The sequence below is a fragment of the Vicia villosa genome, unplaced genomic scaffold (genome assembly GCF_029867415.1).
Source record: "Vicia villosa cultivar HV-30 ecotype Madison, WI unplaced genomic scaffold, Vvil1.0 ctg.001100F_1_1, whole genome shotgun sequence".
NCBI classification, from domain to species: domain Eukaryota; kingdom Viridiplantae; phylum Streptophyta; class Magnoliopsida; order Fabales; family Fabaceae; genus Vicia; species Vicia villosa.
Genome location: NW_026705479.1, coordinates 371,991 through 444,079, shown reverse-complemented (window position 1 = coordinate 444,079; position 72,089 = coordinate 371,991). Strand labels below are relative to the sequence as shown.

Sequence of the window (72,089 nt, the reverse complement as noted above, 5' to 3'; positions counted from 1 at the left end):
GTGGTGGAGCCAGAAATTTTAGGGAGCCTAGGTAAAAATTTTACACCTTGTTTTTACTAATTTTACATCATGTTTCTACTAATTTTGCCCTTGATTTTGTCTAAAATTTTTGTCATTGATATTGTCCAAAAATTTCACACCTTATATTTACTAATTTTGCCCTTAATTTTGTCTAAAAATTACTAATTTTGTCCCTGGTGTTGTCTAAAAATCGACTATTAGGTAGGGAGTATACAACGAAAGGAGGGGTTGAGCCTGGGGCGTGTTCGGGCTCGCAGGGCTGTAGCTACACCACTGAGTTGAACCGTTGATTTTACCAAACACTTCAATTAGCTTATCGGCTATCAGTCTCAACCATTATAGTTATAAGCTATCAGTCATCAGCCATTAGCCATCAACCATGAGTTATAAGCTACCAACTAGCTTATCAGCCAACCGCTATTTTTACCAAAAAGACCCATAATCTTATGTGATAAATTTACTTTGGTTAATACTATGTATAAAATTGGTTAATACTGTTTATAACCTAGTTAATTAATTCTCAAACATAAAATATATTAAATAGTAAAATAAAGTTGGTTAATGGAGTGTAAAAGTTGGTTAATATATTTATAAGTTAGTGTCGAATATGATTAATAGCATGTATTATATTGGTTAATGAAATAGTGAAATTGGTTAATAAATTATAAATAAAATAGTTCTTAATAACGTATATTTTTGTGGGTAATTCAATTGTGAAGTTGGTTAATGACACAACCATATATTTTTGTATTATAAAATAAATTTTAAAAAAGTTAATTTTAAAAAAATATTATTATTTTATTACAAAAACACTATTTACGGTATAATACTGTATAACAAATGAGTGTAAGAAATGGTGTCACTGTAGCATTGTTGAAAATATAACACATTATACCAAAAATTTATATTAGAGTATGACAACAATCAATTATGTTTGAATTATTAGAAATATTAAAAATAATATTAAATTAAATTAATAAGTATAATTAAAAATATTTAAACCAACAAATAATATATTAATAGAATAAATAATACCAATAAAATATATGTATCTGATTTATTTCAGTTTTTAAAATACATCAAAAATCCAACTTTATCCAAATAGTTTCACAAAAGGATATTTAATCACATTTAATTTTGTGCAACTTTTAATTATTTTATATCGATTTACAATTTTATTTTAAATCGATTTAGATTTAAACCACAATCAATAAAATACTAACGAATATCAAATCACAATAAATAAGGGTTAAAATTGCTTTAATTTAAAAATATAAGACCTTAAAATGGTGATATTTGAGATGAAAATGCAATTAAGTGATTTTATTGTTGTTGAATATAATTATTAATTTACTCCATCGTATGACATATCCTCTCCTTGAAAATGGGCACTTTTTACGATTAAGTTACATTATCTACGTGTACCGCTGTCATACCCTAGAGATTGACTCAAATTGTGGCCAATTTTAATGTTTTATCTGTCATTTTAACCCTCAATATAAATCCATCTGTGTCTAGATCGTCTTCTCTCCATGCTTATTATTTCAATCGACTTCTTCAATCCAACGTGCACACATGCTTCTTACCAATCAAACCACCATTTTCTCGTTAGAGGTACACTTAAATTTAATTAACCTTTTATTTTATGCAAACTCGTTCTATTCCATTATGGTGTAATTTTTAACCCTAGTTTTCATTGTTCATTTTTGTTGTTTTCTGCTCTGAATTGTTATAGTTTCAATGTGATTGAATTATTCCTCAGATCATATTGAGTTTCGACTCTATTCTATTCATCTCAAATACTGTTTTAATTAATTATTGATGACGTTGGTTTGAAATTTTCTTTTACTAGAGTTTTAATTTCATGTTCTTGATTATATTATTATGCCATTATTATTATTATTGATGATGGCATCGATTTGTGAATTCCAGCTCTATTTTCGTCGTTGGAAGTGACTCATTTTCATTCACTCGATTTTTTTTTATAAGAAAATAAAAAAAAAAATAATTAAATTGATTTTACTATTTTCCTTTTTTTATAAATTAGCAATCAAATTAAACTTATTCAGATTCATTCATGTTTACACAAATGATTATGTAACTAGAAATTACTAGAGTTTAAAGTACAAATTGAAGCAGTAGTACTATTTTTTCATGAAATCATTGCATGAAAACCAACTGGAATTAACCAATGCATGAAATAAGAATGAACACTTGGTTTAACTCCCCTGCCAACGTGTGTGGTCAAACTGTTTATCATGATAACTCTAAAGTCTCCTGTTCATCTGAAATGATTTGATGCTTTTGATATATATATATATATATATATATATATATATATATATATATATATATATATATATATATATATATATATATATATATATATATATATATATATATATATATAATTTCATCTTATATATATTTCATTGTTTTTACTGAATGAATAATGTGGTGGTATAAGTAGTGGGATTTATCTCTAAAAAACATTGAATAATTATTAATTGATTATTGACTTAAGGATCAAAATTAATAATGAAAATATATTGGATATAAAGTCTAATAATTTTTCATTGTCCCTATTTTTCAAAATAATTAGAGAGATTTATTTATTATTTTTGGTGAATAAAACTAAAATAATATCTCCAAGGATGTATATTATTATATCTTTGATGTATCAATATTCAATTAATTCAACTAAAGTCACTAATTTTAAAAATCACTACCTTTTAAAAAATTGACATGGCACTTCAATTTTTTTCATTTATCATATTTAAAATGTGTGTTGTGATAAACAAATAATTAGTTGAATCAATTTAATTTTAATAATATTATTTTTTTCTATTTTAGTTATGTAATTTTTCTATTTGATTTTAACTATTATAAACATTTATTTATTACTATTATTATTCTTCCTAATTCAGGTTTATTATATTTGAAATGCTTTCTGTAATATAATAGGTGAAATATTTGATTTAACTCCCTATAATATTAATAGAAATGACAAAGATTAAAATCAAATAATATAATTTACATTTTACATAAATCAATATTATTGGAACTAATACAAACATAAAATAATAAAAGTAAAATAATTTCTTTGTAAGTACTAAATATAAAAATTAGAAAATTAAATTTAAAAAATTCTATATTTTTAGGGACTAAATGAATATTTTATTTTTAATTTTTTAATAAAAATTAAATTAACTTTATTTATTAGAGTGAACTAAATTCTATAAATAAATAAATAAATAAATAAATAAAAGCATATTACTCCCTGTAACCTTAACTATTAATAGTCCCATATTATTTTTTACTCTTATTATAAAAAATTTGTAGTATAATTAATGTGTTCAATTCATATATGAATGTAATCCCATGACACTTGGTAGCATTAATTAGGGATTTATTTAAAAATAAAATAATAAATCGCATTTTATAAATTTATTTCATATTATTCACATGTAATTGATGAGATTTTAATATATTTTCTTGAATAAAATTTTTAAATATTTTTTTACCAAATTTATTGATTCATTCTACCTCGTATATGTGTCTATGATTCTTCTGATTTTGGAATTTGAAATTTGCACAGGAGCCTGATGACATGAATATGAGATTCATATACACTCATAACTCTTCTTAGCTGTCATCTTTTCGATTCTCTCTTCATTGCCACACCTTCACGAAAACCTAGCCACTACTTCACTCTCTTTCCCTGCTACTGTACTATATCACTTTAACCAACCTTATCATGCTTCATTGATTCCTTCTTTTTCGTTTCTTGAACCTACCTTAACCCTAACTATGACTTTCCACTCTTTTGGCTCTATTATATACCCTTCAAACGACTACGATTACATTGGCAACGAGAGTTGCATCGACCTTGAAACAGAAAACAATTTCCTATCTAACATTGATCATCAGGGTTCTCTAGCTTCTTCTGATGAAAAGAAGATGAAAAGTTCTGTTAGGAGTTGTGAGAAGAAGAGAGAGTTTCCTCCTCCTATACCTTGCCTTGCTCAAACTCAAAACCTTGCTTCTCACATGCCGTATGTGTTGAAAAGATACTACACTGATGAGGGAAGGTTGATCATCAAGGAAGAGAAAGTGAAACATCATGAGTATTTTCATGCGCATAGAGAGAATGGTAGACTCACCTTGCAGCTTGTTCCACTTGGTCATGACGATGACGACGATGATGATGACTATTTCATGGAGGCAGAAGATCAAGAAGAACAACAAGAGGAGGAGATTAACAATGTTACTATGGATCAAAGTGCTGTTATGAATGATAATTTTGAAAAAGAAAATACAGACAACACTCAAAAGAATGTTGCTGTTGATGTTGTTGATGATGTTGATGATGAGGTTGTTGTTGATGAGAATGAGATAGTAGGGGGTGCAAATAGTAAAGGAAATTATTTGAACTGCAACAACAGTGTGATATCGTCTCCTTCTGGTATATTTGGGGTACTTCCTCTGAGAACAGTTCGTGGTTGATTAGTGAATTGTGTTCAGTTTTTTTACTTGTTGTTAGTTGCATGCAATTTGTTAAGCTTGTAGACTCTTTTCATGGCTAAGGATTCTAGTTGTTCTTGTTCTTCACAATAACGTTGTGTTTATTTTTTGCAGTTTTGTTGTTGTCTTTCTAACATTGAGCTTGAATGTTTTGAATATTAGTAATATATTATCATCATTTTCTTATCTTAACCTAGCACCAAACCTTCATATTTTGGGAGTAGATCTTGTATCCAATGATTGCAATCCTTCAAGTATGGTTTTAAATTCCAAATTGATTTCTATTAGGTTGGAAATTTTTACTTTGCAGCAAAATACAAGTGAATGATGTAGACATCTTAGTTTAATAATGTAGTTTTGAGGATGATGTTGTGATTGCTGTCATTGCTGTGTCACTACATAGTTTATTCTCTCAACAACCTTCATTTTCTATGTATAAATGTCACTATTTACTCACATATATTTTTGGGCAGTAATTATTTTTTGTTCTATTTAAAAAACTCATATAGTTAAAGAAACTCATATAGTTAAAGAATAGTATATATATATATTGAAATGTTCAAGGCCTTTTAGGATCCCAAAATTATAAGCTTCTTAAACTTCAACATATGAAAAAAGTTTAACCCATTTTCTCTCATTCTTGGTAGATTATTCAATGGACTTAATTTATTTTTTAAAATAATTTTGTCTCCCCATTTTCTCTGACTTTGTAATTGTGTTAATAAAACTTGATATCTGATATTGAGATCGACTAATTAAAAAAAATCAAATTCACCGTTCTTTAGTGGGAGGACATTTAAGGCTAGAGAAAAGTTGTGTATATATCTATTGATCTAACACAACAATTGATACTCTTGCTCATACAAGAAAATTCAATTTAAAGAAGTTCAATGGACATTTACACCAATCATAAAAACTACTCTCTATGGTCTTATAAAGTATGTCAGATACATTCATTACTCAATGAACCTAAAAAAGGAATATTTGCTTATAAATAAGGCCAGAGGGAGTACATCTTCTAAGATATATAAGATTAATATTGAAAACTACTTCACTTTTCTTTGCATTGTCATTTCTCATACTCTAAAAGTTTGTGGCCATCCTTGTAACATTCTCCCGATGCTTTGCTATAAAGCCCTTAAGAATTTCTTGAATGTCTTCAAAAATAAAAAGCTCATTGGTGCCATTATCTATCACCACTGGTGTACCAAGCAAAGAGTAAACTCGTTGTTAATCGAAATTGAAAAGGGAAAAAGAAACAATACATGCATAACATTTTCATCTTGCACAGAACAGAAAGAAAATACAGATGCTTTCTTGTTGAACCTTTACAGGCACTACGCCAAATTTAAGCTGTAGCAGCGCAGCTACTAAAGCGCTTTTAGCAAAAGCGCTCTCGTAGGGTTCGCTAAAATCAAAATTAATAAACAAAGGGAAAATGATGCAAAAAAAGCGCTCTGGTAGGGGGGTATGAGAGCGCTTTTAAAAAGCGCTCTGGTAGGGGGGGTGTATGAGAGCGCTTTTAAAAAGCGCTCTGGTAAGGGGGGGTATGAGAGCGCTTTTCAAAAGCGCTCTGGTAGGGTTGTCTATTAAAGCGCTTTTCAAAGCGCTGGTATAGGGGGGTTTAATGAGAGCGCTTTTTAGTCAAAAGCGCTGGTATAGACCAGGCTATGAGAGCGCTTTTCAGAAGCGCTTTAGTAGCCTTTATTACTAAAAAACCAAAAACACGCTTCTCACCGGTTACTGTTTCTCACTTTCTCTCTTTCGTTTTCTGTTCTCTGCATGCGAAAAACCCTCACTGTATCTTCATCATCCTCCATCGCCCTTCCGTCCACCACCATCGGTGCCATCCACCACCGTCGGCGTCCCTCCGTCTACACTCGTTTTCTCCTCCGTCTTCATCCAGAACCTCACCGCCGGTGAGTTTTAGGCTTCATTTTCTTTTGTTATTTTTCTATCACTTATTTTTTCAGTGAAAATTTTGGTATCAAAGATTGGACTTCTGCCTGCAACTTGTTTGATGAAATGCCTGAAAGAAATTTGATAGCATTTCTATAGTAAAACAAATGTATTCATATTAAGTTTATTTTCATATTTAGTTTATATTCCAAGTTGAAATTTGATATAATCCATCAGTTTAGTTTAGTTTAGTTCAGAGATTGGGAATGATTTATGGGTTTAGTTTTAAGGGTTTCAACTAAGGAATGTTGTTTTTCTTTACCTTGCACAGTTGCACTGCAATTTGAGAATGAAGCATATTACATGTTTGATTAAATGTCTTTAGAGTGTATTGTTGAGTTTGAATGATATTGTGCTTCTCTTTGAGTTTTGGTTTTGGTTCATGTTCATGGCTGCCCGAGTTCGTTGTGTAAGACATGTTTGAAGTGAACTTAAGTATGTGTTAATAGGTTGGTGTAGTGGCTCCCGGTTTCTAAGTTAATTGATTCAAAGGTGGTTGGAATTGATCTCATGTTTTGAAGTGGAATTAAGTCATATTTTGTATTGATATTATTTGATTTTGATAGCTTACGGTTATAAAATAATTTTGTAGTCATCTTAGATTTGGTTATAAAATAATATTGTATTAAAGAATTCAACACAAGTTTTCCTCAAATTTATTGGTTGTTGTGTTTCATGTGTTTGTTGATATGAGGTATTGCCTTCAAATTTGTGATGCTCTCTAAACTTTAGACATGTTTTTGGAACTGATTTGTTTTGCAATTTCATTTTATAAATAGAAGATGTGGCTTTTAAATCACCCTAAATTGGTGCAGTTTCTACTAATAGTGGTGTGATGTTGGTGGGTCCAAAGAAGGGTATCGTAGTTGCTCGCTTTTGCGACAACTTTTTGTGTGCTTTCTCGTTAGACATTAATGCTGCCCCGTTATGAAAATACATGCTAAATTGTTGTTTTCTCATGAGATATAATTGCTCCACCTTGATTTCTCCATTTGTATGACTCGACTATGATTTGTGGTCGTTTTCACGCCGTTGTTTTGACATGCGTAGTTGCTGCCCCGGTTTCTAAGTAGTTGTTAAACTTTGATTTGTGGTACTATGTATCTAGAATTGCTATAACATCTGGGTGATGATTATTTTTCAGGGGATATTAAAGATTTTTTAAAAGAATATCACTAGAGACATCAGATTAGCTTACGGTGTGTGGTTCCAGAAGTTTCTGAATTTCTCTAAAGGTAATTAGTTATTCTTTTGCTATAGTTTCTGAATTTCTCTAAAGGGGACTGAATACTAATAGTTTATTTTTAGATTATATTAAGTAATACTCATTTTTGTTTGGTACAGTGGATATTTGTATTTAACTGCATCGTGTGTGTGTGTTTAATTTTACAGTTACTTTGAAGTCTCTGGTTTCTACTTGTACAACGCCGATTCAAACCTACCCATCTCCCACATCAAGTCTAACTCAGGTTACTATCCCTTTCTTCTTGCTTATAGTTTGTTATTTTCTGCTTATAGTTTATTGTTTATGGTTCTATTTAATATCAATTTAGTGTCTCTCAACCAGTTTTTTGGTTTGTGGACTTATATTACCTTGAAATAAGGTAATGTCTTCTTTAAGAAATCGGGTATTCTGATTAGGTATTCTGATAAGGTATTCTATTATGATGATAGCTATTTATTATCTTGACAGAATTCCTTAGTACCTGATAGAGAAACCAAGAAACATTTGTTTCTTGAACCTACCTTAACCCTAACTATGACTTTCCACTCTTTTGGCTCTATTATATACCCTTCAAACGACTATGATTACATTGGCAACGAGAGTTGCATCGACCTTGAAACAGAAAACAATTTCCTATCTAACATTGATCATCAGAGTTCTCTAGCTTCTTCTGATGAAAAGAAGATGAAAAGTTCTGTTAGGAATTGTGAGAAGAAGAGAGAGTTTCCTCCTCCTATACCTTGCCTTGCTCAAACTCAAAACCTTGCTTCTCACATGCCGTATGTGTTGAAAAGATACTACACTGATGAGGGAAGGTTGATCATCAAGGAAGAGAAAGTGAAACATCATGAGTATTTTCATGCGCATAGAGAGAATGGTAGACTCACCTTGCAGCTTGTTCCACTTGGTCATGACGATGACGACGACGATGACGAAGACTATTTCATAGAGGCAGAAGATCAAGAAGAACAAGAAGAACAAGAAGAGGAGGAGATTAACAATGTTACTATGAATCAAAGTGTTGTTTTGAATGATAATTTTGAAGAAGAAAATACGGACAACACTCAAAAGAATGTTGCTGTTGATGTTGATGTTGTTGATGAGGTTGTTGTTGATGAGAATGAGATAGTAGGGGGTGCAAATAGTAAAGGAAATTATTTGAACTGCAACAACAGTGTGATATCGTCTCCTTCTGGTATATTTGGGGTACTTCCTATGCAACCTATAAGAACAGTTCGTGGTTGATTAGTGAATTGAGTTCAGTTTTTTTTACTTGTTGTTAGTTGCATGCAATTTGTTAAGCTTGTAGACTCTTTTCATGGCTAAGGATTCTAGTTGTTCTTGTTCTTCATAATAATGTTGTGTTTATTTTTTGCAGTTTTGTTGTTATCTTTCTAACATTGAGTTTGAATGTTTTGAATATTAGTAATATATTATCATCATCTTATCTTAAGTCAGCACCAAACCTTCATATTACCAAACCTTCATATTTTGGGAGTAGATCTTGTATCCAATGATTGCAATCCTTCAATCCTTCAAGTATGGTTTTAAATTCCAAATTTTGATTTCTATTAGGTTGGAAATTTTTACTTTGCAGCAAAATACAAGTGAATGATGTAGACATCTTAGTTTAATAATGTAGTTTTGAGGATGATGTTGTGATTGCTGTCATTGCTGTGTCACTACATAGTTTATTCTCTCAACAACCTCCATTTTCTATGTATAAATGTCACTATTTACTCACATATATTTTTGGGCAATAATTATTTTTTGTTCTTTTTAAAAAACTCATAATTAAAGAAACTCATATAGTTAAAGAATAGTATATATATATTGAAATGTTCAAGGCCTTTTAGGATCCCGAAATTATAAGCTTCTTAAACTTCAACATATGAAAAAAGTTTAACCCATTTTCTCTCATCCTAGGCTAGATTATTCAATGGACTTAATTTAAAAATAAATTTTGTCTCACCATTTTTTTCCGACTTTGTAATTTTGTTTATAAAACTCGATATTTGATATGGAGATCGACTAATTCAAAAAAATTAAATCCATGTTCTTTAGTGGGAGGACATTTAAGGCTAGAGAAAAGTTGCGTATATATCTATTGATCCAACACAACAATTGATACTCTTGCTCATACAAGAAAATTCAATTTAAAGAAGTTCAATGGACATTTACACCAATCGTAATAACTACATCTTCTAAGATATATAAGATTAATATTGAAAACTACTTCACTTTTCTTTCTCTTTGCATTGTCATTTCTCATACCCTAAAAATTTGTGGTCGTCCATATAACATTCTCCTGATGCTTTGCTGTAAAGCCCTTAAGAATATCTTGAATGTCTTAAAAAAAATACTCATTGGTGGCATTATCTATCACCACTGGTGTACTAAGCAAAAACTAAACTCGTTGTTAATCGAAATTGAAAAGGGAAAAAGAAACAATACATGCATAAAATTTTTATCTTGCACAGAACAGAAAGAAAATACAGATGCTTTCTTGTTGAACCTTTACAGGGGCTTTAAGAAAGAGAAATGATATATTGGCAAGTTGCATAAAATTGAATTCACTAAGGTGACTCTCCCTCCTATGAATAAATGTCTTTCTTTCCATGTAGACAACTTCCTTTTAAACACTTGCTACCATGCCTTTTAGGGTTGCATCCTACATAAATTTCTAGGAATTTAAAGGGAATTTTGTCATTGCTATAACATAAAAAAATGAGAGACAACTTGCATAAAATGACTCCTAATGCCTATCCCATACAGCTTGCTCTTGTTCATATTATTATATTAATGCTCAGGCCTGACACCATCTCAAAGCCCCTTAAAATTGCTTTGTTGACCAAGGATTCTCCCGAGAGGCTTCCCCTTATACCCAAATGCTAGTTTTATAAGCATATATCTCAAGTTGCCCAACTTACACAATCGTAGGCTTTAGCAAAATCAAATTTTAGTAAATAACACTCTTTTCTTTCCCTTAAGTCTAGTAACTCATTTATAACAAGGACACCATCAAGTATTTGCCTCCCAAGTACAAATTTTGTTTGAGTTTTAGAAATAATCTTCCCTAGCACCCTCTTCAGTCTCAATGCTAAAAAAATTTATATAAGTTTATACATACATCCCACAAGATTTATTGGCCTATACTTCTCCGAACTCAGTGGGCTTAGGGTTTCTTGAACCAAAGCTAGAAAAGAAGTTGTCATGGCTTTTGGAAGCTTAACGCTGTTATGAAATTCCTAGATAAACCTCACTATATCATATTCCACTATCTTTCAACATTTCTTTAAAAAAGAAAAGTTGAACCAGTCACGCCCTAGGCTTATATCCCCCTCACTCTCCCAAATGGCTTCTTTAATTTTCTCCTTGGAGGATTCCACCTCAAGACCGATACTATCTTCTCTAGATAGCTACTTGAATTCCACTCTTTCTGAAACCTGTCTTATTTCAGAAGGTTCAATAATTTTTTCTTCAAAGAACCTTTTTACCTCACTTTTGACTGCTTATACCCCTTCCACTCTGCCCCATCTAATTTTGATTCATATAATATCATTTCTTCTATTTCTCTCCTTCATTATGGAGTGGAAAAATCATGTATTGAGATCTCCCTCTTGAATTTGCCTTTACCTACACTTTTTCCTAATCAGACCCTCATTCAATTGAATACTATTCCAAACTGATTGTGAAGCTTTTCTCCTTTTGTCCCTCCAATTTTCATTATTTGTTAGATTATTTAAATCCATTTGATTGTCCTCCCAATTTAACTCTTTGACTACATCATCCATCTTCAAGTCCACCCAACCAAAAACCTATTCCACCACCCAAGTCTACCCGTCAACAACTTGAGTTTCTCCTTTATTATACACACCTTCTTACCTGACACTTCAAAACGATTCCCACTCCTCCTTCACAAAATTTAGGAAATCAACATGGTTATACCATCAACTATACACCTTAAATGGCTTGAGACCCCAGTTTAAGGTATTAGATTTGATCCAAATCGAACTATGATCAGAGATGTCTTTTTCACCTATTTCTTTCCCACCTACTTTCCACCAATCTATAATATGTCATGCTAATAGAATTCTATCAAGTCTACAATGGAGCTACCCACAACATTTGTCCAGGTAAATTTGTTCCCTATTAATGGAACATCCTAAAGGTTCAAAGAAACACAAGAAATCGAGGTTTGAATTGAGTTTCTAGAATTAAACATTTCCGTTTAACTAGGTTAGTCCAGTCCACCCGCCAAGGTGATTTCACCTTCTCAATAAAGACTTAATCCACTAATCAATGATGATTACAACCACAAATACCATAGTCAATGTCTTCTTGATAATCCTAACTATACCCTAGTATCTCAAGGAATTATAACTCAGAGACAATCTGTCAATGACTTCTTGAGTAATCTGACTAACACTTAGTCACTCAAGGAAATTAACCAAATATTAAGAACAAAGATTGTGTGTTTACAAAATTGCTTCTACAATAAGCAGATTACACAAAATGAAGATAAAAATATTACACTTAAATAATATGAAATTTAAAGCTCTAAGTGTTTCTCTCTTTATTGTTCTAAGTGTTCTTCTTTGTTGAATTTATTTCAGGCTATTTTTAATTCTCCTTAATTCTTTTCTTACTCTCAAATTCGTCAAATTTTCCAATCATCCAAGACCTATATATATATATATATATATATATATATATATATATATATATATATATATATATATATATATATATATATATAGATGATGAAGATTAGATTCGTTGGAGGGTGAAGTTGGAATTTATTTTCTTAAACAACTACCATGGTAGTGGAGTGAAAGTTATGGAGAGGATGATGAATAGTATAGTACTTTTCTGATTAGCAGCGTAGTGGAGAAAATGGTTGGTTTTATACTATATCCACCCTTTCCTTCATCCATAAGATATTGTAATACGGTGAGCTGACTTTAAAGAAATGTTGCGGTAAGCAAGAGTCGCCACCGACTTTTATTTTATCCAATTGGAAAGGAAAAAATAACAGGAAAGACCTTTGAAAGATTTTGAGTTCGGGGGTAAGTTATACAAAGGGAAGGTGTAAAGCACCCTTTTCATCCATGGTTATCCATGGGCTCTTAATTGTTAGAACAAGATTTGTTCTGATCAATATTCTTAGTTTTGATGATAACAAGGATATGAATTTTGTATGTGATAATGTGGTACTCTAATACTATGCAATTTCCGTTTCAGGAATTATACAAAGAGTATGCACAAAATCAGCGCAAGAAGCACTGACTCAGAAGGTTCAGCATGCAACATTAGAACATGGTCTGGCAAGACATCAGAAGATGGTCAAGCAGAATCAGAACATGGGTCTATGGAAGCATCAGAAGAACTTGAGATCAGAAGCAGAAGCACTGAAGTTCTCATGGTATCACGCTCAGAAGCACTTCAAGGTCAGAAGACAAGAAGATGCTCTGCACCAAGCTGTTTGACTCTGATGACATTTAAACGTTGTTTACACAAACATCAGATTAGAAGCAAGTACTAGACTGGCAGGCTACGCTGACTGACAAAAGGAACGTTAGAAGCTATTAAAGGCAACGTCAGTAGACACAGCGGAAACAAGGCTTGAGGTAGTTGACAAAAGAGTGAAACATTAAATGCAATGCTGTACGGATTACGCAAAGCATTAAATGCTCCCAACGGTCATCTTCTCAAACGCCTATAAATATGAAGTTCTGATGAGAAGCAAAGGTTAACGAACGAATTACAAACTCTGAACCAACTTGCAGAAACGCTGTTCAAATCAAAAGCTCTCAAACTTCATCATCAAGCTCACTTATTGCTGTTGTAATATTATAGTGAGATTAAGCTTAAACTTTAAGAGAAATATCACAGTTGTGATTATAGCTTGTAAGAAGCATTGTAATACTCTTAGAATTTGTTTACATTAAGTTGTAAGAACTAGAGTGATCAGGGTGTTGATCAGTATACTCTAGAAAGTCTTAGAAGTTGTCTAAGCAGATTGTTCCTAGAGTGATCAGGTTGTGATCAGGATACTCTAGAAGACTTAGAGAGTCTCTAAGTGGAAAACCATTGTAATCAGGTGTGATTAGTGGATTAAATCCTCAGGTGAGGTAAATCACTCCAAGGGGGTGGACTGGAGTAGTTTAGTTAACAACGAACCAGGATAAAAATCATTGTGCAAATTGTTTTTATCTTACAAGTTTTAAAGCTACACTTATTCAAACCCCCCCCCCCTTTCTAAGTGTTTTTCTATCCTTCAATTGGCATCAGAGCGCCGGTTCTAAGGTGCAAGCACTTAACCGTGTTTAGAAAAGATTCAGGAAGAGAAAAACGCTTCAGTAAAAGATGGCTGGTGAAATTCCAACAAACACACCTACATCTACATCTGGCTCTACTGAGCAATACAATGGAAATGGTAACAATGGTTATACTAGACCACAAGTATTTGATGGTGAAAACTTTGAATACTGGAAAGATAAACTGGAAAGTTACTTCCTTGGTCTAGACTGTGACTTATGGGATCTTCTAGTGGATGGTTACAAACATCCAGTGAATGCTACTGGCTAAGGCTTACAAGACAAGAAATGAATGATGATCAAAAGAAGCTTTTCAAAAATCATCATAAATGCAGGACTGTTTTGCTGAATGCTATCTCTCATGCTGAGTATGAGAAGATATCTAACAGGGAAACTGCCCATGATATATATGAGTCATTGAAAATGACCCGTGAGGGAAATGCTCAAGTCAAGGAGACTAAAGCTCTTGCTCTAATCCAGAAATATGAAGCCTTCAAGATGGAGGATGATGAAGATATTGAGAAGATGTTCTCAAGATTTCAAACGCTAACTGCTGGATTGATAGTTTTGGACAAAGGCTACACCAAGGCTGATCATGTAAAGAAAATCACCAGAAGCTTGCCCAGAAGATGGGGTCCAATGGTGACTGCATTCAAGATTGCAAAGAATCTGAATGAGGTTTCTTTGGAAGAGCTAATCAGTGCCTTGAGAAGCCATGAGATAGAGCTGGATGCAAATGAGCCTCAGAAGAAAGGTAAGTCTATTGCATTAAAATCTAATAATAAAATATGCACTAACGCTTTTCAGGCTGAAGAAGTAGATTCTGAAGAATCAGAATCAGAAGAAGAAGATGAACTGTCCATGATCTCCAGAAGGGTGAACCAACTCTGGAAGAGCAAACAAAGGAAGTTCAAGAGCTTCAGAAGTTCAAAGAAATTTGAACGAGGAGAATCTTCTGGTGGCAGAAGATCTGACAAGAAGAAATTTGTCTGCTATGAGTGCAATGAGCCTGGACACTTCAAGAACGAATGTCCAAAACTTCAGAAGGAGAATCCCAAGAAGAAGTTTCATAAGAAGAAAGGTCTTATGGCAACATGGGATGATTCTGAATCAGAATCAGAATCAGACTCTGAAGGAGAGCAAGCCAACTTTGCACTAATGGCCACAGTGGATGATGGGTCAGAATCTACATCAGAATCAGATTCTGAAGAGGTATTTTCTGAACTATCTAGGGAAGAGTTAGTTTCCAGCTTAACTGAACTTATGGAACTCAAGGCTCATCTTAGTATCAAATACAAAAAGCTGAAAAAGCAATTTGATTTTGAAACTAAGAAGCTGGAAGTGGAAAATTCTGAACTGAAGGAAAAAGTTTTAAAATTATCCAAAGATAATGGATCTCCTTCTGAATCAGAAAAATCCATTCCTAGTCTCAATCATATTCTGAAAGAATATGACTCGAGCTTCAGAAAGTTTCTATCTAGAAGTATTGGCAGAAGTCATCTTGCTTCTATGATATATGGTGTTTCTGGAAACAGAAGGTTTGGCTTTGGCTATGAGGGTGATACCTCACATAAATTTGAACTTGTTGATGATTTGAAAATCACATACAAGCCATTGTATGATTAGTTCAAATATGGCCATGCACATGATATTAGGCTCACTTCACATGCACAAAGTTTTAACACTGTACACACCAAGAAGCATGTGACACAACCTAAGAAATATCATGATGTCAAACCTAAAGAATATCATGTTGTTTCTCCTGTTAATTATCATGCTAAATCCAAGTTCAATCAGAACTTGAGGAAAACTAACAAGAAAGGACCCAAGAAATTGTGGGTACCTAAGGAGAAGATAATTTATGTTGCAGATATCCTTAGCTGCAAAGAGGACAAAGCACAAAATGTCATGGTACCTGGACTCTGGGTGCTCGCGACACATGACGGGAAGAAGGTCTATGTTCCAAGACCTGGTGCTTAAGTCTGGTGGAGAAGTCAAGTTTGGAGGAGATCAGAAGGGCAAAATTATTGGCTCTGGAACCATAAGTATTGGTAACTCTCCTTCCATAACTAATGTACTTCTTGTAGAAGGATTAACGCATAACTTATTGTCCATAAGTCAATTAAGTGACAATGGTTATGATATAATCTTCAATCAAAAGTCTTGCAAGGCTGTAAGTCAGAAGGATGGCTCAATCCTATTTACAGGCAAGAGAAAGAACAACATCTATAAGATTGATCTTTCAGATCTTGAGAAGCAGAAGGTGACTTGCCTTATGTCTGTTTCTGAAAAGCAATGGGTCTGGCACAGAAGATTAGGACATGCTAGTTTGAGAAAGATTTCTCAGATTAACAAACTAAATCTGGTCAGAGGTCTCCCAAATCTGAAATACAAATCAGATGCTCTTTGTGAAGCATGTCAGAAGGGCAAGTTCTCCAAACCTGCATTCAAATCTAAGAATGTTGTCTCTTCCTCAAGGCCATTAGAACTTCTGCACATTGATCTGTTTGGACCAGTCAAAACAGCATCTGTCAGAGGGAAGAAATATGGATTAGTCATCGTAGATGATTATAGCCGCTGGACATGGGTAAAGTTCTTAAAACACAAGGATGAGTCTCATTCAGTGTTCTTTGAATTCTGCACTCAGATCCAATCTGAGAAGGAGTGCAAAATCATAAAGGTCAGAAGTGATCATGGTGGCGAATTTGAGAACAGATTCTTTGAGGAGTTCTTCAAAGAAAATGGTATTGCCCATGATTTCTCTTGCCCTAGAACTCCACAGCAAAATGGAGTTGTAGAGCGAAAGAATAGGACTCTGCAAGAAATGGCCAGAACCATGATCAATGAGACCAATATGGCTAAGCACTTCTGGGCAGAAGCAATAAACACTGCATGTTATATTCAGAATAGAATCTCTATAAGACCTATTCTAAATAAGACTCCTTATGAATTGTGGAAGAGCAGAAAGCCCAACATTTCATATTTTCATCCTTTTGGATGTGTGTGTTTTATTCTGAATACTAAAGATCATCTTGGTAAGTTTGATTCTAAGGCACAAAAATGTTTTCTTCTTGGATATTCTGAACGCTCTAAAGGCTACAGAGTATACAATACTGAAACATTGGTTGTAGAAGAATCAATCAATATCAGGTTTGATGATAAGCTTGGTCTTGAAAAACCAAAGCAGTTTGAGAATTTTGCAGATATAGATATTGACATATCAGAAGCTGTAGAACCAAGAAGTAAAGCTCCAGAAGCTGAAAGTCTCAGAAGCAATGAATCAGAAGATCAAGTTGCTGCATCTTTAGAGAATCTCAGGATTTCTGAAGAGCCAACAGTCAGAAGATCTTCTAGACTCTCTTTAGCTCACTCAGAAGATGTGATCCTTGGAAAGAAAGACGATCCCATCAGAACAAGAGCATTCCTTAAGAACAATGCAGAATGTCAGTTAGGTCTTGTATCTTTGATCGAGCCAACTTCTGTTGATCAAGCTCTAGAAGATCCAGACTGGATAATTGCCATGCAAGAAGAACTAAATCAGTTTACAAGGAATGATGTATGGGTTTTGGTTCCTAGACCAAAAGGATTCAACATCATTGGTACTAAGTGGGTGTTCAGAAACAAGCTTAGTGAAAAGGGAGAAGTGGTAAGAAACAAAGCTAGACTGGTGGCTCATGGATATAGTCAGCAAGAAGGGATTGACTATACAGAAACCTTTGCACCAGTGGCCAGGTTAGAATCTATTCGCTTATTAATTTCCTTTGCCACTCAACATAACATCACTCTGTATCAGATGGATGTTAAGAGTGCCTTCTTAAATGGTTATATAGATGAAGAAGTCTATGTCCATCAACCTCCTGGTTTTGAAGACTTTAAGTCTCCAGAACATGTTTTCAAACTTAAGAAATCATTGTATGGTTTAAAGCAGGCTCCCAGAGCTTGGTACGAAAGATTAAGTTCTTTCCTTCTAGACAATGGTTTCACTAGAGGACAAGTGGACACGACTCTTTTCTGTAAAACATCTAAGAAGGATATTTTAATTTGTCAAATTTATGTTGATGATATTATATTTGGAACATCTAATTCTTCACTTGGAAAGGAGTTTGCTAAGTCTATGCAGGCTGAATTTGAAATGAGCATGATGGGTGAACTCAAGTATTTCCTTGGGATTCAAATCAATCAAACTTCTGATGGAACCTATGTTCATCAAACGAAGTATGTGAAAGAACTTCTGAAGAAGTTTAATCTTTCTGAAAGCAAAGAAGCCAAAACTCCTATGCATCCAACATGTGTTCTAGGTAAGGATGAGGTAAGTAAGAAGGTAGATCAGAAGTTGTACAGAGGTATGATTGGATCTCTTCTATACTTAATTGCTTCTAGACCTGACATTCTATTCAGTGTTTGTTTGTGTGCTAGATTCCAATCAGATCCTAGAGAATCTCACTTAACTACTGTTAAGAGAATTCTGAGGTATCTGAAAGGTACTACTAACGTTGGTTTAGTCTATAGAAGATCTAAAGAATACAACTTAGTAGGATTCTGTGATGCTGACTATGCTGGAGATAGAATTGAAAGGAAAAAGTACTTCTGGGAGTTGTCAATTTCTTGGAAGTCATCTGATCTCCTGGTACAGCAAGAAGCAAGCTACTATAGCTCTGTCAACAATTGAAGCAGAATATGTTGCTGCTGCTGGATGTAGCACACAAATGCTATGGATGAAGAGTCAGCTAGAAGATTATCAGATATATGAGAGTAACATTCCTATTTTCTGTGATAATACTTCTGCTATATGTTTATCTAAGAATCCTATCTTACATTCCAAAGCTAAACATATTGAGATTAAACATCATTTTATGAGGGACTATGTTCAGAAGGGTGTTCTTTCTTTGAACTTTGTGGATACAGACCTGTCATACCCCAATTTTTTACCTAAGATACCACCTCATATCATAGCATATGCATCATTTGCATCTCTAACAAATTGCATAGCTTGTGTTTGCTACTTGTGACTCAGCAGGGTTTAATCAAGAAATCACTCATCAGTACAAGCAACAATCAATTAGGTTTTTGTTCCCCCTTCAATTCAAATGAATCATCTTCATCAACAATCAACATTTGGTCCCCAGAGATTCATTTCAACAAGCTCAAAGGCACTGAATCAACCAAATTAGGGTTTTGACTGAAGATAGCACACCCCTGACTTCTGCTCAGGATTTGACCTAATGACTTGGGACATGACCTCAAGACCCCAAGTGCATCATTTTGACCTAATCTATTGACTCAAGACATCTCCAACACAGGGACTGATCAACAATGAAATTTCAAATCATCAGATTAGGGTTTTTTGAACTATCAGGGACTGAAATCAGGGATCACATTTGGGAAACCCTAGAAATCCCCAGGAAGTAAATCAAAGGTTTCAATCATCTTCAAATAATCCCTATTACAACATCCAATGGAAATTACATCTCAATTCAAGATCCACAGTCATCAATCTCATCAGGTCGACAATTAAGGTTTTTGACCTAATTCACTGAACAACTGACTTTTTAATCAGAACATGGTGCCATAACTTAAACCATGGCTCAAGGTCCTCCAATAACTCAATATGATCCATTCATACCATTCATTTGGTGAGGATAGCTTGGTTCATTTAAAATCTCCAGAAACGCGATTCGTCTGAAAAAGTCAACTGCACAAGATCACCATTGACTTTTGGGGAATTTTGGTCAACCTTGACTTTTGAAGTTTTGAATCATCAATATATGATATATGAAGTCATTTGGTCAAGAAAAATCAAGAAAATCAATCAAGAATCAAAAAGTCAAAAGTTTGACTTTTATACTTAAAAAAATTTCTGTGTTTTTCAATGGTTTTTTCCAAACTTTGGAAGGGAATTTATCAAAATTTCACCTACAAACTGAAAAAAACTTCCAACATGAAAGTTGTAGATTTTGATCCAATGAACAACTTTGTCACATATAATTTTTTTCCAAAAGATCAACCATTTAAGAGATATGGAGCTTCAAAGTTGGTATCTTTTGAAAATTTCACTTAAAACCTCATTTTCTTCAAAGTTCATGGATCTTTTTCACCCATTTCCTTAAAGGTCTTGAAGAAACTTTCAACTAGGGTTTTGAAGTACATAACATGAGCTTTCCAAAATGTCCAAGAGCATGAAAAAATATGGAGCCTAGCTATGGTTTTGAATTTTGTCATTAGAGGTCATTATGCATGAAATTACAAGCCATTTTCACTAAGTTCAATACTATATGGCCTATAATCCAAGTGATGACACACCAATGCAATAATTGGAAGATATTTTTCTGGTTTGAGATCAGAATGGAAAGAGATAAGAAGCTTAGAGAAATAACCATGGTTAAGTCACTTTTAACCATATGCATTTAATGGTAAGATTCCTTTCTATCTCTTAAGTGCCAAATCACCATTCTTGGATCAACTTGCAAGGGCTTGTATTCAGAATCCATGGCCTATAAATAGAGGTGCAAATCACTCTTCAAATCACACCAAAACCTCACAATCATAGGTTTTCTCTCTTCTTTCTTGAATTGCAAGTTTCAAGTTTCAAAGTGAGGTAGAAATCCCAACCTCCAAACCTTTGAAGTTCTGAGCAAAGTGATGCTTCCCACAACTCATAAACATCATATGTGATGTGTCTGATCCATCCATACACCCCAAAAACACCAAGAACTCAGAATCACTACCTCACTTCTCAAATATGCATAACATAAGCCTTATCATGCCAATTTTCATTCAAGCTCAATTCTGTCCAATCTAACCATCCAAACACATCCCATATACCATATATGAACTATCCCAATCATCATCCCTGACCTGTAACTCCAAAATCACCAAGTTTAATCCTCACTTGAGCCCTACTGCAGATCGAGCATCACCAACTGGTCCAGAGGTTTTCAGTTCATTCCAATCATCCAAACATGTTCCATAAGGTCCACTGAAGGTGTTCAGATCAAGAAACAACATCTGGAATCCCTCATTTGCAGAATTCGATCCTCAGTTGTGCCGTTTTTAAGGTAAGTGTTCATGAACTTCAAACTCTATCATACATGCATCATAAATGAAAAATTGAGTTACCATCTTGTTTCTGCACCATCACTGAATAATAACCCTCAATCAATTGCATCATTTCATGATCATACACGATTTCACAATGATTTGTCATATTAGGGTTCTTCATGTTCATCAGAAAATTAACCATCTTAGAACAAAAATAAATGAAATTAAAGATCACCATCATGTTCCTTATGGAAAATCGAGTGAAATAGACCCTTTACTTGTTCAAATTGGTTTAGTTTCAGAAAAATTCAAAATCAAAATAGGGATGTGTTCTTGGCGCCATTTTTTGTTCAGAAGTTTCAAATACTTGTTTTTTAATATAATTAAATGAGTGTGTATCATAAACAAGCTGCGCGCGTAGCTCAGTTGGTTGTTGTTTTGAGTAGTGAACCTCAGGGCGTGGGTTCAAACCCTGGCAGGACCAAAACCCAATTTTTTTTGACACTTATTTTTTTCAATTTCTTTACAACTTCAATTAATTATTTAACCAATCAAAATTCATCATTTTCACTTCATTTTTTTTACACTTCTTATTTAATAGGTATATTTTAAGAACATCCAAAAAAATCACAAAAAAATATTAATTTAATACATTTTTAATTAAGTTTAAAATGCCATATTTTTAAGTATTTTTTATACTTTAAAATTTGTTTTTTTTCATTTGGTTTTTCAAACTTAATCATTTGTAAATATTTTGTGATCAAACCCTAATCATTTAGGTGTTAATTAAGTATAATCTTTGTGTTTATCTTAATTAATTTGACTTTTGTCAAAATTCAAACTGTTTAGAAACAAACGATCACATTTTTTCAAAACAATAAACCATTTCTTTGTGGTTTTTCTTTTCAAAAGAAACTATTGATTAAATCTTTTTGGATTGATCAATTGATTTTCAAACATGGGCCTCTCGAATATTAGAGAGTATAAGTCCCTTTCCTTTTTTCTTTGTACAGTTTTTCTTTAAACAGAAAACTTCTTTCAAAACAAAACTTTCAAACAGCTTTCAAAACGACGAAACCTCGCGTTTTTAACAAAACAATCAACCATGTTTTATAAAATACCAGGGGCCTCCACATAGGTATAAGTCCCATTCCCGTACATGAAATTAGGTATTTCATTGTACATTCACCTTTTTGTACATACCTCGATCAGTTTATATTTAATTTTGAATAACTAATCAAAAATGAAGGTTTTCTTTAAATCTTCCCAAAAATACCATGGGCCTCCATGTAGGTATAAGTCCCGAGCCCTTTTGTAAATACCTGTTTACATAGCTTTGAATAAACTCAAGTGGGTCTCTCCCCGAGTATAAGTCCCGAGCCCCCGTGTATACAAACGGATCATGCTTACAGGTATATTTCCTTCATAAACTCCATTGTATACACACACCTTGTCATATATATGTGCCTGTTCATACTCGTTCATATTTGTTCATGTACTTGTTCATACTTGCTCGTACTTGTTCATATTTGTGATTGTGTTATATATATGCTTGTTCAACTTAGTACAACACTAGGTTCCCCATAGCCTCCTATTGGGCTTCGTGCAAAGAATCTCCCTAGTTTAGGTTAGGACATAGAGTATGGTTTCCCGGTGAAATCGCTCTAAGAGCTCAAACCAACTATACCATGCCTCCTCTTGGGCTTCGTACAAACGACTTGTCCCTCCCATAGCCTCCTCTTGGGCTTACAATGCAAGGACCCTCGGATAGCCTCCTCTTGGGCTTCGTACAAGGACCCACGGGCTTCTTATAAGCATCCCCAATATCCAAATCAAATAACCTAGGAGATTAGACATTTATCATCTCTATGATAGGAGTATCTCTTCTATATCATCACAAACAATCAATCAATCAATCAACTTAACTTTTTTGCCACAAGGCTGGCTAATCAATCAAACCTTTTTGCCACCATACTGGCTGATTAATCAAAGTTTTTGTCACAAGGCTGACTTCATTGAAACTTTTGCCACAAGGCTGGCTGATTAATCAAAACTTTTTGTCACAAGGCTGACTTCATTGAAAGTTTTTGCCACAAGGCTGGCTAAAAAGCATCTTTATCATTCTAAGCGCCATAAGTGGCATGGCCCAGGGCTTATAATGAAAAGATTTTCAAACAAAATCAAACAGATGTATGTGATGATATAGATTAGATACATCGAACATTTAGATGACATTTGTCTCTTTTCCTTTGCTTCCACTAGCATAAGTGGGAACTACGATTGCTCTGACTTTCTCAACATCCCTTTGAGAATACGTAGGCACAAGGTCGTATCCTTGGCGAGCAAAACTTCTCCCTCAAACCACTCAAACCTTAGCACCCGTAGACCCTGAGCTACAGATGCTCTGATTCCCTCTAAGGGATATGTATGCAGAGGATCGCGATGATCTTTGCGAGCATAATCAAACAAACACTTTAGTCTCCCACCTATTTCACAACAGAACCTCTCAATAACACAGAATGAAAAACATAGAAAAGAAACCTATAGAGTACTATAGATACGTTGGATGCTAATACCTTCCCTTCGTATAACCAACCCTCTTACCCAAAGATCTCTCCCCCACTTTTAAGGTTATTGCAGCTTTTTTCCTTTTCCTACTTTGGAAACAATAAAAAGTTTGGTCGGAACAAAAGAAAAAAATCATTTTTTTGAGCACTCGAGCCCAAAGAAGACATCAGGTGTCTCATCCAACAAAAAAGATACGATTTTTCCCCGCGACAGAAAAATGGCGACTTCACTGGGGACCATCTTTTTATTGTTTCCAAAGAAAGGGTTATTTCTATTTGTTTTGTTTTTATTTCATTTGTGTTATATGTGTGGTTCTAGTTCTGTTACTTGTATGGTTCTGTTACAAGTGATACATTATGGACAAATCCTAACCCGGATTAAGTACACATAAGAATTAGGTGGAGGGTATAGTCATGTACAGGCGTACGTGAGAATCCTTCCGCTCAGTGGAGGTTCCTTGTTGGTAATATATGTTTAGCATGTTTCGTAGCGAAGACATTATTACTTTCATTGAACTGTAGAAGCTGAGTTGGCCGTAGAACCCCAACCCATCCTGGCCTTATTAGGTTGTGGTGCAGAAACTATTCAGGTGAAGACTTGGATTAGTTGTCATGCGGAGAACCACACTCAGACGAGTTTTTCTTGAGAATATTGTTGGCTCACAAGTTTAATTGTGCAAGCCGGTAATATCCGAAAGAAAAATGTAGACTCTGACGTATCAGTAGAACATGTTGTGCAGGTGATTAACTAGAACTATCCCATTTTTGGTTCTCTGACCTCATGCTCGTGACGCTGGACCTTTGAACCTATGTGTACCATGTTTGTTACCATGTTTGTGTACCATGTTTGTAGTACCATGTTTGCGTTACCATGTTTGCGCTACCATGTTTGCTTTACCATGTTTGAATATGTGGCATCCATGCATCCATGCATTCATACATTCATTAAAAAACCCATCTTTTTCCATAAAAACATGATTTTGCCAAAAAAATTTAGAGAATTTTCCTTGCAAACATTATAGGATTAAGTTATGGAAGGGGTAAAAAGGTATACCAAAAAGTACGGTTTCAAAGCGCCTGATGTGGAAAAACTGAGAGAGTTGGCATCTTTTGTACAAGATCCTCCCGATTTTAGGAAAAGTTATGGAAAGCTTTTGCCTATCCTGAACACTCATGTTGATGAAGGACTTCTCAAAACTCTGGTTCAGTTCTATGATCCCGTCTACCGGTGTTTTACCTTTCCAGACTACCAGTTGGTACCGACCTTGGAAGAATATGCCAATCTTTTGGGTATTCCTGTGTCTGACAAAATACCCTTCAATGGTTTGGAAGCCATTCCTAAGTCACACGTCATTGCAGCAAGTATCCACTTGAAGAAATCTGAAGTAGAGAGTAATTGGACTACCAAAGGAAACCTCCCGGGTTTAACTTCACACTTCTTAATAAAGAAAGCCTTTGATTTCATCGAAACTGGTAGCATGATAGCTTTTGAAGCTATACTAGCCTTGCTCATCTATGGGTTAGTTCTGTTTCCCAACGTCGACAACTTTGTCGATATCAACGCCATAAAAATCTTTTTGAATGGAAATCCTGTTCCGACTTTGCTTGGTGACATGTATTTCTCTGTCCATCATAGGAATCGCCAAGGCAGTGGAATCATTGTATGTTGTGCACCTCTGTTGTTCAAATGGATTGTTTCACACTTACCTGAGTCTCCTATCTTCACGGAAAACCGAGAAGGCTTGCGTTGGCCTCGAAGACTTATGTCTCTTACTAATCATGATATTCATCGGTATACCTTGGCTCGCTGTGGTACAGAAACCATTGACAGTTGCGGAGAATTCGCCAACGTACCCCTCATTGGTACACAAGGAGGAATTAACTACAATCCGGTCCTAGCCCGACGACAACTCGGGTATGCAAATTCAGCTAAACCCATTGGTCCATTAGTGGAAGGCTACTTCTACCAAGAAGGGGATAATCCTCAAAGGTTGAAAGCAAGAATGGTGAGAGCTTGGTACGACGTCCGATGGAAAGAAAAAGGTGAGGCAAGAAATTGCATTGCCATGGACGCCTACACCTACTGGGTAAAGAAAAGAGCAAAAGAGTTCCAAATGCCTTATGCTTATGAAAAACCCATGTTTCCTGCAGTGTCTCAACGACCCAACATTCCAACTATGGAGGAATACCAAGACACTTTGGCTAAGATGAGGGTAGAAAAAGACGCTTGGGAAGAAAAGTTTCGTAGAACTGATGTGGAAAATAGAAAGTTGAAGAAAAGGGTGAAAGATCACGAAGAAACTCTCTATTATCAAGATGGATGGCTCATGAGCAAAGATGAGAAGATTCGTCAGAAGGACGCTGCAATCAAGAGATACATCAAAGAAAGCAAGAAAAATCTTGAAGGTTCAACAAGCAACGATTGGAAGAATGTTGTTAACAAGCTAAGGACTGAAAAGGCCGAATTGAAAGCTCACTATGGGAAAGAAATCATGAAGCTCAAGCTGCACAATGCATTTGGTTCTTCGTCTGATAAAGATGCTTAGGATTGTTTAGCCTTTTATTTATCATTTGCTTTTGTAAGGAGCTATGCTCCAATGTTGTAACATTTCCCATTTATTCAATAAAAGAATAGTTTGTGTTCAAATGTTTGCAAGGAAATAATCTTTAAAAATATTTGGAAAAATCATAAATTTCTTTTTGCATACATCATTCTGCATATCGAGTCCGTTGTATAGAGTCTCATCTTTTGGATCTTTCTCCAATAGATCGTCAAGCTGTCGCGTCTCAAAGTTTCTCGACCGCGCTCGCAATCAGATCACAGATACAATACTCGTTCAAGCAGAAGAAGAGTAATGGAACACTCTGAACAAGAGAATATTGAGCTTCGTGGTACAGTGACCACCCTTCAGGAAAAGTTGGAAAGTCTCACTACTCTGGTTGACTCCCTAATGGCCGCACAGAATCAGCAGCCGCCACCCAACAGTCAAGCAACAGTAACATCTGAAGTCACTACTCCAGTTTCTACAGTTGCATTCAGCATTCCATCTTTCTCCATGTCAGAAGGTTGGGGCACGCCTTTCAGCTTTGGTGCAGGTTTCCGCCATAATTTCTCTGGGGTTTAAACAACCACGACTGAAGCGCCTGCTATGCAAGGTTCGGCGTTTATTCCACATTCAGGGGTAACTTTTTCCCAAATCACTATGGCACTTTCTCAACCCACTATGACGGTTCCGACCCCTACGGTTCACACTGTTCCTTATGATGGCAATGAGATTTATCATGATCAAGGTGATAGCACAAATCAGCGTAATCTTGTGGGAGATCTCCAAGAGCAGTTTAACAAGATGCAGCTGGAAGTTAAAGCTATCAGTGGAAAAGATTTGTTTGGAAAGAATGCCCAGGAACTATGTTTGGTTCCCAGTGTACAAATACCTGCTAAATTCAAGGTCCCTGACTTTGAGAAGTACAAAGGTAGTTCTTGTCCGCAAAGCCATCTTGTGATGTATGCTAGAAAGATGTCTACTTATGCAGATAATCATCAGTTGCTTATCCATTACTTTCAAGACAGTTTGACTGGTGCCGCACTGAAGTGGTACACAGGCTTGGATAGCACTAATATTCGAACATTCAATGACCTAGGTGAGGCCTTTGTTCGACAAGCTGGGCTTGTCAATTTGGTAGTTGTCTATGAACATTACCTAACTGTCTCAAGTTCGAATGCTGGCAACCGGTTGTGATTTTCATGACAATACAAGTATAACTCGGATATGGCTCCAGACAGAGATCAGCTTCGATCCATGGCTCAGAAAGACCATGAAGCTTTCAAAGAGTATGCCCAACGATGGAGAGAAACTGCTGCTCAGATTAATCCACCGTTAAAAGAGAAAGAGATGACAAAGATCTTCTTGAATACTCTTGGCCCGTTTTATTATGAACGCATGATTGCTAGTGCTCCAAGTGATTTCACCGAAATGGTAAACATGGGGATGCGTCTAGAAGAAGGGGTCCGAACCGGACGTCTAACTAAAGAAGGTGGATCTTCAAGCGGAACCAAAAAGTTCGGAAGTGGTTTCCCAAAGAAGAAGGAACAAAGTGTTGACATGGTATCCCAAGGGAGGCCAAGAGGAAATGTCAATCGTCAACGACAGGTAGCTGCTATTGCACCAGCCGTTAATACAGCACCGAATCCGGGATTTACCCCGCCATTTAAACAACAACAGGCTCAACAGTTTAACAATAATCAGAATCGTGTACAAAGAGCTCCCCAGTTTGATCCAATTCCAATGACCTACACAGAATTGTACCCTGCTTTGATTGAAAGAGGTCTTGTTCAAACTAAAGCACCACCACTCGTACCTGAGAAACTCCCATGGTGGTACAAAGCTGAGGTCTCATGCCCTTATCATCAAGGAGCACCTGGCCATGATCTTGAGCATTGCATAGCCTTGAAATATGAAGTTCAGAGGTTGGTTAGACCTAATCTCCTCTCTTTCAGAAATTTGAATCCGAATGTGCAAGCAAATCCGCTGCCCAATCATGGAGGGCATGTTGTAAACATGGTGTATGGATGTCCTGGTCCATACCGAGTCTATAATATCAATTTCTCAAGAGCAGATTTGGTACAAATGCACGCTACTCTCTGTCAAGGGCAGAATTTTCACCAGCATCACTACGGTTCCTGTAGCATATGTTGTGTAGATCCTCACGGATGTTCGATTGTAAGAAGAGATCTCCAAGTTCTGTTAGATAATGGTACTATTCAGATCTACAGAAATAGGAATGAAGATGAAGTTAACATGATAGGATGTTATCCGCATGAGCTTTTAGTCTCAGATATCAACTCGGAAATGCCTAAAGTTAACGTCATCGTTCCTCATTTCAACATGCCTGAGCGCATAGAAGTTACCTACAACAAGCCAAAGGTTCCTGTTGCTCCTTTGATCATTTGTCTACCTGGACCTGTTCCCTATGACTCTGACAAGGCAATTCCATACAACTACAATGCAACAATGATAAAGAATGGACAAGAAGTTCCTTTACCTACTCTTTCATCTGTCGTAAATATTGCTGATGTGAGTCGCGTAACAAGAAGTGGACGTGTGTATACTCCACTACCTCCAAAGCATCCTGTTGCTCCTGCAACCAGGCAAAGTTCTGTCAATACACCAGTGGGGAATCCTGAGGAAACTCCTATCAGTAATACAAGCACTGATGTTGGTCAATCCAGTGGAACCAATGTCAATCCTGACTTTGATGAAATTTTGAAGCTTATCAAAAGAAGTGAATACAAGATTGTGGATCAGCTTATGCAGACTCCTTCAAAGATCTCAATACTTTCATTGCTTTTAAATTCTGAAGCCCACAGGGAAGCCCTAATGAGAGTCTTGGATCAAGCTTTTGTAGATCATGATGTGACTGTTGATCATTTTGATGGGATAATAGCCAACATAACAGCTTGTAACAATTTAAGCTTCTGTGATGAAGAACTCCCCGAGGAGGGTAAAAATCACAATCTTGCTTTGCACATTTCTATGAACTGTCAGTCAGACTCTTTGTCCAATGTGTTGGTAGACACCGGATCTTCCTTGAATGTGATGCCCAAAACGACTCTTGCTCGCTTGTCTTACCAAGGAATGCCTATGAAGTTCAGTGGTGTAGTAGTCAAAGCATTTGATGGTTCGCGAAAATCTGTTATCGGCGAAGTCAACCTTCCCATGACAATTGGTCCACATACATTTCAAATCACCTTCCAGGTCATGGACATTCAAGCTGCTTATAGCTGTCTGTTAGGACGACCATGGATCCATGAAGCAGGGGCAGTAACTTCTACGCTCCATCAAAAGTTAAAATTTGTAACAAATGGAAAATTGGTAACGATAAGTGGAGAACAAGCCTTGATGGTGAGTCATTTATCCAATTTCTCTTTCATAAGTGCCGATAATGAGGAAGGAACGCAGTTCCAAGGTCTCTCTTTAGAAGACGAATCTTCCAAGAAGAAAGCATCAATCTCTTCTTACAAAGAGGCAGTAAAAGTAGTGAAAGATGGAACTACCACTGGCTGGGGGCAAGTTGTGATCCCTACCAAGAATGAAACTAGAGCAGGACTCGGATGTTCACCAACGTTCTCAAACTGCACCAAGAAGGATGAAACCCTTCGTCCGATCAAAGAAACGTTCCATAGTGGAGGGTTCCTTAACCCAATTCCTCAAGAGGTTAATGTCCTTATCGAAGAATGTATCGAAGAAGGTTTACCTGATCCTGAAAAAGAATGGAAATGTTATCTCAATGACTCGGGATATATATCTCAGGAAGAACCATATGCACCGTTCTATCCTCCTTCAGAGAAATCCAAAGGCAAAGAAACTGAGCCTGTTCCTGCAGAAATTTGGGACACCTTGGGACAACCAAGTGGAAAATATGATTATATGGTGAAATATACTGCACCTGAAAGTTCAAAGATTGCGATTGAAGATATTCGACCAACTGGATGGGGAGATTCCTTTGAATATAATAGTCAACCAGGAGAGGCTTATCAGCCCTGTCAATTTTCTCAGCAGCCTGAAATTACTGAAGATTTCGGCTTCAACGCATCTACCAAGGTTTATAATCCTGAAGATGGTTATTATCACATAAATGCCATTTTTGAAGATGAAGGGGAAGATGGTCCCTCAGTTGACTCGGAAAGTGTCTCTGACAATGAGTCTCTTCATCCTGAAGACTGGGAAATACATCCTAAAAATTCTGAAGATTGTGACTCATCATATGCTCTTCAAGAAGTAGAAGAAGACCGTTTCAACTCTACAAAGAACAAGGGTGACAAACCAGGACCTTCAAATCCTGCTCGACCAGCGGTCAATGTCAATACTGAAGATAATTCTGGAGGGAATTTTCCTGAATACATAATACACAGAGGAGTTCGTTGCTACTGGAAAGCTGTCGACGTTCCGAATGTTGTCCCCAAAATTTGCCCACTTATTTATTCCCCAATTGGCTCTCATGTCACATTCATATGCATACCTCACGTAGGCCATTCATCCATTACATTCATGCATATCATTGTTACTGAGCAAGAAAATTGATAAAAAGGAGCTGAGGTTGAGGAAAATTCTTGGTTAAAAAGAAAAATCAAAGGTCTCGTTGTAAGGCATTATCTTCATTGATATTCTCCTCTCCAAGTCAAAGCCTTGATTAAAATATACAGTCTTCAAGTTCATCTGGTTTCCTGAATCAGGGTTTTCTGACCAGAGTCAACGCAGTTGACTTTTTGGTCAACATTTAATCAGGATTCGATTTTATAATGTGAGGTGGGATGAGACTCATGGAGAAGTGTGCAATTGATTTTCTTTGGTTGATGATTGATTGGAAGTGGAATCGAGGATCGATTAATGGAAAATTCATCTGGAACTGAAAAATCAAGACAATTGACTTTCTGGTCAAATTCAGGGTCAACATGCAAATGTAGACTTTTGGTGGAAAATTGGTCAAAGAAATAAATAAAATCAAGATTTTATCAAAAGTTACTAAAAATGGAAGGTAGTTAATTTGGGAAAAATCTAAAAGTGGAAAGTGGAAAAGACTTAGAAATTTTTGGGAGTTTTTGGGTTTTTAACATGGTTGATAAGATCACTTCAGGTCCAATTTACACGTGGATACAAGCTTCAATTCAAGACAAGCTCAACATAGAAAATGTTCAAATCATGGCATTCTACAACTTCGTAGTTGGAATATTTTTCATTTGAAGCTTAGATCAAAAGATATAAGAGTTAGAAGTTGGAGGATTTCATTTGTTTAAGTCATGGTGCGAGGCAAAATTCTGGGCACGCGTGACATAATTTATCAAACACCTGGCGTGCCATTTTGAACATCCATTTTAAGGGTCTACAAATCTTCATTTGGATCAATCTTGGTATCAAATAACTCCTGGCCACGTACTGTTTCCAATGAGCTATGGATGGTAAATTTTGAACATGTAATGAGCAAAGTAGAGAGACTTAAAGTCGTGCCCTGACCAAGCTGCAGTTTGACTAAGGTTCTAGGCCAAGACCTAAGGCATGCGCGCGGGATGATTGCAAAGGTGACACAGCAAATTCATGGCCACTTTTATTACACTTCAAAGCTCTATCACAAGAGGTCCTTAACAGAAAATCTCCTTAGCTCCAACCCTTTTTCCCATAGATCTTGAAATCAAGCCAAGTGATGATCAATAGTCGAAGTTTTAAACACCCAAAGTGAGTTGTACGAGGTGTTATCGGCATGAAGGGTATTGGCACAATGTTCATTGCTGCAGCATATGCATAAGGTTATTTCACAATACCATTGGCCATTTTAAACCATGCATAGAGTATGAACTTAGAAAGTATGCATAACACCTACCAAATGTGTACAAAACTTGTTCATTAAGGGTGAAACAAAACAATCAGCTACACGCCACTCCACCCTATGCCATGAACACCAACCATATATAAACCAAATTCTTCACTCTCTCTCGGGTCCTTTTTTTCTCTTCACTCTCTCTTTTCTCTCCTCCCATCTCACTATCTCTCACTCTCATCATTCTCTTCCCTCCTTCACCGTAACTTCCACCATCACCTTCACCCTCACTTTATCTTCATCAACCTTAACAACCACCACCTACATCCGCCATCGATCATCATCTGCAACCAACTTCTCCACCTTCAGACTTCATCAATCATCACTATCGCCTACTACAGATTATTCTTCTCCGCGTTTCCCTCAAGCAAACGTTCATCATCACCATCAAGATTCAAGAATCATACAGAGATCTTGAGTTTATTTCTCAAGACGGAACCTTCTCAAAGTTTATCATCACCCTTCTCAAAGAAGCTCGGAAAGTAGAATTTTCTCAAGTTCGGAATCAAGAAATTTCAGGTGAGCTTCTGAATCCTTCTCAGCATTCTAGTTTCCATGCTCTAGGTTCATTTGCATCTGGCGCGCTCCTCACCACCGGGAGGCTGGACGAGTAGCGTCAAATGTTCGTGGTGGTTGTATGCGCATTGTTCGAATTTTCGTTTCGGATCTACTTTCTTTGTTTTGATTTCATGATATTCGTGTTTGTTTCGCTTGTAATGGATATGATATTCGGAATCGTTGTTGGATTTCATGTGGAACGATGTCTTTCGTTTTTATTTTCCGGGCGGGGTTGCTTTCGTCGCCACCGCCGGTAATGACTCAGTCCGTCGGAGAAGAAGAAGCACGTTAGGATATTGGGGGTGATGGTACTGTTCACGTGAGGATCATGGGCATGCTGACATGTGATTGGTCCTTGATAAGTTTTGTCATGTATTGGCTTATTAGTTTTGTTGCCCCATTGATGCACGTTACATACATGCTGGCATGTAATAAAGAAATAAAATTGAAACAAAATAAAAGTGACATGTGAAGAAGTCTGGGCCACGTTTTGATATGGGCCTAGCTCCAGTTAATTCCCACACCCCCACGTTCAGGGCCCACGCGCCATTCTAACTGAATGTAGTTCAAATCTTTTTACTTTCACACCCCCAGTTCTAGGCAGACTTAGACTTTATTTTAATTTTATTTTCCCTTAAACTTTTGATTCATGAACCAGTTTTAATTGAAATAAAAATAAATAAAAATATGTTTTAAATAGAATAATGTGTGTAGAAATTTTTGATATTTTTGTTAGATTTTTAGAACTTAGTTTGTTGTTTTTAATAAATCATTTTCTTTAGTGTGTTCATTGTGTTTTTTAAGTTTGATCGGTTTTGCAAATTAATTTTGTTTAATACCTTAGGAGTAGAATTTAATTGCCATTTTTTGTGTGATATCAGTAGACTCATATACCATATGGTGTGAAAAAGATAAAAGTCTAATTCTATGTTTTGGTTAGGTTTTCATTAGATTTTCTATACCCGATTTATGTACGTTCCTAAACGGATAACCATGTGAATTTGACCTATAATTTGCTTTGCATTTATGCAATTGACTTAGTTTCTTTTTGTACATGTAACTAGAGATGTGTAGAGGTCCTAAGACCTGGAATTAGAATTTTTAAAACGTTTCTTCTATTTTACTTGAATCTTCCTTTCTTACTTGTAAGTGACTTACCTTTGGTTAACGATTGCACCATAACTTGTCCGAATGACCTATAATTTTGTATGAAACTTTGTGACTTGATTCCATGATTGTTTAGACACCTATTAGAGGTCATTAGCTACTGACTTCTACCATGTAAATACATCTTTCTAACTTCACTCCTAATTTGAATTCTATTAACTAGTTTTGACCTAGTTTTGTATAGTTTTGTTAGAACTTTGTTTGTTTCAAGTTAATTGACTAACATAGATTGGTATAAGGTCTTGGACCTATAAATGAACTAATTGCTACTGACTTTAAGCTTTGTTCATGTTTTTCATTTGCTTTTTGTTTCGATTAATGGATGTTAGTTCGCTAATTGTTAAGTGACGATTTATGCGATACTTTGGTAACTCTTTGTGAATATTTTCGTGTAGTGCCATATGGCTTTTGTGTTTGATTTAGGACACTTATTTCCTTGGTTTGCTACTGCCCTAGGGCTATCTTCTTATCTTGTCGGAGTTGTAACTCCATTCTTTTGCCATGTTCCCTTAGACTCTTCCTTCTTTGTTAAGAGGAATTGAGATAGGTTAGGATAGTTATCCTTAACCTTAGGGCCATTTGTAGATTATAATGACTTAGAATAGAGAATAGGTTAGTTCCCCTTTGTTCATTCTTTTTCTTTTTCAACTTTAAAACACTAATAAATAAAGATACGAATCACATTAAGAAAGTGATAGAGAAATGAGTGGGATTCATTCCCTAATCTGTTTCTCAATCACTTAGTGGCATAGAAATGAGTGGGATTCATTCCCTAATCTGTTTCTCGGTCACTACTTAATGGGAGAGAAATGAGTGGGATTCATTCCCTAATCTGTTTCTCAAACATTAATTAATGGGATAGAAATGAGTGGGATTCATTCCCTAATCTGTTTCTTGAACATTATATAATGGGATAGAAGTGAGTGGGATTCATTCCCTAATCTGCTTCTTGATCATTATACATTTTATGTGATTCTAATCGCAAGTAAATTCCCTTAAAAAATACTCAACCAAAAACATTCAAAACACTTAATAAAGGCTCGAATTAAAACAAAGTGACGAAGTGGTGCGAAACCTTGTATTGGGTTTTGTTCATCATGTAGTTACATAAAAATCACAAACCCAAGATTCTTTTCTTTTGCCTTGTTAGGCACTTAAGAACAAGTTAAGTCCTTTCCAAAGTAGGCGTATAAGTCTCCAAAGGTCGAGCATCGTGGATTGTGACCTTAACCGCTGTTCAACTAAAAAACACAAAACAAATGGAAACTATGGAGCCGAACTACGGTCGCTCTGATTCCTTGTAAGGGATACGTAGGCATTGGGTCGCGGGGCCTAAGCGAGCACACTTGTAAATAATTCCTTCTTTTCCCCGTATTTCTTTTGCATGCATTCGCATTTAGGTTTTAGACATAGATACACCCTTTAGATAGAAACAAACATAGGTGGATACCATCGAGTACGATGGGCGTGAGGGGTGCTAGCACCTTCCCCTTGCGTAACCGACTCCCGTGCCCTATTCTCTGGTCGAAAGACCTTGTTCTTGTTCTGAGTTAGGTTTCTGATATTCCTTTCCCGCGATGGGATGAATATATTAGTGGCGACTCTGATCCATTTTTCGCGGTAGCGACAGCTGGCGACTCTGCTGGGGACGTTGCTAGACCTGTGCTGGTCCGTTCTTAGCGAGTCGATCCTAGCCTTTGTTTGTTTGTTTATTGGGTGTTTCTTTGTTTGTTTGCTTATATGTTTACATGTTGTATATATGCTTGCGCATCATGTTTATTTCTGCTTGCACATCATGCATCTGGACTATATTATGGGTCCCCGTGGGGACCACATATTTTTCTGCTTTGTTTTGCAGGTTGGGTGGGATGTTCTATGAGGTAAAAGGCCCAATACCCAGGCCAGAGTTGACACATAGGATACCTAGGATAGAGTGGATAGTCATGACGCCAACAGAATGTCAGGTTCTGTTGATTGCGATCATGAGACCCACGACCAGCCGAGACTCGAATGGGATACCGTTGTTGGCATGTATTTGCAACAATGATGGTGTTTCAGGAGAGTTGTTAACGCTGGAGACCTTTTGACCTACCTTGACCTAGATTCACCTGTGAGTGGGGTGGGATATACATGACAGGTACCGTTGGTGACTATTCATATTCTGTTGGTGACTACTGGTTCTCCTGGTATTCAAAAAGGTGTCGGACCTTTGATCTCATGACATCTGACCTATATCAGTTATTCAGAGGATTGTACAGTGGTTATTAAGATTATGTGGACCTTGATCCCATGCTTTTGCATTGCATAACATTATCACTCTATCCACTTCATTCGTGGGGGATTCTAAAGTCTATTTCCAAAAAAAAAGAGGAAACGGAAAAAAAGTAGAAAAACAGAAAAGATGGAAAAGGAAAAAAAAAGATACTATATGCAAAAAAAGAAAGAAGGATAAAAGAGAAACAAAAGGTGTGAAAAGACTTTAGGATTCTCCATAAATAAAACATGCATTCATACTATCATGCATTTCATAGTTCTTCCAGAAGCTTATGGGGCCCTTTATATTCAGATTTTGGCATCAACAACAGATTGGAATTCTCACTGCCACATACTTTGAGATCAACTATGGAACGACTCCGCAACGAGATGGATGAGATGAGGGCCCAGATGGGTCATCTTATGATGAAGATACAAGTTTTGACCCATGATCAGGGTGTGTTGAAGGAGGAAAACAGTCAATTGAAGACTCAAGTGAGTCTGGTCATGGAAGTTCTGAAGACGGTATTGAGAAAGGAAAATGATGATGTTCCTGCGGCAATAGAGGTTGTCGATCTTTTTCCTTCATATGGATCTCCTCCTGTTCAAGGGATTCCTCAGGTAGTTCTTTCTCGACCTCAAGTGGCAAAATTTCCTCGTCAACCAGTTCATGTTCCTAAAATGAATCGGAAGGGCCAAGTATATGGACAAAGACCTAAGATGCCCGAGGCGGTTTTCGATTCGATTCCGATACCTTATGCTCAATTACTCCCTCACTTGCTAGAACTTCAATTGATTGAGCTACGCAATTTGACCATGCCCAAAAAGCTTCCCCCTGATCATGATGCCAACGCTCACTGTGAATTCCATTCTGGGGCACATGGTCACGACATTGAGAATTGTAAGGCGCTGAAGTATAAAGTCCAAGAGCTCATCGATTCCAAGGTGATTATGGTCAACCCTGATGGTTTGAATGTGCAAGGCAATTTGATCCCAACTGTTGAAGAGAAGGTTGATTCTGTCTTCTATCATGGGTCTACCTCAAGTCATAAGAATTCTCCACCATCCTGGGTTCAAGATTCTCCGTCTTTGCCTAGTCCTCAGCCTAATCAAAAGGGCAAGATGCCTGAACGAAGTTGGTACCCGAGACAGAGGTTCAGGAAGCCAAAATGAGTGTACGACAAGGTTCCTATGTCTTATAGTGACTTGTTCTCCCCTTTGTTCAAGAATTCTTTGGTGGAGCCCAAGCAACTGAACCCCGTATGTTTTCCTTATCCTTTGGGATTTGATCCAAATGTCAGTTGTGACTACCATGGTGGGGCACCTAGTCATTCAACCGAGAACTGTCAGCCATTCAAAGACAAAGTTCAAGACCTCGTTGATTCCAAAGCAATCACGTTCACTCCAAGAGGTTTATGCATAAATTGAAGTCCCTATGAGATATCAAAACTGCAAAAAGCATTCAAGAACAATAAGTCCAGACGGAGTCAAGTCTCCTCAACAATGGAATTCATTTAGTTCTTTACTGCATTTTCATTTGTAATCTTTCTTTGTTTGTTTAAGCATTGCTAGCATGTAAAAATTTGTTAATTTTCGAATGAAAATCATAATAAAAGAGTATGTTTGTCTTGAAGTAATCCTTTCGTTTTCACTCATAAAATTTGTTTTGGCATTACGATACCAACCTTTACTAATCGCTTGCTTAGGCAACGAGCGGAGGGAGAATGATGACAAAAAATGCAAAATCCCTAATTGTGTGTTTTTGAATAAAATCCTACTGATGATGTACAGGCATTGTTTCAAATCCCTAAACACCGGAGATATAAGGGAGATAGACCCTTGTTAACCCCTTTGAGCCTTGAAGTAGGAGTTTCTTTTCTTTTCTAAAAAAAAACCCTTAATTTTAACCCTGGGGTAGGGTACTGTTCATTTAACTTAATCAAGTGTTCAAAACTCACAAATGATATGCATCTAAGGATACAACAATGGTTATCCTTCAGAAGGTTGAGGAAAGTCAAAACCGTGATGGTTATCCTTCACCTACCAAGAGGACAAAAGATGACGATACCACAATGGTAATCCTTCATCAATCATGGAATGAGGCAGTCGCAATCACTTCCAACGAATCAACGACAATGCGAGGTCACACGACTTGTTCAAAAAAAAAAAAGAAAAAATATTGCAAAAAAAAAAAGAAAAGAAAAGAAAAGGATAAAGAAAAGAATATGGCAATAGAAAAAAAAAGGGGACGGAAAAAATAAAGCAAGAACAAAGTCGTGTGATAATGAATCAAAAGAATAAAAGGTGAGCGACTGCCATGTCCGAAGAACCTCATTGATTCCTCAATCATTTCAAAATTTCCTTGTGAGGGATGAGCATTCATGTTGAGTTAATTGAACTTAGGAGTGGAGAACATCATGAAGGGGGTGGGCACCAAATAATTTTGAGCCTAAAAATCCTTTTTTCTAAAAACCCTGAATCTGGCCAAGTTACAACCCTCAAAAGCCCTAATTGAAGTAGGGTTTATTTCGAAAATGCATCCCATGAGATAGCGTTTAGCTGACTCCCAATGACGCGTCACATATCCATGTTGGTGTCGTATGCCCGCTTTATCTTTTCGTTCACAAGAGGTGGCCACCTCATTGCATAAAAAAGTTTATTTAAACTTCAAGACTAGCCTAGGCTTTGCATTAAAGTTGTCATTCTTAGAATTAACATTCTTTTGCATACAAAACATTTGCTTAAACATCAAGAAAGTTTCCATGATGAGAATCTATGAAGAGCTTAATCATGTCAAAATAAAAGAGACTTGAGAACTCCGTAGAGTAAAAAAAAAATCATTTCAGAGACTGATATCAAGGGGCATGTTACCTGAAGACTCCATTGAGCATAATCAATTGATACCTTCTTTGATTGATTATCTTGAGGGGCGAAGTCTGAATACTCTTTTGAGTATATGCATTTTGATTAAGTACCTTGTGGAGAAGAGTTTGAAAACTCCATTGAGCGTGATAAAGTTGTTTCCATAGTTTGGTTGACTTAAGGGAAGTAAATCCAAGGATTCTGATAAGATATACATAATCAGGGGCAGTCACGATGAGGAATCTCTCACGTGAGTTCAGCCTATCTGGGGAAAGCAAATCGAGGTTTGACATTTCAAATTCAATCAATCTGAAGTAGTGACGTCGAAGAACCTCTCAAGCTCACTCAATCTGGGGCAGTTATGTCGAGATTTGACAATTCGCTCGAAGATCTGTTGACCAAGAAGGACTATTTCAAACGCTTGAATATCCTGGGGCACAATCTTTTGGTAATCAACATTCATTTGTAAAGTGCAGTTGACCCTCACGAAGTTGATAAGTATCATAATGCTTTCCCCCAACAAGTTACTCTCTCCCCAAGCATAGGAGTTTATTTCTCCTGAGAGTTGATTCCATTCCTCGAGCATAGGAGTTTATTTCTCCTAGAAAAGTCTCTCCCCGAGCATAGGAGTTTATTTCTCCTGAGAATTCATTCTCTCCCCAAGTATAGGAGTTTATTTCTCCTAGGAGTGTTCCAATCCTCCCAACAAGGGTTCCTCATCAATATTTCTCACCCCCAACATGGTGTATTGAGGGAATCTCCTCAAGATGAAAATCTCCAAGCAATGGCACATGGTGAGAAGTCAGAAATTATTCTTCAAGTTAACAATCAGAAGTATATCCTGCAAGTTAAAGTCCAATGTCTATTGGCATCTCCACAGAGTTCACAACACTAAGGGGATTCTCCCTGGTGTTTATCTCTCCCGAGGTCAGAGACGAAGCTCGGTCAACAAGTCAGTGGAATATTCTCCAAAGGGCCCTCATTATCTCTGCATATAGTAATCATTACATTCACATTGCATCTACAACAATGCGTAGCATTTCCATGAATATGGAGCATTACGCCATGAAAAAAAATCAAACATGCATAAGCCAAGTTTGTTTGTGCTCCAAAGGCACAAGGTAATATATACCCCCATAAGAAGTCTCACTTTCTCACTCCAATGTGGATTGGATACAAAGTCTTTCTTCGTCCAGATCATTGCCTTTTTGGTTATTTCCCGTTTGTTGATCTCAATCGTTTGGATAACCCATACTTTGTGTGTGGCAATTCGAATGATTGTCACTCTTGTAGAATTACACCCCGCCTTTTGGCCTGAGGGAATCATGTAGTTCTTATGTTCCATATGTAACAATACCTCTTTCAAAGCCCAGTGATTACTGGCATCCTATAATAGAGTTTGGTCGTTACCGATCCTCTCTTTGTATTCACTTCTTGTGAGTCCCCTTACTGCCTTTTGCATAAGGAATACCTCTTGCTTCTTGCAAGTTTTCCTTGGTTATTTACCCGTATGCTGCGTGCATATTAGAGTGCGAATGAGGGTGGGCATTCAACCCATCTCATTTTTCAATCATTTGGGTAATCATACTTGGTGTGTGGCAACTCGAATGAATGCCACTTTTGAAGAGTACACCCCGCCTTTTGGCCTGAGGGATCCATGTAACTCTTATGCTTCGCAAGCATCAACATCTCCGTGAATGTTCAGTGGTTACTGTCATCCGCGTGTCGAGTCTAGTCGTTACTAGTCTTGTTTTGGGTTATTTTCCCGCGTGCCGCGTGCATAATAGAGTGCGAATGAGGGTGGGCATTCAACCCATCTCATTTTTCAATCATTTGAAATCCATACTTGGTGTGTGACAATTCGAATGATTGCCACCCTTGAAGAGTTACACTCCGCCTTGTGGCCTGAGGGATCTATGTAATTCTTATGCTTCGCAAGCATCAATATCTCCTTGATTTTTCAGTTTTTTACTGATGTCTTCTAGTCGAGTCTAGTGGTCACTAGCCTCCGTGGTTATTTTCCCGTTTGCCGAGTGCAATTGAAGTGAGAGTAATGTCTCCTATCTCGATCATTTGGATAACCATACTTGGTGTGTGGCAATTCGAATGATTGCCACTTTTTGAAGAGTTATACCCCGCCTGTTGGCCTGTGGGATTCATGTAGTTCTTGCACTCCGCAAGCATCAATATCTTCTTGAGAGCCCAGTGTTTACTGGCATCCCCTGATTGATTCTAGTGTTCCTTTCACTCAATTCCAATGGTTATTGGCATAAATCCAGTGTTCACGAACATCCCCAATAAGAGTCTAGTCGTTACTGGTCTCCTTCAGTCAAGCCCAATGATTATGGGCATCTCTTTCCTTAAAATCCCATGGTTACAGGCATCCTTTAAAGTCTGGTTGTTACCAGCAAAGTCCTGTTGTTACAGGCACCTTTGGTCAGCTCTAGTTGTCACTAGTCTGTTCCTTTAAAGTCCTGTTGTTACAGGCATCCTTCAAAGTTTGGTTGTTACCAGCAAAAGTCCTGTTGTTACAGGCATCCTTCAAAGTCTGGTTGTTACCAGCAAAAGTCCTGTTGTTATAGGCATTCTTCGGTCAGTTCTAGTTGTTACTAGTCTGTTCCTTTAAAGTCCTGTGGTTACAGGCATCTTTCGGTTAGGTCTGATTGTTTTTGGTCCTCTCCCTCAAAGTCTGGTTGTTACCAGCGAAAGTCCTATGGCTATAGGCATCCTTTGGTCAACTCTAGTTGTCACTAGTCTGTTCCTTTAAAGTCCTGTTGTTACAGGCATCCTTCAAAGTCTGGTTGTTACCAGCAAAAGTCCTGTTGTTACAGGCATCCTTTAAAGTCTGGTTGTTACCAGCAAAAGTCCTGTTGTTACAGGCATCCTTTAAAGTCTGGTTGTTACCAGCAAAAGTCCTGTTGTTACAGGCGTCCTTTGGTGAGTTCTAGTTGTTACTAGTCTGTTCCTTTAAAGTCCTATTGTTATAGGCGTCCTTTGGTCAGTTCTAGTTGTTACTGTCGCACGCTCGCGAAAAATGAACAGAGTCGCCACCAATATATTTATCCCATAAGGGAAAGGAATATCAGACAACCTGGAAAAGGAAGGAACAGGGTCTTGCGACCAGAGAATCTAGGTACGGGAGTCGGTTACGCGAGGGGAAGGTATTAGCACCCCTCACGCCCATCGTACTCGATGGTATCCATCTATGCTTGCTTCTATCTAAAGGGTGTATAACTATGTCTATGTCTAAATGCGAAATGAATGCAAAATGTAGGGAAAACAAAGAATTGTACTCGCACGGGCCCTACCCCGCTGCCTACGTATCCTTTTCAGGAATCAGAGTTACCGTAGCTCGGCTAAAGATTTTCTGTTTGTTTTCGTGTTTTTTAGTTGGGCGGCGTTAACGCTCACGCTCTTGCACAAGGGGACAGCCTAGGATGCAATGGAGCGGAGATAACTTGCCCTTAGAAAGGAGAAAAAGAGATTGGTTTGTATCTTTTAAGGGTAATTCCATGATGACGAGAACCCACTACAAGGTCTCGCATCACTTCCTCACTTTTGTTTTAAGTCTGAACATTTATTAGGTTTTTTGAAGTGTTTTTGGTTGGTGTTTTTTAAGGGGATTTAATTTGCGACTTAGATCATACCAAAAAGAGTTTTGTTTTGCATATTTAGAGAACGCACATCGAGGCCTACGCCACAATCGTTTCTCTAAATGGCGGTTAAGAAATACATCGAGGCTTCACACCTCAATCATTTCTTCTCCGCTAAGTAAAGGAAATACAAAAAGAAGTTTTTTTTTAATGAATATTTAGAGAATGCACATCGAGGCCTACGCCACAATCGTTTCTCTAAATAACGGTTAAGAAATACACCGAGGCTTCACACCTCAATCATTTCTTCTCCGCTAAGTAGGAAAGAACATACATCGAGGCCTACGCCTCAATCATTTCTTTCTTACTAAGAAAATAGAAAACGGTATGATCTTTATCAGTATTTATTAAGTATTTTAGAGTTGAAAAAGAAAAAGGAATGAAAGAGGGGCACTAACCTATTCTCTAATCTATGTTATGCACTAAAACCTATTAAAGGTCTAAACTAAAATCTAAGGGAAAGTCTACCTAAAGAGAGTTATTATTAACAACTAGGGGCATTTTTGGTATTTCACAAAATATAAAAGAAATGTTCACAAAATATAAGAAAATAAAATCTAAACTAAAAAAGGAAAATATCCACAAGCAAATTGTATTTTATTCATGCTTAGAACTATTTTTAAGAATTAAAACTAACAAAAACTAAGTATTTATGGTTTATCAACCAATCAACAATCAAAGGAAACAACAATAAAAAAAATCAATTAATAAGAAACTAAAATTCTAAAAAGTCTAATTGAGTGAAAAATATTTTTTGTCACTTTTTATTTAAAAGAAAAATGAATTAATTGCAAAAGAATTAAAACAAAATCAGTTTTTATTTGTCCTTTATCAACAGCAAAAGGGGGTGCAAAAAGTAATTCTAACGAACTGAAAAGTCAGCTAACACGTTAACAGGCTTAAACCAGGGGGCGGGGATAGTAGGTTAAGGCCCAGGTTCAACAAGACGTGTGGTGCGCTAGCATAGAGGGAGTGTAATCAAAAAAACAGGCCCAAACGCTATCTGTAGCCCAGCCTACTTCGCATTAGCCCATTTTCATCTCATGATTCATTTCTCAGCATTTATTTTACTTCATTTTGTTCAGCATGTGATTATGTGAAACGTGACAAAATGCAATGAAAACAGAAATCAATTGGTCACTCAACATTTAAGTCACTAGCAGACAAAATCATACATCAGCGAATCACAGCACGCCAACACACTTTCCAATCATTGAATAAAGCCAAGAACGCAAGAAAATTGGGAAAAGATCCAGTGCATGCGCGCCACGTGAGCTGGCCATGGGAATATCTCAGAACACACTCAGACGCCGGACTCCTTCGCCGGTCGTCTTCTCCGGCGAGCGCCACCGTCCGCCGCCGCGACTCACGTCCAGAAAACCACCAAACCACCACCATTTCACTCGTTTTTTCGCGTGGATTACAGATCCGGCCTTAGTTTTCCACGATATTCCCTCTAACATGCAAACCGAAATGAAATCTAAAGCCCTAACCTAAACTAAAAATCAACAAGACACTGCAATATGTTCATAATCTTTCAAGGAACTCACACAACAGTTATCCTAAGCAAAACTGAATTCAGATCAAGACATAGAGCGGATAAAAGTAAGCTGAACTCAGATCAAGAACACAGAGTATATGAGAGTGCATCACAAACATTCCATGACCTACTGCGTATCACTAGCATGCTAAGGAATTCGAGGCGCTTACCTGTTCAAATCTTGATTCGCAGAGAAGATAGAGAGAGAGTTTTACGACTCCGAGCTTTACGACTCCGAGCTTCTAAGCCGATGATGTATGTGCGTGGTGTAAATTCTTCGGTGTAGGTCTTCAACTGAGAATTAGGATCGGTTTGGTTGAAGATCCTGAACTTGCAATGATGCTGATGACGCTTATAAGAACGGTGATGGTGAAGCTATTGCGGATCCATGACAGTGGTGTGGGAAGTTGATGATAGTGGAAGTGGTTGATGGTGGTGGTTGGAAGTAGAAGGTAGTTGCGGTGGTTACGGTGGCCGGAGTTTGTTACAGTTTGTAACAAACTCAGGTGGAGGAGGAGAGTGAACTGAGTGAGGGAGAGTGTGGAGCGAGGTTGAACGCAAATGAGAGAGAGTATGGAGCGAGGGAGAGAGTGAGGGAAGCGGGTCGTGAAAAAATCCAAACTGAAGTGAGGGTGTGGGGCTGCTTTTATAGGGCAAGTGTGAGGAGAATAGAGAGGGTTTTTTGAGTGTGGGACTTGAATGAGATTCGCAGCAACTTTTCCTTGGGTGTGGGACTTGAAGCGTAGCCTTAGTGAGCAAGGGTGGTCATTTGTAGCATGGTCTTTCTTCTTCTTTCACGCATGCAGCATTTTGCATGGTTGTTTAGAGCAACACACATAGGCATATGCTTCTACTACCACAAATATGTCATGGTGCAACATGATTGGTGTTGACCAACTCTTGAAATAGTGATTGTGAATGCATGATACGTGACCTTAAAAATGCCTTGGTAGTGACTGAACTTTTGTGGAAGAGCCATTTGTAATCAACTCAAAATTTCTTTAAGTGCTGGAAACTCAAGAGCTTTGGACCCCATATCTTTTCCTTCATATATCTTTTGATTCACAACTCTTTTGGAGAAATTCCCAACTACAAACTTAAAGTGTGTTATGATATAAGCAACTTTGGTGTTTGGGGAACATTGATTTGAGGGCTGGAACCTATTCAAAAAAGCGCTGGAACTTGGTCCTTCCCCAATGGATTCGCCTACACGCGTGCCCTAGTCAAGGAACCTCTTCACAACCAGTTTCGAGAAGCTGACTTTGGGACCTTGTATCCTTATCTATAATTCCTTGTTTATGCCAACACTGTGATCAAAATGGAAAGGAGAAGGAATAGCATAAGTTTCATATTGAGAGTGTCTTGAAGTGAGGTTTGGAGATAGGAGAAAAATGATCACAAATGTGTTGAGTCAATACTTCATCTCGCACGCGCGCGCAGTTCACTCTGACCGGTCATGTTTGGGGACCTCGAGCAGCTCACTTTGAGGCTTTGTATCTTGGCCGTTGCATAACCAAATGAGGGAATTGTTTTGTCATTAGATAGAGGACATGGCGTGGAACATTTAAGGATCAAACTTGCTCAAAATGGGGACTTGTGGAAGTAGAAAAAGGCATTGACATTTGGCACACCATGTGTTTGCTGAAATGCATGCGTGTGCCTTAAGAATCTGCCTTGGCTGCATGCAGTGTTTGGCCAGCACCGGGGCACCACTTTGAAAGCTTGTATCTCACTCGATATTTGTCCAATTGTGCCACTTCTTGTTTCTTTGGATAGAGGGGATGGCAAAGAAGAGAATGATACCAAGTTTGCATTCATGTCATTTTTGTAGAGCTCTAGAAACGGCTTGAGATTTGGTACGCCATGTGTTTGGCAAAATGCTAGGTCATGACCTGACTTGTGACCTGGATTGTGACTTGGTTCAAATGAGTTTTCAGAACCTTCTCACCTTAATATCTCTTGATACAAGCTTTAAATGAAAAAACTTCCAACTACAAAGTTGTTCTCCTCCATGAGAGGAACAACTTTGATGTTGGAATTTTTTCCAAACAATGCCATTTGACACGTGTAAATCAGTGCTGAAGTGGACTGCTCATCATGATTCAAAGGATCAAAAAATTTTTCTAAGTGTTGAAAAGTTTCCATTTTTGTCTTTTTTTTCATTTTTGGAAACTTTCTATCAAACTCCCGATTTTATCCATTCTTCGACTTTTCCTGACCGATTTTCCACCAAAAGTCAATATTTGAACAATTCTTCTGATTTTGACCCAAAAGTCAACTGTTCTGATTTTCCTGATTATTGATGAAATTCCCGATTAAATCTCCTCCAATCAAACCCAATCAAACAAACACATCCGCATAGCCAGTATGAGAAGCCCTTTCACACATAGAAGCCATTCCTGATTAAATGTTGACCGGAAAGTCAACTGGTTGACTTTGGTCAAAGAAACCCTGCTTTAACGACCCAGATGATTTGCAAGCCTGCCCTATTCAATCAATGCCCTGATTTGAAGCAGAGAGACACCCCAACCCAGGAGGACTTCAATGAACATAGAACCATATGATTATACCTCAGTCTTCCTTGTTCTCTGATCAAACTTCTTTGCAACAGAGCTTTTCTTGCTAGCCTTTGAATAACACCAATGATATGCATGCATGGGTATGGATTATGCCCTAAGTGACATATGTACATGAATGCAAAGCCTAAGCCAGTTAGGAGTTAAAGGGTAGGACAAATTTGGGGTATGACAGCTGCCCCTATTTAATCATCTTAGACCTGAAGGTGAGATTGGCGATAGCCTTTCGAACATTCGAAGTGGAAGAAGATTAAATACCGAAGACCTGAAATTTGTCCTGAAGAGATGGGATGGTTTTTATTCCTTTATTTTTGTTTTGATATCTGCTGGGGAAAGAGAATTTTTGTTTTTCTGCTGGAAATATTTACAGTGAATAATTGGAAGAACGGTGATAGCTTGTAACGTAGCCAAAGTGCCAATACGAGGTTCTCAGAGGAAGTGATTATTTACATGTAGGTGATTGGAAGAGAAGTAGATCTGTCAGAGAGATAAAGTGACATAGACAATTGTTTTGAGGGAGACGCAGACGAGCATCAAAAGGAGATACAGACGAGTATTAAAAGAATGACACAGACGAGCATCAAAAGAAGATACAGACGAGTATTAAAAGAATGACACAGACGAGCATCAAAAGAAGATACAGACGAGTATTAAAAGAATGACACAGACGAGCATCGAAAGAATGACACGGACGAGCATCAAAAGAAGACACAGACGAGTATCGAAGGCATGACACAGACGAGTATCAAAAGAGGTACAGACGAGCATCGGAGGAATGACACAGACGAGCATCAAAAGAGATACAGACGAGTATCGAAGGAATGACACAGACGAGCATCAAAAGAGGTACAGACGAGTATCGGAGGAATGACACAGACGAGCATCAAAAGAGATACAGACGAGTATCGAAGGAATGACACAGACGAGCATCAAAAGAGGTACAGACGAGTATCGAAGGAATGACACAGACGAGCATCAAAAGAGATACAGACGAGTATCGAAGGAATGACACAGACGAGCATCAAAAGAGATACAGACGAGCATCGGAGGAATGACACAGACGAGTGTTTGAGGATTTTGGTAGATTGACTTCTGGGGGTTGGGATACCAGGTATCGGCACCATGGCTGGAAGAGACTTGTAATGGAGTAGCAGATATCAATTGGAGTTTGTAAGGATGACAACTTCTGTGAGGACGCACCGTCGGCTTGATTGAGTGATGATTTGTACTATCTGGCTTATGCTTTGTATGCATGCTTGAACTTTTCTATGGCGTAATGATCCACTTTGACGGACATGCTACGTTTTTGAAGATGAAATGTTACATGCAATGAATTCTATATGCAAAGTGCCAAATAAAGGCATTAGTGAGATAGAGAAGCATGGTCATTGGGGTCCGTTGCTTGTTGTCTCGGGATGCCATTATGAGTTGACGTTGGAACCCTATAGTGCCAAAGATTATTGGCAACTGTATTGGGGGTTAGAACACATCCTTGCTGGGGATGAAATGATTTTGCTCGACTTCCTTACATCCTGTGCTGCTTGGGGAATCATGAGTTTCGAGCGACCGCTCTTTGCCTGCCATATTGAGGAGGGATATAGACCTTTTCAGGTGCTCCGTGCTTACCAGTACTGATGAATTATACTCTGGAATTTTCACGTGGGACGATGATGACTTTCGTGACACATCATGAGCCAAGATGATGGCTAGAACCTGCAACCTGCACAGAAGACAACGTTTGGGTGCAAATGGTGCCCCTTCGAGCACTTTTATGTTTACGTAACATCATGTTTCGTTTTGATTTTGTGATTATTGCCCCCATGTTCTCAATGCAATGTTTAATAACGAATTAAATCACATCTCGCATGCGTGAAAAGAAAAGTAACAAGGAAAGCTTTTTATCAACAGGTCATTTTATTAATGGAATGCCTGTGAATAGGCTTCTGTACAAGGAAGCAACTCCTAAATGAGGTAGTTGCGAAAAAGAAAATAAAATGCAAAGAGCAAAATGGCAAAGAGAAATGCTCGGATTTCCATTAAAACTGATATTGCTACAGTTCCCATATCCTCGATCCTCTCAATGCTTTGCTTCAGAAGGGTAATGGTTGGATTGATCTATCCGTTCTGCTAAGGGCGTATAATGGTCTTTGTGAAGGGTATTCAGACTGCAGCCTCTCGCTTTTGATCCCTAACTTTTGCCTGGACCGCCCTTTCGGGTTTTCAATCCAGCGGGATGCCCCTTTTTTGCCTAAGTCGCCCTTTCGGGTTTTCAACTTAGCGGGTTATTCCTTTTTTTGTTTTATCCCTAATTTTTGCCCAAACCCTTTTGGTTTGCCGGGATGCCCTTATTTTTGCCTAGGTACGTCGACCCAGCGGGTCTTTTATGCGTAGTATTTTTTGACTGAGTCTGAATTGACTGGAAGCGGAACGTCTTCCCCATCCATCTTTGTCAGGATTAAAGCACCACCTGAAAATGCTTTCTTCACAATGTATGGTCCCTCATAGTTGGGAGTCCATTTGCCCCTTGGATCGGTGTGAATTGGCAAGATCTTCCTTACGACTAGGTCACCCGTGTGGAATTCTCGAGGCCGAATCTTCTTGTCATACGCTTTCTTGATCCTCTTTTGGTACAACTGGCCATGGCAGATAGCAGATAAGCGTTTTTCCTCAATTAGATTGAGATGATCAAGCCTCGTTTGAACCCATTCTGTTTCATCGAGTTTGGCGTCCATCAAGACTCTCAACGAAGGAATTTCCACTTCGACAGGTAGTACGGCCTCCATGCCATAGACAAGAGAGAAAGGAGTTGCCCCAGTTGAAGTACGAACAGAAGTTCTATAGCCATGCAAAGCAAATGGCAACATCTCATGCCAATCTTTATACGTTCTAACCATCTTCTGGACAATCTTCTTTATATTCTTGTTAGCCGCTTCGACTGCGCCGTTCATCTTTGGCCGATAGGGTGATGAATTATGGTGTTCAATCTTGAACTCTTCACACAACTCTGCCATCATCTTGTTATTAAGATTGGACCCATTATCAGTGATGATCTTGTTTGGAACCCCATATCGGCATATGATCTCTTTCTTGATGAAGCGAGTAACGACTTGCTTGGTCACGTTCTTGTAAGAAGCAGCTTCAACCCATTTGGTGAAGTAGTCGATAGCAACAAGAATAAATCTGTGTCCATTTGAGGCTTGTGGCTCTATCCGCCCAATCATGTATATGCCCCACATAGCAAAGGGCCAAGGTGATGTCAGGACATTCAGAGGAGTCGGGGGAACATGAATTCTGTCAGCATACACTTGACATTTGTGACATTTCTTCACGTACACATAACAATCACTTTCAATCGTCATCCAGTAATATCCTGCTCGCAAGATCTTTTTGGCCATAGAATGTCCACTGGAATGAGTTCCGAAAGATCCTTCATGAATTTCCCGCATGATCAATTCTGCTTCGTGTCTATCCACGCATCTGAGCAAAACTGAATCATAGTTTCTTTTGTACAGGACGTCTCCTGACAAGAAGAATTTGGATGCTAACCTTCGAAGCGTTCGCTTATCACCAATCGTAGCATCTTCGGGATACTCTTGCTTCTCAACATACCTCTTGATGTCGTAATACCATGGCTTTTCATCATACACATCTTCAGTAGTGAGACAATGAGCAGGGAATGCATGGGCAGGCTCTTTGTAACGGAGGATCGTTATGTCTGGCACTTCCTTAGGGGAGCTAACTCTGAACATAGCCGCCAAAGTAGCCAAAGCATCTGCCAATTGATTTTCCTCTCGGGGGATGTGATTGAAAGTGATTTCCTCGAAAGCGGGCAACAACTCCAAGATATAGTCCCTATAAGGAACTAAATTGGGATGTCGTGTTTCCCAATCACCTCTTACTTGATGTATAACCAGGGCAGAATCCCCATAGACCTCAAGGATCTTGATTCTCATATCAATGGCTGCTTCGAGACCCATTATGCAAGCTTCGTATTCTGCGACATTGTTTGTGCAATCAAAGCATATTCTAGCTGTGAAAGGGATGTGAGTTTGACGAGGAGAAGTCAAAACTGCCCCAATACCATGGCCCATAGCATTTGATGCTCCATCGAACGTGAGAGTCCATCGCTCTCCTGGTTCGGGTCCTTCATCATCATCTAATTTCATGATATCTTCATCAGGAAAGTCAAACTTCATTGACTGATACTCTTCTAATGGCTGATGAGCAAGATGATCTGCAAGGACACTTCCCTTGATGGCCTTCTGTGTGACATACTGGATATCATATTCTGATAAAAGCATTTGCCACCGGGCTAGTCTTCCTGTAAGGGCCGGTTTTTCAAAGATGTACTTTATCGGGTCCATTTTGGAGATCAATAGAGTGGTGTGAGTCAGCATATACTGCCTCAGTCGGCGAGCAGCCCATACCAAAGCACAGCAAGTTTTCTCGAGTAGTGAGTAACGGGATTCACAATCGGTAAACTTTTTGCTCAGGTAATAAATGGCGCACTCTTTTCGACCAGACTCGTCATGCTGGCCCAGCACACACCCCATAGATCCTTCAAGCACAGTTAAGTACATAAGAAGCGGCCTCCCAGGAACCGGAGGCATGAGAATTGGCGGCTCTTGGAGATATCGTTTGATCTTTTCGAATGCTTCTTGGCAATGGTCATCCCAACGGATATCTTGATTCTTGCGCAACAACTTAAAGATGGGTTCACAAGTGTCAGTGAGATGAGAAATGAACCTGGCTATGTAATTCAATCTCCCAAGGAACCCTCGAACTTCTTTTTCATTCTTCGGTGCTGGCATATTCTGTATTGCTCTTACTTTATCAGGGTCGACCTCAATCCCTCGTTGGCTCACAATGAATCCAAGTAACTTTCAAGATCGCACTCCAAAAGTGCACTTGTTTGGATTAAGCCTCAACTTGAATTTACACAAACGAGCAAACAGTTTCTCAAGATATACCAAGTGTTCCTCCTCAGTTTGGGATTTTGCGATCATATCATCGACGTACACCTCAATCTCCTTATGGATCATATCATGGAAAAGGGTCACCATAGCTCGTTGATATGTTGCACCAGCATTCTTAAGACCAAAAGGCATCACCTTATAACAATACGTACCCCACGGAGTGGTAAAAGTAGTCTTGGTCATATCTTCAGGAGCCATTTTTATTTGATTATAGCCAGAAAAACCATCCATGAAGGAGAACACCGAATACTGAGCAGTGTTGTCGACTAGCACATCAATATGAGGCAGAGGGAAATCATCCTTCGGACTTGCCCTATTCAAATCTCGGTAGTCAACACACATGCGTACCTTTCCGTCCTTCTTAGGAACGGGTACTATGTTTGCAATCCAAGGAGGATACTCACACACAGATAAGAAACCAGCCTTCAACTGTTTTTCAACTTCTTCCTTGATTTTCAAAGCCATATCAGGTCGAGTCCTTCGTGGTTTTTGTTTTACAGGCGGACATTCTGGTTTGAGAGGTAGCCTGTGCATAACTATATCCGTGTCTAAACCAGGCATGTCTTCATATGACCAGGCGAAAATATCAACATACTCTCGAAGCAACTCAATCAACCTTCTCTTTACATCACTTTCCAAAGCGGCACCTATCTTGACTTCTCTCTTTGCTTCTTCTGTACCGAGGTTGATGATTTCTATGGCTTCTTGATGTGGCTGAATCGATTTCTCTTCTTGTCTCAAAAGTCTTGCCAATTCCTCGGGGACTTCGCAATCTTCTCCACTATCCTCATCAGCTTGGTCAATTGGATTCTCAAGGATATCAGGACGTGGAACTGTAACATTATCATTTTTGATGGAATTCGAGCCAGATCTGCACGATGGATGATTTATGCCTTAGAATGCAACACATAAAAGGAAAAGAAAGCTTTGCCATTTTTGAAAAAGTTTTTAAAGTACAAACAAAAAATGAAAGAAATGGAACAGTAATTGCATGCGAAGATATGATTTTTATTCAATATTAAACAAATTGAAACAACATGGGGGCCCTTCTTTGTACAAATAGTCAAAATGCTTAGGGCGAAGCATATGACTCATTGAAACAGGAAAATTACATCTCCATAAAAGTGACTCTGGGGATGTCCAAGATAGTCCAATTGTTGAGCTCCTGTCCAGGCGCAGCATGGCAAATGAATCTGGAGAGATCTTCTTCATCATCATCATCATCCACAGCGAGGACCTGACTTCCAGAACTGGTGCTTGCACTGACGAACACTTGAGAAATGGGGGGAATCACCTTCTTTCCAGGAATTATGCTGAGCTGAGTAGAAGAAGATGGTTGATACCCAAGGCCATACTTGTCTCGCTTCTCATGAACATCAATCAGCTTGCCCCAGGCACTATGGGGAGTACCAGCTTCTAAGAAGGCCTTAGCATCATTTAAAGACGAGAGTGGTGCTCCGAGTTCCCTCTTATTCTCAACCACGGGGAGTTTATCAACCGACACAATCTCTAAGGCCTGAAAAGGTGTCTCTTGTATCTCTCCTTCCACTTCAACATAACGGTATGATGCCAGATTATTGACTATCAAATCCTCTTCACCAGTGATCACAACAATCTTGTCGTTCACAACAAATTTCAAGCACTGATGGAGAGTAGATGTCACAGCTCCAGCAGCATGAATCCAAGGAAGACCCAAGAGGCAAGTGTACGAAGGGTTTATATCCATAACGTAGAAGGCAATGTAGAACATGTGAGGACCAATCAAGACAGGCAGATCAATTTCTCCTTCTACGGACCTTCTAGAACCATCAAATGCTCTAACACTCATAGTGCATGGTCTCATCATAATCCCATCCATACTCAGCTTAAACAAAGTGGCCTTGGGCATCACATTAAGAGAAGAACCTGTATCAATCAGAACTCGAGACAACACAGCATCAAGACACTTGACGGAGATATGCAATGCTTTGTTATGTGCCCTACCCTCAGGTGGAAGTTCATCGTCAGAAAAACCCAAACAATTACCAGCAGCAATGTTGGTCACAACCCCTTCGAACTGAGGTACAGTAATATCTTGAGTTACGTGAGCGGAAGCCAGAACTTTCATCAGAGCATCACGATGAGCTTCAGAGTGTACCAAGAGAGACAAGATGGAGATCTTGGCTTGGGTCTGATCAAGTTGGTCAATCACTTTGTAATCACTTTTCTTAATGATCTTCAAGAGTTGCTCGGCATCTTGTGCATTACGTGTTACAGGAGGATCCACAGCAACTTGCTTTCCTTTTGCTTGTGTACTAGCTTCTTTATTGGCCTCTTTAGGAAGTGGAGGGGGGCAGCAAAGATCCGACCACTACGGGTAATGCCACTAGTGCCAGTAATATTAGTGATGCTCGAATTACCCACTGGAGGACAATCAAACTTCTTCCCTCGAATATACACGGCATTATAACTCCAAGGAACAGCCTTAGAATCATTCACAGGAGAGGGAACAAGAGACGAGGTTGAAGGAGTCGAAGGAACATTTGGAACCTGAATGACCAACGGAGTCCTCGGAGCCTGAATGACCAAGGGAGTACTCGGAGCACGAATGACCAAGGGAGTACTCGGAGCACGAATGACCAAGGGAGTACTCTGATTTTTTGACACCTCAGCAGGATAGTAAGGTATCTCTAGAGTAGCCACATCTTCGACAGGAACGACCCTTTCCACTCTAAGAACACCTTCATCCATTAGTTTCTGGATTTCTTCTCTCAACCTAACGCATTCCTCAGGGTTAGAAGAACATTGCAAACAGTAGTCATGTAGTTCACACAAAACCTTTTGTTGCTCAAGATACTCTCTGACAACTGCTAGCGGCATCCTTACCTCATCAACATCACTTACTAAGATCTGATCATCACATGACTCAATAGCATTGGTCGCACCAGCATGAGGAGGCATAGGATTATTCTGCACATTAGGACCAGTAGGAGTGAACGAGATGAGCTTGCCATCGAGAAGATCCTGGACTTTCCACTTGAATGCCCTGCATTTCTCAATTGTGTGGCCGGGAGCCCCAGAATGAAATTCACAATGAGCATTCGCATCATACCCAGGAGGAAGAGGGTCAGGTGGAGGACCCATTTCGCGGAGTTGCACTAATTGACCAGCAAGTAATTGGGGAAGAAGCTGAGCATACGGCATTGGAACCGGATCTATACGCCTGTCAGGGTATCTTTGCCTCTGTGGACCTCTTTGACCTTGAGGCCTAGGATTCTGTTGGCGATTCTGAGAAACAGCAGCTTGTTGTTGTGGTACGAAAGGCTGTTGGGGTGCCATCCATGGTTGTGGAAGAGCAGCAGCATATGCTTGAGGGACATACGGACCTGGAACAGCATAAGGCATCGGATAATAAGGAGGTGGAACAGCAGAATATGCAGGAGCTCGACCTTGGTCAACAGAGGCAGTGCTAGTCTCACCTTCCTTCTTCTTCACAAACCCAGAATACGGCTTCTTACCATTACCACCTGAGTTGCTAGGATTAGTAACACCTTGAATGGTACCAGCTTTGACACAGTTCTCAACCCTCTCACCAATGATGACCACATCCGAAAAGGAAGGAGAAGTATTACTAACCATGTGCTGAAGATACGGCCCTTTCAGAGTCCCCATAAACAGATCAATCAACTCGCGGTCCAAAAGAGGAGGTTGGACACGGGACGCAAGTTCACGCCACCTCTGGGCGTATTCTTTAAAAGACTCCTCAGATTTCTGTGACATATTTTGTAGCTGGGCACGGCTGGGAGCCATAGCAGTATTGTAGTGGTATTGTTTCAAGAAGGCGTCGACAAGTTGTCCCCAAGTACTGACATTAGACCTCTCAAGTTTCATGTACCATTCCAACGGGGCTCCAGTGAGACTATCCTGAAAGAAATGCATCAGCAGAGGCTCGTTCTCAGCATGAGCAGCCATCTTACGGCAGTAGGAACGAATGTGAGTCTCTGGACAGGTGACTCCCTTGTATTTATCAAAATCTGGCACTTTGAACTTCGGGGGAATAACAATCCCAGGTACCAAGCACATAGCAGCAGTGTCGAAACTCGAAGTTTTAGCAACCTCAACAGCCTTAAGGCGTTCTTCGAGAGCTTGGTACATCTTAGCAGTCTCGGTCAACTCAGCAGTGAGATCATGTTCAAGATCAATAACCTCATGGTGGTCGTCCACCACTTTAAGTGTCTCATTAATAGGAGTCTCTTTAGTTTTCACCCCTCCGTCAGCAGAATTGGTAGGAGTATCTTTGACCAAACTAGCGACACTCTTTCTGAGTTCATCCTGTCCTTGAACAACGGCATGGAGAGTCTCCATAAGTTGGGCCATTCTTTCCCCCATAACATCCATATCCCTACGGAGGGCAGCTTGATTCTGTTCAAATTGTTCCATGATTCTCTCGTTACTCCTGGTGCGGTAAGGATGTAAGAAAGTCAGCTTCGTCGTCGGGAAAGAAATCTGTTGCTGAAAAGGACCCCAATTAGTTTCTTGTATAACAACCTGAAAAATGCAATGTGACAATGTGAATGTATGAGTGCATGTGTGCATATGATGTGTTGTGTCATTTTCAGGGTATCCAAAGTAAGATTGATAGTCAAGAACAAATAACAACGTGACAAGAGAGATATCAAGTGAAAACGGGAAGCAATTCATTTCATTCATAATAGCTTCCTAAGGCGAGTAGGTTCAAACACAAATAACAACGTTTCAATACAAAGAGCAATAGAGACCCCATCCAACAAATCTGGTGGTGATCTACAACCAAAATTCAATTATCAATTCATCTCAATGTAGAACAAAGGCCCTCCTTGTCTGAAATGGGCATCACTCCACTTCTTTGTTTCGTCAAATAGCTTCTTAGTCGCCTCCCGATCTCTTCCTTTGACAAGGCTTTGGATCACTTCATCCTTTCGGAATAACTGCGTGTCTAGATTCTTGCAGCAATCCCTAAGTTCGTCACACCCTTTGCATTCTGGGATATAGGTCTTCTCAAGCGCATTTGCTTCACTCATCATTTGATCTCTGAGCTTGACATTCTCTTCAGCTAGTCGGGCGGTGCGGAGGTGACTTCCTTTCAGTTGGGTCTCAACTGCTATTCTCTGAGTGGTCTCTTCTTCCAGTTTCTTCTTCATGGTCCTCAACTCATACTTGGTTTCTTTCTCCAGTCGGAGCTTGTGGGCTTTCAGGTCTTCTTGATACTCTCGTCTGAGCTTCTCTTTTTCTTCCTTTATAGCCTTTTCTATAACCTTTTGAGGATCTTCAGCAGGAGCGACAACAGCTTTTCCGTCCTTTTCAGTTCTAACCCTCTTCCTGGCTTGAGAAGACTCTCCTTTGAGAGTTTTAAGTTCACGGGCCAGTTCATTCTTTGTCTGTTTAAGGAAATAGCGCTTCAAATCCATATCCCTATCTTTCTCTTTCAGTCTCAAATTGGCAACGCGGACCTGGTCAAAACGTTCCCTTGATACCATAGTTTCTGATATCTTCGGAGGTTGTGCATATAAGAGAGGGACCCTCGGGAATGGTAACAGAAGTGTCTTGACTCTCTCCTTAACCCAACCAGTATAGGGCTCCATAGCAATGGCATTCTTGGCTCCCAGAGTGGATCTCTCACCTATATGAATGTTATTCCAGGCCTTCCTGATTTCCTCAAGCGCTATAGGGTCAGCTCCCTTCTCAAAGTATACGGATTGGTAAATCTCCCTATCCGAAGGCCCACTCTTCATGGTATAGCCCAACTGACGAAGAGCTAGAACTGGGTTGTAGTTAATACATCCTCTTGTCCCAATGAGCGGGACGTTACCAAAGTTTCCGCACCTGATAATGACTTCAGATATGCCTGTTCGGAATTGATACCATACGATGTCGTTTGCAGTAAGTCCCATGATTCTCTGAGACCATTTCTGAGTAGAGGTAACAAACGGACCACTAGCAGGCAAGTGAGATTTGAACCATTTATATAACAGCGGCAAGCAACCTCTAATAGCCCCTCTTTTACCATGCCGAGAGTGAATGGAATAATATGTGTCAGCCAATAGGGTGGGTATTGGATTCTTGTCCATAAAAAGACATATAGCAGCCAAATCAACGAACTTGTGAATGTTGGGAAACATCACAATTCCATAGATCAGAGCGGCCAAAATAGCATTGAAAGCCTCCCAAATCCCTTTGTCGGCAAATTCTTGAGCTTTTTCAACCAGGAAACTCATGTAGAAGCCATGAGTATCACCATTCTTCTTCCAGTTATCATGAACATCCCCCAAGCTCAAATAAAGAGCGTTGGCAATGTAATCCAACCTAGGTTTCTCTGGGACACAAACAAAAGGCACTCTGTGTTGAATCTTGATGTTGAGGAGGTAAGAGTACTCTTCGAGAGTGGGAGCTAGCTGATAATCCGAAAATGTGAAACAACGGATATCTGGGTCGTAGAACTGAAGAAGAGTAGATAAGGCCCATTCGTCGACACGCGAATACAGAAGAGATAATATGTTGCCATAATTGTCACTGAACACTGTTTCATTATGACCAGTGACCAATTCACCCAATTGTCCCAATTGAACCATACCCTCGCGATGGAAAGTATAAGTGTGTGTGCGCCTTGTAGCTCCTTGATTGACGGTCACGTTGTTATCCATTCTTGACAGAGATTGATATTTTCTGGATACCCTGAAAAATGACATGCAAATGAGAATTAACTTTTTTCTTTTCTTTCTTTTCTTTCTTTTCTTTCTTTTTTCTTTCTCTTTTTTCTTTTTTCTTTCTCTTTTTTTTTTTTTGAAATGTAAACATGCTATGATGAAAATGATGCAGATTGGGTCCCCACGACATAGAGGGACCAAGGCAATAATTCTGAGCAAGAAGATGTCATAGGATCAAAGGTCCGGCATAGATCAGAGAACCAGAAGAACCATAATCATCAACGGAACCAAATAGTCAACAACCAGAACCAAATAGTCACCAACAGAACCAGATAGTCACCAACGGTACCTGTCATGTATATCCCTCCCCACTCACGGGTGTAGTCTAGGTCAGGGTAGGTCAAAATGGCAACCAGCGTTATCAGTCCTCCTGAGGCACCAATGTTGTTGCATCTACATGCCAACAATGATACCCCATTTGGACCTCGACTGGGCGTGGGTCTCATGATCGCACTAGACAAGACCTGACATCTCATCGGCGTCATGACTATCCACTCTATCCTAGGTATCCTATGTGTCACTCTGGCCTGGGTATTGGGCCTTTTACCTCATAGAACATCCCACCCAACCTGCAAAACAGAACAGAAGACCCCAAGGAACACAGAATATAATCCATATGCATGATGTGCAAACAGAAATAAACATGATATGCAAGCAGAAGAATAAACATGCAAACATATATACAAGGTATAGACATAAAAACAAATAAACACCCACTAAATAAACAAACAAACGCAGGCTAGGATCGACTCGCTAAGGATGGACCAGCAACAGGTCTAGCAACATCCCCAGCAGAGTCGCCAGCTGTCGCACGCTCGCGAAAAATGAACAGAGTCGCCACCAATATATTTATCCCATAAGGGAAAGGAATATCAGACAACCTGGAAAAGGAAGGAACAGGGTCTTGCGACCAGAGAATCTAGGTACGGGAGTCGGTTACGCGAGGGGAAGGTATTAGCACCCCTCACGCCCATCGTACTCGATGGTATCCATCTATGCTTGCTTCTATCTAAAGGGTGTATAACTATGTCTATGTCTAAATGCGAAATGAATGCAAAATGTAGGGAAAACAAAGAATTGTACTCGCACGGGCCCTACCCCGCTGCCTACGTATCCTTTTCAGGAATCAGAGTTACCGTAGCTCGGCTAAAGATTTTCTGTTTGTTTTCGTGTTTTTTAGTTGGGCGGCGTTAACGCTCACGCTCTTGCACAAGGGGACAGCCTAGGATGCAATGGAGCGGAGATAACTTGCCCTTAGAAAGGAGAAAAAGAGATTGGTTTGTATCTTTTAAGGGTAATTCCATGATGACGAGAACCCACTACAAGGTCTCGCATCACTTCCTCACTTTTGTTTTAAGTCTGAACATTTATTAGGTTTTTTGAAGTGTTTTTGGTTGGTGTTTTTTAAGGGGATTTAATTTGCGACTTAGATCATACCAAAAAGAGTTTTGTTTTGCATATTTAGAGAACGCACATCGAGGCCTACGCCACAATCGTTTCTCTAAATGGCGGTTAAGAAATACATCGAGGCTTCACACCTCAATCATTTCTTCTCCGCTAAGTAAAGGAAATACAAAAAGAAGTTTTTTTTTAATGAATATTTAGAGAATGCACATCGAGGCCTACGCCACAATCGTTTCTCTAAATAACGGTTAAGAAATACACCGAGGCTTCACACCTCAATCATTTCTTCTCCGCTAAGTAGGAAAGAACATACATCGAGGCCTACGCCTCAATCATTTCTTTCTTACTAAGAAAATAGAAAACGGTATGATCTTTATCAGTATTTATTAAGTATTTTAGAGTTGAAAAAGAAAAAGGAATGAAAGAGGGGCACTAACCTATTCTCTAATCTATGTTATGCACTAAAACCTATTAAAGGTCTAAACTAAAATCTAAGGGAAAGTCTACCTAAAGAGAGTTATTATTAACAACTAGGGGCATTTTTGGTATTTCACAAAATATAAAAGAAATGTTCACAAAATATAAGAAAATAAAATCTAAACTAAAAAAGGAAAATATCCACAAGCAAATTGTATTTTATTCATGCTTAGAACTATTTTTAAGAATTAAAACTAACAAAAACTAAGTATTTATGGTTTATCAACCAATCAACAATCAAAGGAAACAACAATAAAAAAAATCAATTAATAAGAAACTAAAATTCTAAAAAGTCTAATTGAGTGAAAAATATTTTTTGTCACTTTTTATTTAAAAGAAAAATGAATTAATTGCAAAAGAATTAAAACAAAATCAGTTTTTATTTGTCCTTTATCAACAGCAAAAGGGGGTGCAAAAAGTAATTCTAACGAACTGAAAAGTCAGCTAACACGTTAACAGGCTTAAACCAGGGGGCGGGGATAGTAGGTTAAGGCCCAGGTTCAACAAGACGTGTGGTGCGCTAGCATAGAGGGAGTGTAATCAAAAAAACAGGCCCAAACGCTATCTGTAGCCCAGCCTACTTCGCATTAGCCCATTTTCATCTCATGATTCATTTCTCAGCATTTATTTTACTTCATTTTGTTCAGCATGTGATTATGTGAAACGTGACAAAATGCAATGAAAACAGAAATCAATTGGTCACTCAACATTTAAGTCACTAGCAGACAAAATCATACATCAGCGAATCACAGCACGCCAACACACTTTCCAATCATTGAATAAAGCCAAGAACGCAAGAAAATTGGGAAAAGATCCAGTGCATGCGCGCCACGTGAGCTGGCCATGGGAATATCTCAGAACACACTCAGACGCCGGACTCCTTCGCCGGTCGTCTTCTCCGGCGAGCGCCACCGTCCGCCGCCGCGACTCACGTCCAGAAAACCACCAAACCACCACCATTTCACTCGTTTTTTCGCGTGGATTACAGATCCGGCCTTAGTTTTCCACGATATTCCCTCTAACATGCAAACCGAAATGAAATCTAAAGCCCTAACCTAAACTAAAAATCAACAAGACACTGCAATATGTTCATAATCTTTCAAGGAACTCACACAACAGTTATCCTAAGCAAAACTGAATTCAGATCAAGACATAGAGCGGATAAAAGTAAGCTGAACTCAGATCAAGAACACAGAGTATATGAGAGTGCATCACAAACATTCCATGACCTACTGCGTATCACTAGCATGCTAAGGAATTCGAGGCGCTTACCTGTTCAAATCTTGATTCGCAGAGAAGATAGAGAGAGAGTTTTACGACTCCGAGCTTTACGACTCCGAGCTTCTAAGCCGATGATGTATGTGCGTGGTGTAAATTCTTCGGTGTAGGTCTTCAACTGAGAATTAGGATCGGTTTGGTTGAAGATCCTGAACTTGCAATGATGCTGATGACGCTTATAAGAACGGTGATGGTGAAGCTATTGCGGATCCATGACAGTGGTGTGGGAAGTTGATGATAGTGGAAGTGGTTGATGGTGGTGGTTGGAAGTAGAAGGTAGTTGCGGTGGTTACGGTGGCCGGAGTTTGTTACAGTTTGTAACAAACTCAGGTGGAGGAGGAGAGTGAACTGAGTGAGGGAGAGTGTGGAGCGAGGTTGAACGCAAATGAGAGAGAGTATGGAGCGAGGGAGAGAGTGAGGGAAGCGGGTCGTGAAAAAATCCAAACTGAAGTGAGGGTGTGGGGCTGCTTTTATAGGGCAAGTGTGAGGAGAATAGAGAGGGTTTTTTGAGTGTGGGGCTTGAATGAGATTCGCAGCAACTTTTCCTTGGGTGTGGGACTTGAAGCGTAGCCTTAGTGAGCAAGGGTGGTCATTTGTAGCATGGTCTTTCTTCTTCTTTCACGCATGCAGCATTTTGCATGGTTGTTTAGAGCAACACACATAGGCATATGCTTCTACTACCACAAATATGTCATGGTGCAACATGATTGGTGTTGACCAACTCTTGAAATAGTGATTGTGAATGCATGATACGTGACCTTAAAAATGCCTTGGTAGTGACTGAACTTTTGTGGAAGAGCCATTTGTAATCAACTCAAAATTTCTTTAAGTGCTGGAAACTCAAGAGCTTTGGACCCCATATCTTTTCCTTCATATATCTTTTGATTCACAACTCTTTTGGAGAAATTCCCAACTACAAACTTAAAGTGTGTTATGATATAAGCAACTTTGGTGTTTGGGGAACATTGATTTGAGGGCTGGAACCTATTCAAAAAAGCGCTGGAACTTGGTCCTTCCCCAATGGATTCGCCTACACGCGTGCCCTAGTCAAGGAACCTCTTCACAACCAGTTTCGAGAAGCTGACTTTGGGACCTTGTATCCTTATCTATAATTCCTTGTTTATGCCAACACTGTGATCAAAATGGAAAGGAGAAGGAATAGCATAAGTTTCATATTGAGAGTGTCTTGAAGTGAGGTTTGGAGATAGGAGAAAAATGATCACAAATGTGTTGAGTCAATACTACATCTCGCACGCGCGCGCAGTTCACTCTGACCGGTCATGTTTGGGGACCTCGAGCAGCTCACTTTGAGGCTTTGTATCTTGGCCGTTGCATAACCAAATGAGGGAATTGTTTTGTCATTAGATAGAGGACATGGCGTGGAACATTTAAGGATCAAACTTGCTCAAAATGGGGACTTGTGGAAGTAGAAAAAGGCATTGACATTTGGCACACCATGTGTTTGCTGAAATGCATGCGTGTGCCTTAAGAATCTGCCTTGGCTGCATGCAGTGTTTGGCCAGCACCGGGGCACCACTTTGAAAGCTTGTATCTCACTCGATATTTGTCCAATTGTGCCACTTCTTGTTTCTTTGGATAGAGGGGATGGCAAAGAAGAGAATGATACCAAGTTTGCATTCATGTCATTTTTGTAGAGCTCTAGAAACGGCTTGAGATTTGGTACGCCATGTGTTTGGCAAAATGCTAGGTCATGACCTGACTTGTGACCTGGATTGTGACTTGGTTCAAATGAGTTTTCAGAACCTTCTCACCTTAATATCTCTTGATACAAGCTTTAAATGAAAAAACTTCCAACTACAAAGTTGTTCTCCTCCATGAGAGGAACAACTTTGATGTTGGAATTTTTTCCAAACAATGCCATTTGACACGTGTAAATCAGTGCTGAAGTGGACTGCTCATCATGATTCAAAGGATCAAAAAATTTTTCTAAGTGTTGAAAAGTTTCCATTTTTGTCTTTTTTTTCATTTTTGGAAACTTTCTATCAAACTCCCGATTTTATCCATTCTTCGACTTTTCCTGACCGATTTTCCACCAAAAGTCAATATTTGAACAATTCTTCTGATTTTGACCCAAAAGTCAACTGTTCTGATTTTCCTGATTATTGATGAAATTCCCGATTAAATCTCCTCCAATCAAACCCAGTCAAACAAACACATCCGCATAGCCAGTATGAGAAGCCCTTTCACACATAGAAGCCATTCCTGATTAAATGTTGACCGGAAAGTCAACTGGTTGACTTTGGTCAAAGAAACCCTGCTTTAACGACCCAGATGATTTGCAAGCCTGCCCTCTTCAATCAATGCCCTGATTTGAAGCAGAGAGACACCCCAACCCAGGAGGACTTCAATGAACATAGAACCATATGATTATACCTCAGTCTTCCTTGTTCTCTGATCAAACTTCTTTGCAACAGAGCTTTTCTTGCTAGCCTTTGAATAACACCAATGATATGCATGCATGGGTATGGATTATGCCCTAAGTGACATATGTACATGAATGCAAAGCCTAAGCCAGTTAGGAGTTAAAGGGTAGGACAAATTTGGGGTATGACAGTTACTAGTCTGTTCCTTTAAAGTTCTATTGTTATAGGCATCCTTTGGTCAAGTTCTAGTTGTTACTAGTCTGTTCCTTTAAAGTCCTATTGTTATAGGCATCCTTTGGTCAAGTTCTAGTTGTTACTAGTCTGTTCCTTAAAGTCCTGTGGTTACAGGCATCCTTCGGTCAGGTCTGATTGTTATTAGTCCTTCCTTTCAAAGTCTGGTTGTTATCGGCAAAGGTCCAGTAGTTGACTGGCGTTTCTTGTTTGTGTCAAGCATTTAATTGTATCCCCTGTTTGGAATCAGTGGTAACTGGTGTCCTTTCTCAAAATCACAATTGCAAATGTCTCTTCAGAGTTGTTACTCCAGGATGCAAATTTTGATGGTACTTTTGGGTATTCAATCCACTTACACCTCTCATGTCCAGAACTTATGTCGTTCGTACATTCAGGTTCAAGAAGATTGAATAGGGGCAGCTGTTGCACCCCAAAATTTGCCCACTTATTTATTCCCCAATTGGCTCTCATGTCACATTCATATGCATACCTCACGTAGGCCATTCATCCATTACATTCATGCATATCATTGTTACTGAGCAAGAAAATTGATAAAAAGGAGCTGAGGTTGAGGAAAATTCTTGGTTAAAAAGAAAAATCAAAGGTCTCGTTGTAAGGCATTATCTTCATTGATATTCTCCTCTCCAAGTCAAAGCCTTGATTAAAATATACAGTCTTCAAGTTCATCTGGTTTCCTGAATCAGGGTTTTCTGACCAGAGTCAACGCAGTTGACTTTTTGGTCAACATTTAATCAGGATTCGATTTTATAATGTGAGGTGGGATGAGACTCATGGAGAAGTGTGCAATTGATTTTCTTTGGTTGATGATTGATTGGAAGTGGAATCGAGGATCGATTAATGGAAAATTCATCTGGAACTGAAAAATCAAGACAATTGACTTTCTGGTCAAATTCAGGGTCAACATGCAAATGTAGACTTTTGGTGGAAAATTGGTCAAAGAAATAAATAAAATCAAGATTTTATCAAAAGTTACTAAAAATGGAAGGTAGTTAATTTGGGAAAATTCTAAAAGTGGAAAGTGGAAAAGACTTAGAAATTTTTGGGAGTTTTTGGGTTTTTAACATGGTTGATAAGATCACTTCAGGTCCAATTTACACGTGGATACAAGCTTCAATTCAAGACAAGCTCAACATAGAAAATGTTCAAATCATGGCATTCTACAACTTCGTAGTTGGAATATTTTTCATTTGAAGCTTAGATCAAAAGATATAAGAGTTAGAAGTTGGAGGATTTCATTTGTTTAAGTCATGGTGCGAGGCAAAATTCTGGGCACACGTGACACAATTTATCAAACACCTGGCGTGCCATTTTGAACATCCATTTTAAGGGTCTACAAATCTTCATTTGGATCAATCTTGGTATCAAATAACTCCTGGCCACGTACTGTTTCCAATGAGCTATGGATGGTAAATTTTGAACATGTAATGTGCAAAGTAGAGAGACTTAAAGTCGTGCCCTGACCAAGCTGCAGTTTGACTAAGGTTCCAGGCCAAGACCTAAGGCATGCGCGCGGGATGATTGCAAAGGTGACACAGCAAATTCATGGCCACTTTTATTACACTTCAAAGCTCTACCACAAGAGGTCCTTAACAGAAAATCTCCTTAGCTCCAACCCTTTTTCCCATAGATCTTGAAATCAAGCCAAGTGATGATCAATAGTCGAAGTTTTAAACACCCAAAGTGAGTTGTACGAGGTGTTATCGGCATGAAGGGTATTGGCACAATGTTCATTGCTGCAGCATATGCATAAGGTTATTTCACAATACCATTGGCCATTTTAAACCATGCATAGAGTAGGAACTTAGAAAGTATGCATAACACCTACCAAATGTGTACAAAACTTGTTCATTAAGGGTGAAACAAAACAATCAGCTACACGCCACTCCACCCTATGCCATGAACACCAACCATATATAAACCAAATTCTTCACTCTCTCTCGGGTCCTTTTCTTCTCTTCACTCTCTCTTTTCTCTCCTCCCATCTCACTATCTCTCACTCTCATCATTCTCTTCCCTCCTTCACCGTAACTTCCACCATCACCTTCACCCTCACTTTATCTTCATCAACCTTAACAACCACCACCTACATCCGCCATCGATCATCATCTGCAACCAACTTCTCCACCTTCAGACTTCATCAATCATCACTATCGCCTACTACAGATTATTCTTCTCCGCGTTTCCCTCAAGCAAACGTTCATCATCACCATCAAGATTCAAGAATCATACAGAGATCTTGAGTTTATTTCTCAAGACGGAACCTTCTCAAAGTTTATCATCACCCTTCTCAAAGAAGCTCGGAAAGTAGAATTTTCTCAAGTTCGGAATCAAGAAATTTCAGGTGAGCTTCTGAATCCTTCTCAGCATTCTAGTTTCCATGCTCTAGGTTCATTTGCATCTGGCGCGCTCCTCACCACCGGGAGGCTGGACGAGTAGCGTCAAATGTTCGTGGTGGTTGTATGCGCATTGTTCGAATTTTCGTTTCGGATCTACTTTCTTTGTTTTGATTTCATGATATTCGTGTTTGTTTCGCTTGTAATGGATATGATATTCGGAATCGTTGTTGGATTTCATGTGGAACGATGTCTTTCGTTTTTATTTTCCGGGCGGGGTTGCTTTCGTCGCCACCGCCGGTAATGACTCAGTCCGTCGGAGAAGAAGAAGCACGTTAGGATATTGGGGGTGATGGTACTGTTCACGTGAGGATCATGGGCATGCTGACATGTGATTGGTCCTTGATAAGTTTTGTCATGTATTGGCTTATTAGTTTTGTTGCCCCATTGATGCACGTTACATACATGCTGGCATGTAATAAAGAAATAAAATTGAAACAAAATAAAAGTGACATGTGAAGAAGTCTGGGCCACGTTTTGATATGGGCCTAGCGCCAGTTAATTCCCACACCCCCACGTTCAGGGCCCACGCGCCATTCTAACTGAATGTAGTTCAAATCTTTTTACTTTCACACCCCCAGTTCTAGGCAGACTTAGACTTTATTTTAATTTTATTTTCCCTTAAACTTTTGATTCATGAACCAGTTTTAATTGAAATAAAAATAAATAAAAATATGTTTTAAATAGAATAATGTGTGTAGAAATTTTTGATATTTTTGTTAGATTTTTAGAACTTAGTTTGTTGTTTTTAATAAATCATTTTCTTTAGTGTGTTCATTGTGTTTTTTAAGTTTGATCGGTTTTGCAAATTAATTTTGTTTAATACCTTAGGAGTAGAATTTAATTGCCATTTTTTGTGTGATATCAGTAGACTCATATACCATATGGTGTGAAAAAGATAAAAGTCTAATTCTATGTTTTGGTTAGGTTTTCATTAGATTTTCTATACCCGATTTATGTACGTTCCTAAACGGATAACCATGTGAATTTGACCTATAATTTGCTTTGCATTTATGCAATTGACTTAGTTTCTTTTTGTACATGTAACTAGAGATGTGTAGAGGTCCTAAGACCTGGAATTAGAATTTTTAAAACGTTTCTTCTATTTTACTTGAATCTTCCTTTCTTACTTGTAAGTGACTTACCTTTGGTTAACGATTGCACCATAACTTGTCCGAATGACCTATAATTTTGTATGAAACTTTGTGACTTGATTCCATGATTGTTTAGACACCTATTAGAGGTCATTAGCTACTGACTTCTACCATGTAAATACATCTTTCTAACTTCACTCCTAATTTGAATTCTATTAACTAGTTTTGACCTAGTTTTGTATAGTTTTGTTAGAACTTTGTTTGTTTCAAGTTAATTGACTAACATAGATTGGTATAAGGTCTTGGACCTATAAATGAACTAATTGCTACTGACTTTAAGCTTTGTTCATGTTTTTCATTTGCTTTTTGTTTCGATTAATGGATGTTAGTTCGCTAATTGTTAAGTGACGATTTATGCGATACTTTGGTAACTCTTTGTGAATATTTTCGTGTAGTGCCATATGGCTTTTGTGTTTGATTTAGGACACTTATTTCCTTGGTTTGCTACTGCCCTAGGGCTATCTTCTTATCTTGTCGGAGTTGTAACTCCATTCTTTTGCCATGTTCCCTTAGACTCTTCCTTCTTTGTTAAGAGGAATTGAGATAGGTTAGGATAGTTATCCTTAACCTTAGGGCCATTTGTAGATTATAATGACTTAGAATAGAGAATAGGTTAGTTCCCCTTTGTTCATTCTTTTTCTTTTTCAACTTTAAAACACTAATAAATAAAGATACGAATCACATTAAGAAAGTGATAGAGAAATGAGTGGGATTCATTCCCTAATCTGTTTCTCAATCACTTAGTGGCATAGAAATGAGTGGGATTCATTCCCTAATCTGTTTCTCGGTCACTACTTAATGGGAGAGAAATGAGTGGGATTCATTCCCTAATCTGTTTCTCAAACATTAATTAATGGGATAGAAATGAGTGGGATTCATTCCCTAATCTGTTTCTTGAACATTATATAATGGGATAGAAGTGAGTGGGATTCATTCCCTAATCTGCTTCTTGATCATTATACATTTTATGTGATTCTAATCGCAAGTAAATTCCCTTAAAAAATACTCAACCAAAAACATTCAAAACACTTAATAAAGGCTCGAATTAAAACAAAGTGACGAAGTGGTGCGAAACCTTGTATTGGGTTTTGTTCATCATGTAGTTACATAAAAATCACAAACCCAAGATTCTTTTCTTTTGCCTTGTTAGGCACTTAAGAACAAGTTAAGTCCTTTCCAAAGTAGGCGTATAAGTCTCCAAAGGTCGAGCATCGTGGATTGTGACCTTAACCGCTGTTCAACTAAAAAACACAAAACAAATGGAAACTATGGAGCCGAACTACGGTCGCTCTGATTCCTTGTAAGGGATACGTAGGCATTGGGTCGCGGGGCCTAAGCGAGCACACTTGTAAATAATTCCTTCTTTTCCCCGTATTTCTTTTGCATGCATTCGCATTTAGGTTTTAGACATAGATACACCCTTTAGATAGAAACAAACATAGGTGGATACCATCGAGTACGATGGGCGTGAGGGGTGCTAGCACCTTCCCCTTGCGTAACCGACTCCCGTGCCCTATTCTCTGGTCGAAAGACCTTGTTCTTGTTCTGAGTTAGGTTTCTGATATTCCTTTCCCGCGATGGGATGAATATATTAGTGGCGACTCTGATCCATTTTTCGCGGTAGCGACAGCTGGCGACTCTGCTGGGGACGTTGCTAGACCTGTGCTGGTCCGTTCTTAGCGAGTCGATCCTAGCCTTTGTTTGTTTGTTTGTTTATTGGGTGTTTCTTTGTTTGTTTGCTTATATGTTTACATGTTGTATATATGCTTGCGCATCATGTTTATTTCTGCTTGCACATCATGCATCTGGACTATATTATGGGTCCCCGTGGGGACCACATATTTTTCTGCTTTGTTTTGCAGGTTGGGTGGGATGTTCTATGAGGTAAAAGGCCCAATACACAGGCCAGAGTTGACACATAGGATACCTAGGATAGAGTGGATAGTCATGACGCCAACAGAATGTCAGGTTCTGTTGATTGCGATCATGAGACCCACGACCAGCCGAGACTCGAATGGGATACCGTTGTTGGCATGTATTTGCAACAATGATGGTGTTTCAGGAGAGTTGTTAACGCTGGAGACCTTTTGACCTACCTTGACCTAGATTCACCTGTGAGTGGGGTGGGATATACATGACAGGTACCGTTGGTGACTATTCATATTCTGTTGGTGACTACTGGTTCTCCTGGTATTCAAAAAGGTGTCGGACCTTTGATCTCATGACATCTGACCTATATCAGTTATTCAGAGGATTGTACAGTGGTTATTAAGATTATATGGACCTTGATCCCATGCTTTTGCATTGCATAACATTATCACTCTATCCACTTCATTCGTGGGGGATTCTAAAGTCTATTTCCAAAAAAAAAGAGGAAACGGAAAAAAAGTAGAAAAACAGAAAAGATGGAAAAGGAAAAAAAAGATACTATATGCAAAAAAAGAAAGAAGGATAAAAGAGAAACAAAAGGTGTGAAAAGACTTTAGGATTCTCCATAAATAAAACATGCATTCATACTATCATGCATTTCATAGTTCTTCCAGAAGCTTATGAGGCCCTTTATATTCAGATTTTGGCATCAACAACAGATTGGAATTCTCACTGCCACATACTTTGAGATCAACTATGGAACGACTCCGCAACGAGATGGATGAGATGAGGGCCCAGATGGGTCATCTTATGATGAAGATACAAGTTTTGACCCATGATCAGGGTGTGTTGAAGGAGGAAAACAGTCAATTGAAGACTCAAGTGAGTCTGGTCATGGAAGTTCTGAAGACGGTATTGAGAAAGGAAAATGATGATGTTCCTGCGGCAACAGAGGTTGTCGATCTTTTTCCTTCATATGGATCTCCTCCTGTTCAAGGGATTCCTCAGGTAGTTCTTTCTCGACCTCAAGTGGCAAAATTTCCTCGTCAACCAGTTCATGTTCCTAAAATGAATCGGAAGGGCCAAGTATATGGACAAAGACCTAAGATGCCCGAGGCGGTTTTCGATTCGATTCCGATACCTTATGCTCAATTACTCCCTCACTTGCTAGAACTTCAATTGATTGAGCTACGCAATTTGACCATGCCCAAAAAGCTCCCCCCTGATCATGATGCCAACGCTCACTGTGAATTCCATTCTGGGGCACATGGTCACGACATTGAGAATTGTAAGGCGCTGAAGTATAAAGTCCAAGAGCTCATCGATTCCAAGGTGATTATGGTCAACCCTGATGGTTTGAATGTGCAAGGCAATTTGATCCCAACTGTTGAAGAGAAGGTTGATTCTGTCTTCTATCATGGGTCTACCTCAAGTCATAAGAATTCTCCACCATCCTGGGTTCAAGATTCTCCGTCTTTGCCTAGTCCTCAGCCTAATCAAAAGGGCAAGATGCCTGAACGAAGTTGGTACCCGAGACAGAGGTTCAGGAAGCCAAAATGAGTGTACGACAAGGTTCCTATGTCTTATAGTGACTTGTTCTCCCCTTTGTTCAAGAATTCTTTGGTGGAGCCCAAGCAACTGAACCCCGTATGTTTTCCTTATCCTTTGGGATTTGATCCAAATGTCAGTTGTGACTACCATGGTGGGGCACCTAGTCATTCAACCGAGAACTGTCAGCCATTCAAAGACAAAGTTCAAGACCTCGTTGATTCCAAAGCAATCACGTTCACTCCAAGAGGTTTATGCATAAATTGAAGTCCCTATGAGATATCAAAACTGCAAAAAGCATTCAAGAACAATAAGTCCAGACGGAGTCAAGTCTCCTCAACAATGGAATTCATTTAGTTCTTTACTGCATTTTCATTTGTAATCTTTCTTTGTTTGTTTAAGCATTGCTAGCATGTAAAAATTTGTTAATTTTCGAATGAAAATCATAATAAAAGAGTATGTTTGTCTTGAAGTAATCCTTTCGTTTTCACTCATAAAATTTGTTTTGGCATTACGATACCAACCTTTACTAATCGCTTGCTTAGGCAACGAGCGGAGGGAGAATGATGACAAAAAATGCAAAATCCCTAATTGTGTGTTTTTGAATAAAATCCTACTGATGATGTACAGGCATTGTTTCAAATCCCTAAACACCGGAGATATAAGGGAGATAGACCCTTGTTTACCCCTTTGAGCCTTGAAGTAGGAGTTTCTTTTCTAAAAAAAACCCTTAATTTTAACCCTGGGGTAGGGTAGTGTTCATTTAACTTGATCAAGTGTTCAAAACTCACAAATGATATGCATCTAAGGACACAACAATGGTTATCCTTCAGAAGGTTGAGGAAAGTCAAAACCGTGATGGTTATCCTTCACCTACCAAGAGGACAAAAGATGACGATACCACAATGGTAATCCTTCATCAATCATGGAATGAGGCAGTCGCAATCACTTCCAACGAATCAACGACAATGCGAGGTCACACGACTTGTTCAAAAA

At 38.5% G+C, this 72,089-nt stretch overlaps 3 protein-coding genes across 3 annotated transcripts; 2 read left to right on the top strand and 1 right to left on the bottom strand.

The window, feature by feature from the left end:
* Positions 1–3,831: 3,831 nt before the first annotated feature.
* LOC131633243 (uncharacterized) lies at positions 3,832–4,527 on the top strand. The gene has a single exon (XM_058903951.1). The coding sequence runs from the start codon at positions 3,832–3,834 to the stop codon at positions 4,525–4,527; it is 696 nt and encodes a 231-aa protein (XP_058759934.1).
* A 3,736-nt stretch (positions 4,528–8,263) lies between these two features.
* LOC131633242 (protein FANTASTIC FOUR 1-like) lies at positions 8,264–9,014 on the top strand. Its single transcript, XM_058903950.1, has one exon. The coding sequence runs from the start codon at positions 8,264–8,266 to the stop codon at positions 8,972–8,974; it is 711 nt and encodes a 236-aa protein (XP_058759933.1). The 3' UTR covers positions 8,975–9,014.
* A 47,283-nt stretch (positions 9,015–56,297) lies between these two features.
* Positions 56,298–58,271, bottom strand: LOC131633241 (uncharacterized). Its single transcript, XM_058903949.1, has 2 exons — positions 56,788–58,271; positions 56,298–56,394 (listed from the first exon to the last, which is right to left on the bottom strand). Exons 1-2 carry the CDS (start codon positions 58,269–58,271, stop codon positions 56,298–56,300), a joined length of 1,581 nt encoding a protein of 526 aa, XP_058759932.1.
* Between the last annotated feature and the right edge of the window lie 13,818 nt (positions 58,272–72,089).

Excerpts from the sequence above, each read along its gene's own strand:
- LOC131633243 (XM_058903951.1), top strand. The coding sequence starts at position 3,832 with ATGACTTTCCACTCTTTTGGCTCTATTATATACCCTTCAAACGACTAC.
- LOC131633242 (XM_058903950.1), top strand. The coding sequence starts at position 8,264 with ATGACTTTCCACTCTTTTGGCTCTATTATATACCCTTCAAACGACTAT.
- LOC131633241 (XM_058903949.1), bottom strand. The coding sequence starts at position 58,271 with ATGGATAACAACGTGACCGTCAATCAAGGAGCTACAAGGCGCACACAC. Across the intron at positions 56,395-56,787 it reads CGACTGGAGAAAGAAACCAA|ATCACCACCAGATTTGTTGG; the intron begins GTATGAGTTGAG and ends TTTTGGTTGTAG.